The 72,089-nt window shown below is 39.9% G+C and overlaps 3 protein-coding genes and 2 long non-coding RNA genes across 6 annotated transcripts; all 5 read right to left on the reverse strand.

Moving 5' to 3' along the window:
• Positions 1–999: 999 nt before the first annotated feature.
• Positions 1,000–2,728, reverse strand: LOC124268128. The gene is made up of 2 exons (XR_006896210.1): positions 2,617–2,728; positions 1,000–1,245 (listed from the first exon to the last, which is right to left on the reverse strand). It is a non-coding gene; the product is annotated as an uncharacterized LOC124268128 (long non-coding RNA).
• A 34-nt stretch (positions 2,729–2,762) lies between these two features.
• On the reverse strand, positions 2,763–21,634 carry LOC124268129. 2 transcript variants are annotated; one of them, XR_006896212.1, is made up of 10 exons: positions 21,594–21,634; positions 18,786–19,020; positions 17,137–17,363; positions 11,060–11,300; positions 9,957–10,024; positions 8,347–8,446; positions 7,734–7,878; positions 4,709–4,830; positions 3,059–3,134; positions 2,763–2,820 (listed from the first exon to the last, which is right to left on the reverse strand). It is a non-coding gene; the product is annotated as an uncharacterized LOC124268129 (long non-coding RNA). The 2 variants fall into 2 exon arrangements; XR_006896211.1 differs by lacking the exon at positions 21,594–21,634 and adding an exon at positions 21,380–21,583.
• Positions 21,635–30,461: 8,827 nt separating this feature from the next.
• LOC124268127 (thioredoxin domain-containing protein 9-like) lies at positions 30,462–33,984 on the reverse strand. Its single transcript, XM_046703146.1, is given in 4 exon segments — positions 30,462–30,655; positions 31,124–31,200; positions 32,724–32,856; positions 33,960–33,984. Coding segments are annotated over 4 exon segments (345 nt in total). The 3' UTR covers positions 30,462–30,545.
• A 4,929-nt stretch (positions 33,985–38,913) lies between these two features.
• On the reverse strand, positions 38,914–43,303 carry LOC124268130 (phosducin-like protein 3). Its single transcript, XM_046703147.1, has 6 exons — positions 43,193–43,303; positions 42,482–42,606; positions 42,044–42,158; positions 41,276–41,409; positions 39,592–39,668; positions 38,914–39,109 (listed from the first exon to the last, which is right to left on the reverse strand). Exons 1-6 carry the CDS (start codon positions 43,253–43,255, stop codon positions 39,000–39,002), a joined length of 624 nt encoding a protein of 207 aa, XP_046559103.1. The 5' UTR covers positions 43,256–43,303; the 3' UTR covers positions 38,914–38,999.
• A 1,100-nt stretch (positions 43,304–44,403) lies between these two features.
• Positions 44,404–50,833, reverse strand: LOC124268132 (synaptonemal complex protein 3-like). The gene is given in 9 exon segments (XM_046703148.1): positions 44,404–44,715; positions 45,370–45,474; positions 47,701–47,799; positions 48,803–48,902; positions 49,389–49,429; positions 49,431–49,507; positions 49,879–49,913; positions 50,239–50,308; positions 50,662–50,833. Coding segments are annotated over 9 exon segments (693 nt in total). The 5' UTR covers positions 50,774–50,833; the 3' UTR covers positions 44,404–44,661.
• Positions 50,834–72,089: the final 21,256 nt, after the last annotated feature.

The following is a 72,089-nucleotide window of genomic DNA, read 5'->3' on the forward strand; positions in this document are numbered from 1 at the left end:
CCATCCAGAGTCAGGGGTGAACATGGAGACCATAAACAACGACTTCCAATAATGCCCCAAAGCATGTTCAATGGGATTAAGATCAGGTGACCTTGCAGGCCAGTGCATATGTGTGATGTTGTTAATCTAAAGGCATTATCATCCATGGACAGGCATTATCATCCATAAAAATGAAGTTTGGACCCGCTTCTTGTACCAGAGGAATGATTACAGGTAGGTTTACACCGATAAGGGTGCATGTGTGAAGAGTGGGGCACATTCATGCCACACATTTTGCATGTTGTTGATTCTGAGGGTGGTTGTGTTGGGGTGATGTTGTCAATGTTATAAGACAAACCAATTTGACAGTCACTAAGAAAGGTTATGTATTCTTTAAATATTTACCTTTCAGTAACATGTTGGCAAAAATCACTATCAAGATTGATAAAGATATTACACTAAAAAAATAAGTGTTGCTTAATTTGTTTTGTGAAGAGTACATCTCACTTTCCGTTGTGGTGATGCTAAGATCTTTGGTTTTTGGTTATAATCTCACATTTACCCTTTCATGATCTTTTATGCCATATCTGTATCTGATAAATTATTATAAAACAAATTTGCTATCGATAAGAACCACATTCACATTCCACTGTATACAATGACATAAAAAGTACACCAATACACTTATACACACACACACACACACACACACACACACACACACTTTATTCATGTATAGATACATGTAAAACGAGGTAAGTGGATACAGCTTTTGAGAGGGTTTGTTTTTTGTTGCATACTTCATTTTCACCCATTTTTCAATGGTCATTTAATAAACTCTCAATTTTTACAAAAGGAGGGGTGCACATTGCTGGAATGTTGCTGAGTGCAGTATTAAAACATCAAACCAAACCAACTAAAAGTGATGGGGTTGTTGCAAACACTAATGACCAACAAACAATGGTCATAAAGTACTATTGTGATATAATAAATTGAAACACAAACAGAATAAGTCAGTAATCCCTGTTTTTTATGCCACTTTTAATACACTTCAGTAACACATAATAGGGACACCAAACACAGCATGAGAAGATGTTTCTCTGATACAATTATGTGTCTTCAAAATGTGTACAAAATGAGGTGACCACTGCAGCATTGGTTGGTCATCTGGTCAGCCCTCTTTAAGGTGGAACTTATGGTCTTCTGCAAGAACGTCTTGTGATGTCCACAAATATGGCCCATCATTGCTACTTGCAGTGGAGTCCACTGCAAACAAAAGAACAAATGTCATGATGTAGTGCCTGACTGTCATGAACATTCATTTACACCCGAGAAGAGATATTGTGGGTTTAGGCCACTGTCAGCGATCAAGAGTCTTCCAGCTAAACACGACTGTCTACAAATACATGAGTGAGTGGTATTGTGAAAATGCTATTCAGGGGTGGAAATAACCCATTGCCCGAGTCCAGTGTTTTTCCAGTCGGGCAAGCAAATTTGTATATCACACTGTACCAATGTCGAAAGTTGACTTTCCAATGTTAATTATGTTGTTTATTTTAAACAATCCAACAAGACAATTGGCGGTATAGAGGAAAAATTATCAGGGCAAGTGATTTTACATGCCACTGTACCAGTGTACACTAGCAATTTTAATGTTATTTCCACCCCTGCTAGTGAAGGCAGCTGGGGTGCAATGATGTTTGATTCATTTAGGTTGCCCTCATGAAAGGCATAGGTTATTGAGGATCTGTTCTCTTCAGGAATTCTCATGGGGTCACCAATACTCTAGCTTTTGTCATAACAGCAAGTAAATATTCAAAGTATGGACAACGATACTTGTGTTTGGCAGCTTGACTCCTGAAAGTTCCTAGGTCTTCTGTCCTGCCCCACAGTGAAGCTCACATGTGGTCTCTCCTCAGGCAAGTGTGTTTGTTGAAAATTGGCTCTGTTCAACCAGCAGAAAATGGGTACCCAGTGGGATAGGTAATATGACTATTAACCTTCTAAAGCCTCAAAGGCAGCGTGGGTTATCACGGTAATAATGTCCATAAAAGTTTATGAGCATGTCCCTGGAGCGTGAAGTGCAGTGATATTTAAGTTCCATATCATATTATTAAGGCATTGGTGAACATACCTGGCTGATTATGTTGTCATAGTACCCAAATGGATGTCACAGCATCATGTACATACATTCTAGGACGTGGCAAACAAGTGGCTGTTATCTATCATGAGCATTGACCCATATTACTAACTTGAGTCTGTTCCACAAAACAACCTTAGTGCTGTTTTAAAGTGTTGGAGCTACAAGAAGGGAACGCTTTGATGATGGATTTCTGCTCATGCTGTCATACCACAGGTTATCAAGTCTGGACAGGAATACTGACTTTGAATAATCCAATTTATCACAAAATCATACCATGAATTTTGAAATTACTCAATTCTGATTGGTTAAACAGGAAGTATCTAATCACAATAACCACAAAAAGTGTAATATTTGTATAAATGTACTAATTTCTTTGTCATTGTTGGCATTCATTTTAAAATAATTACATCAACTATTAGTTTTAATAAACGGAAGATACTGGAACTTAAGTGTATATGGAAGGTTTCTGATGTGAAAATAACATTCATATTCACCTGTTTGGCATATTTATTAACAAAGCTCAACAGCAGTTTCCCCAAACTTTAGATTACTATGGAACTGGTTTGCAGACCGAGACAAGCAATCCAACATGGCTGTTGAATCTTCTTCATCATCCAAATCAGGCTTGGTATCCATAGCAAATATGAAGAAGGGTAAGTGAAGGCTCACTAAGCATCACAGTCTGTCTGACAAACATCCTGCAAGCCAACATTTTCAAAAACTTTCATCTATTGTATTCTACAATGTGCTTTCTTCCGTAAACTGATCAACATCACTTATTGACATACAAACATTAGCAGCTTGGAAAACAGATTTGAAACAGAGGTATTTATAAATGTTTACAAACATCCTATCAATAGTCTTACATTTCTTTCCACATATTGTTGGGAATTTCAAATGTGGAATGTTATGCACTGCCTTTTACAAGAGCATTACCTGAGCAGATAAGCATGATGGCTTGGCAACAGAGAGTCTTTACACAGGCGACAAAGAATCTCACTCTGGGCTGCACCTGGGATACAGAGTAGGAAACAGATACTTCTGAAGTGAGTGAGTGAGTTTGGTTTTACACTGCTTTTAGCAATATTCCAGCAATATCACGTGGGGACACCAGAAATAGGCTTCACACATTGTACCCATGTAGGGAATCGAACCAGGGTCTTCGTGTGATGAGCTAACACCTTAGCCACTAGGCTACCCTCAGCGCCCAGATACTTTTAAGTGTGAACAAGTGTGTTTGCCACTGATATGGCAATGTCTCCTACCGCTAAAGAATGGAATATCTATATTTACTACTTTTCATTTTGGGTCACATACAAGATGCCTGAAATGACTGGTGTCTGCATAATTACCCAATGTAGGCTGTCAATATACTTAGAAAACATTGGGTGCAATGTTTTATGAGATATCGCCTTTAAAAGAGGTCAAAGTATCGTGGTGACCTTGAAGATAAGGTCAGGGTCACCCAAATAAACTGGTGTCTGTGCAATACTCCAAATGTAAACTGTCACCAAATTTTAAGACATTGGGTACAACAGTTCATGAGATATCTGCTAACAAGAGTTTGAAAAGTGGTCAAAGTGTCGTGGTGACCTTTGAAATTATAGTCAAGGTCACCCAAATCGACTGGTGTCTGCGTAATCCCCAATGTAGGCTGTCACCAAATTTAAAGACATTGGGTACAACAGTTCATGAGATATCATCACGCTTAACAAGAGTTTGAAAAGTGGTCAAAGTGTCGTGGTGACCCTTGAAATTAAGGTCAAGGTCACCCAAATCGACTGGTGTCTGCGAATCCCCCAATGAAGGCTGTCACCAAATTTGATGATATTGGGTACAATGTTTCATGAGATATCGCTTTAACAGGAGTTTTGAAAAGTGGTCAGTGTCGTGGTGACCTTGAAAATAAGGTCAAGGTCACCCAAATCGACTGGTGTCTGCGAAATCCCCAATGTAGGCTGTCACCAAATTTGAAGACAATGGGTACAACAGTTCATCAGATATCAGCGTTAACAAGAATCTGGACATACAGACGGACGGATGGACACCGCTGAATACATAGTCCCAAGTTGCGAAGGGACAAAAAGCAACAGTAATGCAGATCTTGTAGATAAAACATTTGGATTATTCCAAGTATACTTTTCATAGAAATATACATTATGGACCACTTCTAAAATGGGAGTCAATTCTCCACCTCTGGGCATCTGCATACCACTTGATTTGTCTTGACATATGCTTTAAGAACTCTTCAGTTACATCAGAGTGGACAGCTGGCACAAGTAACTTTACAGTGGGATTTTTGCATGGACTGCACGACCATGTGTCCCTGAAATGCTCCTTGGGGATTTACTGATGAATAGGTTCCCAGTAATAGGCCATCAAAAAGATGATCAAGAGTTTAGCATGGTTCGCTCAGTGATTAGGCCAACTCGGGTGTTATTATAGCCATGTTCATGGATGACTGGTCATGTTTCCACAACTTGTCTGTCCGTCTAGTCATGATTATTTATAGGGACGCCATTACAGAATAAGAATGGTGTTGAGCATAGGCTGTGCATCATCCAGTACATCTAGAAATCCACCCACCTAATTCCTGTACTACAGATGGAACCACTATAGCATCAATGGAGTTGATGAGGGAAAGTCTCGGCCAGTGAGATCAGTGTGTCCTGCAGTGTCCTCGCTGCTGACTGCTCCAGGCTCCTCACCTAAAATCATGCAGATGTTTGTACTTTTCCCAGAGATCTCAACCAGCAGTATTCGCTTTGTTTTGTTGGTTTGTTTGTTTGATGAACACTGCACTGCAATATTCCAGCTATATGGCGGCGGTCTGTAAATAATCTTGAGGAGTCTGGACCAGACAACAAAGTGAGGAACAGCATGAGCATCAATCTACTTAATTGAGATTCAATGACATGTGTCAACCAGATGTGCAAGACTGACTGATCTCAACAAGATGCAATATTTACCATATTAAGGGCCCCAAGCTTCAATGCGCCCAATCAACCAATATGTAAGTAATCTGTAAACAATCCTATTAAGACCAAAACTTTGCATTATATTTTGTGTACTATTACATGGATGAGGATATATTTGTCAAAATACTCTGTAAGTTAGATAGTGGATTCTGAGGGACTATTTGAATTATTTGTTCTTATATTGGCACATATCACAAAAAGTGATTGTTGACCAAATCCATGGAACACTCATCCCTGACATGTACAGATGTTTGGAAAACAGAAAATATCATTACCAAACTGCCTTGTCATTACTGTTGTGTGTACATTTTCACAGACATTACAGTCCATTTGGCTCAAAACGGACCGATGAATTGCAATCTAACTAGAAAACTAATAAACTTCTTACTCAATGGCAATGATCATAATGAAAAGCTTATCATACCCACTCTGTGATGAATTTGCAGAATTTTTGTCCTAAAATAAAAAGTTGTTTAACAATCTATCATTAATGATATTGACACAGTTCACTGTTTGTTACAGCCGGAGTGCAGAGGACAGGCAGGTGTTGTTAGATAGCTTGCGTTCACAGACAAAGTTATTTATTCATTAACCTGTGCTGTGCAGTCTCCATCCGTTCTGCCAGACACCTGGTTGTCCGCTTTCTACCTACACTCCTCGTGAATAAAAATATGAACCGTGTCAATATTTTAATGATAGGATTGTTAAACAACTTTTTACTTTTAGGACAAAAATTCTGCAAAAAACTTCACAGAGTGCATAATATGCTTTTGATTATGATCAGCAAGCCATTGAGTATTTTATGTTTATTTCGAGTTTTAAATTGCAATTTATCAGTCATCGCTACTTTTGAGCCAAGCGGAACTATAGAACTAAGTATGTTCACTACCACTTAGACTTCTGAAAACAAACTTGACCCTTTGCAGTTGGTTTATTGGTCAAGTTTTTAGGTGAGGTGAGGTGAAATTGGGCTTTACGTCGCGTTAGCGAGAATATTTACGCTCATATGACGACGTGCATGCAGCTAATGTGTATGTGTGTATGTGCGGCTGCTTGTACTAGCCCAGACTTAAGCTGGTTTTATAGTGCTAGCCCACTGAGATACCATGCGCGCAGTGAAGCATGAATACCCCACTCAGACACATTATACTGACTCGAAGCCGACGCAGTCCTTGTTGTACCCATTAATGCCGAGCCAGGCGGGGACCAACAAGTACCATATTTTAACGTCTTTTGGTATGACGGTGGGGGGATCGAACTCCATGACCTTCCGGCTCCCCGGGCGGATGCTCTAAATCCACTACACCAACCGAGGCGGTCATCAAGTTTTTAAGCACCCAGGATGCTTATTATGGCAAATTTGCTACAAGGACGCATTTACAGAAATTGATTTAACTGGCAATAATGTACATGTTGACATGAGAACATACTTGCACCAGACAAAGCATGGCATCACCCTGGTCCCATGAAACTAAATTAAAACAAGAATGCATAAACCTGTCAAAATAGTTATAATCTCAAGTCTCAGGACACTGTGTCATGATTTTATATACATTTATTATGTAACTCTTCATCATATCCTAGTTGTGTAGATCAATGGTCATGGTGTTAATCACTGTATTGTCTGGTCCAGACTATTTACAGACCAATCGTGATAGTTGGAATATTGCTGAGTGTGGTGTTAAAAAACAACCCAAACATAACTGGAACATGTACACAAAATGCTTGAAGGACCCACATTTTAATGACTTCAAGAAAAGCAAATTCCACATAACACAGGAACACAGTATGTTAAACGAGTTTGTTTAAAGATTGATGTTGAGCAGACAACGTAAGGGTTGGTCGTCTCACTTCGTAGAACACTTTTATTTGTTTATCACGATGTTCTGTAAATGAGTGTCATCACCCAATATATGAACACACGGGTTTGACATAACCTGCATCAATCTGTGCAATTCAGATACCATGACACGATTAACCAAGTCAGTGAGTTAACTTCCCTTTGAGTGGCATTTTAGAAGTTGGGAAGGAGTTAATATAGAACAAACTTTATGGATAATAACTTATTTAGGTCACAATGACTTTCGATACAGATTCTTGTACCTGTCAAGCAAGAATCTGTATCAAACGCCGCGACCTCTAATAAAAAGAAGTTGTTATCCATCAAGTTTGTTCTGTATTGTACAAGTCAGTGAGCCTGACAACCTGGGTGCCGCTAGTACAAAACAACCTTAGCTTAAGATTACCTTTAAGTCTATGTTAAGGTATGGGAGCACGGTCACCAAAAAATCGTTTTGTACAAACGCATCCTGGGCCTCCTTTCAAGAAGCAAACTTTACTAAGGTTAACCTTAACTCCCATTCTTTAACATTGCACTAAGGTTACCTTTAGTGACTTACGATCACCTAAGTGCTTTGGGAAAGGAGGCCCTGATCCTGTTAGTCAACACTTATGAGTGAGTTGCTGAAGATCATCCCAAACCCAGATGTTCACAGCAGTAAAAGCATGGGTCGCTGAACACCAATTCTAACCAGTATCTTCACGGAGAAGGATAATACTTTCTAAGCCACCAACTGGCAGTAGCATCATATAACATGTTTTTTTATAGCTACCATTTTATCACATAAATTCACCTTATCGGTGACTAGTCCAGCCAGCAGAGCCACACAAGATCTGTATGTCACGCCTCGGCCATCTTGACCAGCACCCTCCCCACGACGGCCAGGACTTGGTCTGGTAGGTTGGTCAACTCACTTGCTTTCGACACAGTGCTGTGAGCTACACAAACAAGATTGCTTGAGTTTACTTTCTCACTGCTTTGAACAATGAACAAAACAGAAAGCAGAAATAGAGAGAAACATACAGAGATTCTCACCTTAGCGTCTTTTTAACACCTAAACATATCAACACAATTCTAGGAAAGTTAATAACTCTGAGGCTGGGCATTAAACTTTCATCGACAAGTTTATGAACCCTCATATTGAAAGACACACAGGTGGGATTCTGGTTGTCAGAGATATTTGTCCATCCTACTTCAACAACATTAACCAGCATCTTGGGTGTTAAGCATACAACTAACCAGCTAACCAGTTAACCATTATGATGCAATTTCATTGTTGTAATATCTCCTGTGAGATACTGCATGATCTCATCCAAGCAACATCTCCTGAGGAAGCCAGTTCTAGATGATAAACCGACTTTTCCTGACAAGTAACCAGCATTGTGTAAAAATGTCAGACATAATACCTTGTTGGGTGGTGTAAGCAGAATGGTTCAAGCTCCCTTCAATGCTTACACTGTCATCTGCAGACCCCAGAAGAATCTCCCGCAGTCTAATACCGTTATCCTGAAAATATAATCAGTTGTATTTACTAAACTTGTAAGAGGCTTGGAATTCTTGGCCAGCCATATATTCTTAGAATTGCTCATACAAATTAATTCGGACACTTGAGATATGGAGAGGATAAATGATAAATTAACGTTAATTTTGTTAACATACTGAGATACAATTGAACATGAACAACCCGATCAAACACACGATTAACGCAGTCCTAATCTGTTTCATCCCTTCTAAATTTTGAAAAGTGACTTACAGACTATATACTGATATCTCTCTTACATATCAGATAATATTGGGTATATACCACAGTGTATGATATAGGCGTCTGCCCGTCGGTCCATTAATGACTAGTTACATGGCGGGCTTACAACTTTATTCTATAGCCAGCCACGTGGGCCAATACATTTTTCAAGGGTATATATTTGACCATGGCATTGACTACGGAAATATTTCAAAATAATATACAATTGTGGTAGCTAGATGAGGTCTGTATAGTTCATGATCAATCAAACCATAACTTCCACAGATCAGCTTATCCATGTATCTACACTAAATGTGATTGGTCTAGAGAATGCTTTCAGCCAATGAACAATGTGGTTCTCATAATAGTTGAATATTTTCAGTGAGCAACATTGTCTGTCGTTAATAACGGACAAGATCACCCCTAAGAGTTTGAGAATGATCAAATATGGTGGCGCCCATAGTCAGGTCTGTTAGTGTTTAGATCATAATGCTATGTAAATTCCTCCGACTCCCAGAACCGATAGAACGCCCACTAGGAAGCTTCGACAACAAACAAACAATAAGGAGTATGATGCGACCAAGAGGAAACAGATAATTGTCCAATCGCGTGGAAAGTAGAGTTTGACTGGCTTACAGTTGACGATAACAAGGGCAAAATGTATTGTCAAAGGTTGCAGGTGGGCATATGGCCCATTAGCAACACAACAAATACCATTTAAATTTCTTAAGTACACAAAGGTAGTTTTGTATCTGTAAGCACAAATCTGAAACATGATTCACTGGTAAATCACCAAGGCTCAGAAGGACACACATATGGCATTGGCACCTATCTCAGTTTCCTAGTTTTAATACAGGGCTGGTTCATGTTAACAGGGCCAGCAACATTTTTCAGTAATGAGCTCTGTGGGATTCCTCCTTTTTTTTTTAGGAGTTTGATACACTGGTATATGTTTACACTGCAGGGCATAATTTAAGGTCTAACTTTAAAACATAAAATGCTAACAGACTAAGGATGAAGGTTAGGATCACCTGCCTTGTACAAAATGGGTGCATGCAAACATGACATAGATAGTTCAAAAAGAGACTACTGATGTTTCATCTGTGGCAGTCATAATTATTGACATTAGAATCAGAATTATTGGCTGACACTTTTAGAAAAACAGTTCACAATTAATATCTGGACATGGCACAATATCTGAGCCCAATTGATCAGCTCTGCTGAACAATCAAGTCATCTAAAAATACAGGCATGATGGAAGCAGATTGTTATTACCACAAGTTCTTGGTCAAAGTCACATGTCTCTTTATCACAAGGAATTGCAGGTTTCCTTTCTTCAAAAGCTGCAAATAAACAGCAGAGAGAAAATCTGTCAAATACCGCATAAACCTACATATAAATTTGAATCCTCAAGAGCACAATGAACTATGTCAGGTGACAGGTATGACATAGCTGTATTCCTCAGATGGAGTGATTATGTACTACTTCAGTGAATTTGTTTATGGAACAAGGACTATTGTAATGTCAATGTCATTTTCATAATGAAGTCAGGGGTGGAAATAACCCATTGCCCGGCCCGAGTCCAGTGTTTTTTCTGTCGGGCAAGCAAATTTGTATATCACACTGTACGGTGTCCAGTTGACTTTCAATATTAATTATGTTTATTTAAAAATCAACAAAAACGTCCGTATAGTGGAAAAAAATTATCAGGGCAATTGATTTTACATGTGCCACTGTAGCAGAGAGTACACTAGCAATTTTAAAGTTATTTCCACCCCTGAAAGTGAGTCAGTGAGTTTAGCTTTACGCTGCTTTTAGCAATATTCCAGCAATAACACCGCGAGGGGACACCAGAAATTGGGTTCACACATTGTACCCATGTGGAGAATCGAACCCGGTCTTTGGCATGAGGAGCTAACGCTTTAACCACTAAGCTACCCCACCGTCCCTCATAATAAAGGCACTTATGCTACTTTGAGAGGACCATGGGTAAGACTGCAAAAAAAATATATTACAGTTCAAGAAGATTAATCCAAAGAACTAAATCACATAATATTATGACATGTTCTGATCACAGTTAACTATGATGTTTGATCGGCATTCTAGAAGTTGGTGAGTCAGTAATACAACATACAACTTTATGGATAACATGTTTATGTTTATTGCATAGAGCGATGTTTTCGTGTGAAATCTTAGGTTCTAACAGGTTTTTATGCTTTATTATGTTTATAATGAACACGCTCATAACAATCTGACAGATAAATTCAACTGTTTTCTTTTTGTCCCGACACTTGCAGTTTAACAAACCACGGTTATGTTAAAGTATAATTTGTGGCCACTTTAAGTTCATTATAACCATACTTTACTACATTGCCAACCTTCACTTTTATTTTCTTGGCTGTTGGTGGTTCACATCCATCTTCATCCTCATCCAGGATAATTATGAAGTCTGGATCCTCCTCTCCTCCACCAAGAGCATTTTTCTCCTCCTCTCCGCCTTCCAAGCCAGGATTCTGAATCCATTCACTGACTCAAGCGGCACCACAAGCACCTGCTGTTTTGGTCACCACCTTGTCAGGAGATTCTTTAGAAGCAGTGACATATCGCCAGCAGGTGGCACTAAAAACACAAAGACGAAAATATTGTTCAACAAAATTACTGTTATCATGTGTCACTGAAGTTTATGGAGGTGTTAGGATCCACATCACATGCTGAATACTGTGATATACATAACATGGATGCCAGGAAACACTGTAACTGACTGCCAGCTCCAGCCCTCACTATGGACTGTGTTAAGTGTGATCCAGTGTTTGCCCCACGATAACAATTTAAAACTTTATGTTTACACAACTTGTTCAAGTAGTTATGACGGACAGTAAGACCTTATTTTCTTCTTCGCGAACTTGTCAAATAATGATAAAGTTACAAACGAATCACTGGTCACCAGGAAATGCCCAGTAAACTAGAACCTGTCATGGTGGAAATGTCCAATATACTAGCACCTGTCATGGTGGAAATGCCCAGTATACTAGCACCTGTCATGGTGGAAATGTTCAGTATACTAGAACCTGTCATGGTGGAAATGTCATGTATACTAGCACCTGTCATGGTGGAAATGTTCAGTATACTAGCACCTGTCATGGTGGAAATGTCCAGTATACTAGCACCTGTCATGGTTCGAAATGTCCAGTATACTAGCACCTGTCATGGAAATGTCCAGTATACTAGAACCTATCATGGTGGAAATGCCCGGCATACTAGCACCTGTCATGGTGGAAATGTCCATTATACTAGCACCTGTCATGGTGGAAATGTTCAGTATACCAGCACCTGTCACGGTGGAAATGCCCAGTATACTAGCACCTGTCATGGTGGAAATGTCCAGTATACTAGCACCTGTCATGGAAATGTCCAGTATACTAGAACCTATCATGGTGGAAATGTCCCGAATACTAGCACCTGTCATGGTGGAAATGTCCAGTATACTACTAGTTACCAGCACCTCTCATGGTGGAATGTCCAGTATACTAGCACCCGTCATGGAAATGTCCAGTATACTAGCACCTGTCATGGAAATGTCCAGTATACTAGCACCTGTCATGGAAATGTCCAGTATACTAGCACCCGTCATGGTGGAAATGTCCAGTATACTAGCACCTGTCATGGTGGAAATGTCAAGTATACTAACACCTGTCATGGAAATGTCCAGTATACTTAGAACCTTTCATGGTGGAAATGTCCGCATACTAGCACCTGTCATGGTGGATATGTCCGCATACTAGCACCTGTCACGGTGGAAATGTTCAGTATACTAGCACCTGTCATCGCGGAAATGTCCAGTATACCAGCACCTGTCATCGCGGAAATGTTCAGTATACCAGCACCCGTCATGGTGGAAATGTCCAGCATACTCAGCACCTGTCATGGTGGAAATGTTCAGTATACTCAGCACCTGTCATGGTGGAAATGTTCAGTATACCAGCACCTGTCATGGTGGAAATGTCCAGTATACCAGCACCCGTCATGGTGGAAATGTTCAGTATACTAGCACCCGTCATGGTGGAAATGTTCAGTATACCAGCACCCGTCATGGTGGAAATGTTCAGCATACTCAGCACCCGTCATGGTGGATATGTCCGCATACCAGCACCTGTCACGGTGGAAATGTTCAGTATACTCAGCACCTGTCATGGTGGAAATGTTCAGTATACTAGCACCTGTCATGGTGGAAATGTTCAGTATACCTAGCACCTGTCATGGTGGAAATGTTCAGTATACCAGCACCCGTCATGGTGGAAATGTTCAGTATACCAGCACCTGTCATGGTGGAAATGTCCAGTATACTCAGCACCCGTCATGGTAGAAATGTTCAGTATACCAGCACCTCCGTCATGGTGGATATGTCCGCATACCAGCACCTGTCACGTGGAAATGTTCAGTATACTCAGCACCTGTCATGGTGGAAATGTTCAGCATACCTAGCACCTGTCATGGTGGAAATGTCCAGCATACCAGCACCTGTCTGTCATGGTGGAAATGTTCAGTATACTCAGCACCTCGTCATGGTGGAAATGTTCAGTATACTAGCACCTGTCATGGTGGAAATGTTCAGTATACCAGCACCCGTCATGGTGGAAATGTTCAGTATACCAGCACCTGTCATGGTGGATATGTCCGCATACTAGCACCTGTCACGGTGGAAATGTTCAGTATACCAGCACCCGTCATGGTGGAAATGTTCAGTATACCAGCACCTGTCATGGTGGAAATGTTCAGTATACCAGCACCTGTCATGGTGGAAATGTCCAGTATACTAGCACCTGTCATGGTGGAAATGTCCAGTATACTCAGCACCTGTCACGGTGGAAATGTTCAGTATACCAGCAATCTGTCATGGTGGAAATGTCCAGTATACTCAGCATACGTCACGGTAAAAAATGTCCGCATACCAGCACCTGTCACGGTGGAAATGTTCAGTATACTCAGCACCTGTCACGGTGGAAATGTTCAGCATACTCAGCACCTGTCATGGTGGAAATGTCCAGTATACTCAGCACCTCCGTCACGGTGGAAATGTTCAGCATACCAGCACCTGTCATGGTGGAAATGTCCAGTATACTCAGCACCTGTCATGGTAAAAATGTCCGGCATACTAGCACCTGTCACGTGGATATGTCCAGCATACCAGAAACCTGTCATGGTGGAAATGTTCAGTATACTAGAACGCGGTCATGGTGGAAATGTCCAGCATACCAGCACCTGTCACGGTGGAAATGTTCAGTATACCAGAACGCGGTCATGGTGGAAATGTCCAGTATACTAGCACATGTCATGGTGGAAATGTTCATAATACTCAGCACCTGTCATGGTGGAAATGTCCAGTATACTCAGCACCTGTCATGGTGGAAATGTCCAGTATACCAGAACCCGTCATGGTGGAAATGTCCAGCATACTAGAACCTGTCACGGTGGAAATGTCCAGTATACCAGAACCCGTCACGCGGAAATGTCCAGTATACCAGCACCTGTCACGGTGGAAATGTTCATATACTAGCACCTGTCATGGTGGAAATGTCCAGCATACCAGAACCCGTCACGGCGGAAATGTCCAATATACTCAGCACCTGTCACGGTGGAAATGTCCAGTATACTAGAACCCTGTCAACGGTGGAAATGTTCAGCATACCAGCACCCGTCATGGTGGAAATGTCCAGTATACCAGCACCCGTCATGGTGGAAATGTCCAGTATACTAGCACCTGTCATGGTGGAAATGTCCAGTATACTAGAACCTGTCACGTGGAAATGTCCAGTATACCAGAACCTGTCACGGTGGAAATGTCCAGCATACCAGCACCCGTCACGTGGAAATGTTCAGTATACCAGCACCTGTCATGGTGGAAATGTCCAGTATACTAGAACCCGTCAATGTGGTGGAAATGTCCAATATACCAGCACCCGTCACGGTGGAAATGTCCAGCATACCAGAACCTGTCACGGTGGAAATGTTCAGTATACTCAGCACCTGTCATGGTGGAAATGTCCAGTATACCAGCACCTGTCATGGTGGAAATGTCCAGCATACTCAGCAACCTGTCATGGTGGAAATGTCCAGCATACCAGAACCTGTCATGGTGGAAATGTCCAGTATACTACAGAACCTGTCACGGTGGAAATGTCCAGCATACTAGAAATGTCACGTGGAAATGTTCAGTATACTAGCACCTGTCATGGTGGAAATGTCCAGTATACTCAGAACCTGTCATGGTGGAAATGTCCAGCATACTAGAACCTGTCACGGTGGAAATGTCCAGTATACTAGAACCCGTCATGGTGGAAATGTCCAGTATACTAGAACCTGTCACGGTGGAAATGTCCAGTATACTAGCACCCGTCATGGTGGAAATGTCCAGTATACTAGAACCTGTCACGGGTGGAAATGTCCAGTATACCAGAACCTGTCACGGCGGAAATGTCCAGCATACCAGAACCTGTCATGGTGGAAATGTCCAGCATACCAGAACCTGTCACGTGGAAATGTCCAGTATACTAGAACCTGTCATGGTGGAAATGTCCAGCATACCAGAACCCGTCACGTGGAAATGTCCAGTATACTAGAACCTGTCATGGTGGAAATGTCCAGTATACTAGAACCTGTCCGCGGTGGAAATGTCCAGCATACCTAGAACCTGTCATGGTGGAAATGTCCAGTATACCAGAACCTGTCACGGTGGAAATGTCCAGCATACCAGAACCTGTCATGGTGGAAATGTCCAGTATACCAGCACCCGTCATGGTGGGAATTGTCCAGTATACTAGCACCCGTCATGGTTTGAAATGTTCAGTATACTACTATTACTAACACCTGTCATGGTGGAAATGTTCAGTATACCAGCACCTGTCATGGTGGAAATGTTCAGTATACTAGCACCTGTCATGGTGGAAATGTTCAGTATACTAGCACCTGTCATGGTGGAAATGTCCAGTATACTAGCACCTGTCATGGTGGAATTGTCCAGTATACTAGCACCTGTCATGGTGGAAATGTTCAGTATACTCAGCACCTGTCATGGTGGAAATGTTCAGTATACTAGCACCTGTCATGGTGGAAATGTCCAGTATACTAGCACCTGTCATGGTGGAATATGTCCAGTATACTAGAACCTGTCATTGTGGAAATGTCCAGTATACTAGAACCTGTCATGGTGGAAATGTCCAGTATACTAGAACCTGTCATGGTGGAAATGTCCAGTATACTAGAACCTGTCACGTGGATATGTCCAGTATACTCAGCACCCGTCACGTGGAAATGTCCAGTATACTAGCACCTGTCATGGTGGAAATGTTCAGTATACTAGCACCTGTCATGGTGGAAATGTCCAGTATACTAGCACCTGTCATGGTGGAATTGTCCAGTATACTAGCACCTGTCACGGTGGAAATGTCCAGTATACTAGAACCTGTCATGGTGGAAATGTCCAGTATACTCAGAACCTGTCAATGGTGGAAATGTCCAGCATACTAGAACCCGTCATGGTGGAAATGTCCAGTATACCAGCACCTGTCATGGTGGAAATGTCCAGTATACTAGCACCTGTCATGGTGGAAATGTTCAGTATACTAGCACCTGTCATGGTGGAATTGTCCAGTATACTAGAACCTGTCACGGTGGAAATGTCCAGTATACTAGAACCCGTCATGGTGGAAATGTCCAGTATACTAGCACCTGTCATGGTGGAATTGTCCTGTATAATAGCACCTGTCACGGTGAACACATAACAGTGCCAACTGCATGATGTAATTGAATGATTATGCTATCTCGTGAAGCAACACTTGGAACTTTTCAACTCCTTTGTTGACCTGACCTTTCTTATTTACATATGACTTATTTGGAATTTCTGTGCAAATAGTTTCATTGCAGATCACGCTATGTGTTTGAGAATGAGAACAACCACCCATCTATCAATTTCATGACCCTTTTAATTATAGTTGCCAATAACTGAGAATGTATTTCATGTGGACTTAAGATCCCTGAGACTTTATTTTTCAAACTGTTTGTGTCTTCCTCTACATATATTTTCGTGATTAACCTAATTCAAAGATGGCAACAATGAAAATAGTCCAAAATAAAATAACATTTAACTAATACAACATGTAACTCCATATGCAAGCAGAAGTTTGAAATCTGGATGTCAGGATACCAGGAACAATCTGGAGGTGTCCCAACAATCTGGATAAGTATTGTATCAGGGAAAGAGTGATTGAAAGAGTAAGGTTTTACCTTGCTTTTACCAATATTCAGCAATATCATGGTGGGGGACACCAGAAATGGGCTTCACATATTATACCCATGTGGGGAATCGAACCCAGGTCTTCGGCGTGACGAGAGGACACTTCAACCACTAGGTTACCCTACCACCAATATCAGGGAGAGAGATCTGATTTACAAATTTCACCTTCTTGTCCAAGAAGTGCCATGGTGGGATTCACTGTGGGTGTAACACCAACATGCTCAGCCAGCAGCCGCCACAACAGGGTGGTCCAGGAGATGGTGGTGTGTGGAGCTTTCACCTCCAGGACAAACTGTCTGAGAACCTCCATTTTGATGTCCCCTCGATGCTGGAAGATGACAGCTACAATGTTCCTTTGAAGATCAGGGGGCAGGCTACTGTACACAGAACTTCTGAAAATGTTTCAGAACAATCAAATCACTTCTTGTAGTCAGTAAAATGCTATGTTTTTTCATCATCATTGTGGGCAAGATGGCAGACTGATAGATAAGCATCATGAGCAGGGACATTTGGTTTGTCCTGGAGATATTTTTCTGATATTGAGAAGTTTTTCATGTGATCATTCACATAGGTTAATAATCATTTCCTTTTGGTGTCTGATATAGTTTTACTCTGTCAAATATGTTAAACACCACTGATCAGACTTTTTTAAACATAATTCTGCTGAATATTTAAAACCTGCTAATGTGCTTCCCCTGTGTGTGACATGTCACAGAAACTCACTCAAGGATTGGCATTTTCATGAATACCCTGTGAAATATAGCGCCCATTTTACGCAGAGTTTGTGTCTGTGTTATATCTGAATTGGTTTTGTTTGCTACACTCTGCAACATTCCAGCTATGTGATGGTGTTCTGTAAGTACTTGATTCTGGACCAGACAATCCAGTGATTAACATCATGAGCATTGATTTACACAGTTGAGATATGTGCATTTAATCAATGCTCAAGCACTAGGTAATTACTCAGTGTGATATTGCAGAGTTAAGATATATTTTCAAATGTACTTGTACTCAAGCCACACAAACTAAATTGGGTGATTACTTTTTGTGTGTATATTTTACACGAATACACATCTCACCTAGATCCCTGTGGTATGAAGAATGATGTTAATTTTATGGATATACAACTTCTTTATTCTGTGAAAGGCGATGTTTCGACATAAATTCTAATGTCGTTATCATCACTTGCCTGACGACATTAGAATCTACGTCAAAACGTCACCTTTCACAGAAGAAAGAAGTTATATATCCATAAAATTATTATCATTCTTCAGCCCTGGGGGTCAGATATTTGTTTTTCTAATTCACTTGCACCTGTTCCACAAAGCAAATCTTAGAGCAATGACAATAAGCCTGTGTTAAAATATGGGATTTATGATTACCTCAGCCCTAATATTGCTTTGTGAAATGGGGACCTTATTTTGGTTTAGAAACACAACATAAAATGGGAAAGAGATCATGATTGGCAATGATTTTTTGGCTACTTTCTGCATTCAGCTGGTCTTCTTGACATTTCACACCATGAAACTTCATAACTTTGAAGGACATCATAACATTTGACAGGACATTAAATAGGGTGAATTCTTGATGTCCAACAATGATCTTGGTAGAAAAGGGAGAGAACTCTGAATAGGACAGATACTCCAATCATGAGTTTCACATATGTATCACAGCTGATTAGCACCTCATTTCTAACATGCCTACCTCATAAAAGACATTTGTACTGTTTGCCATTATGAAATTATCATCTTGGACAGGGACAGGGGCATCCAAGCTATTGTTATACTGATCAATACAACAAAACAGTAACTTACAGCACAAACTTCTCACGGCTTCCTGAGACAACCTGATCCGACAGGAATTCTAGCAGAACTTGCCATTGCGCTGGAACATGATCTGCGTAGAGTGTTGACATGTTCTCCCTAAGCCATATCTCAGCTTTTTGTAGTGACCTGTCTCCTTCCAGAGCTGTAAACAAACCTTCCCACTGGCAGGGGGTGGGTGGCCCCAGACAGACTCCACTTCTCTGGGACGTCATTGGTTTAGTAGCTGTGTAGATGGTAAGATAACAGAATTAATCAATACCAGTTACTATCACAGAGCATTATCTAGTTATCTGTTTGATGAATACAACATATTGAGGGGATAAAATTGTCCTGGAAAGTTTGGTTTTGTTGGGGCTAATGAGTGGTTTTGGGGTTTGGGGGTTTTGTTTGCTTTGGTTTTTTTGTTAGTTTTTTTTGTTGGGGGGAAGGGGGAGTGTCTTCACAAAATAATGGAATTGTTTGGAAATATCAAATGTATATGGGGTTAAAATAAAACTTTAACCACTTCCCCTGAAGTGTAGACTCCACAGGGGCCCTTATGGGTAACATAGATCAGCCATTCTCAGTTAAAATGTACAATTGCCAGTGGAAACTCGCGGGAAACAAATGTTTCATGTTCGGTAAATTGCATTACTTTTCATGACGTACAAGCATTTGAGAATCTGTTACTAAATATTCGGCACTCAGGCACAGACAATTACCCTGCAACAGCTCTTTATACTACTGTACCCTGAAGTGACAATGAAATTTACGTGATGACACCCAAGTCATAATGACCAGCTGCCTTTCAATTAGCAATACACTGACATTTTAAAAAACAGCAGAATACGATAGACAGTTTCACATGTCATCTATGTGGAAAAGCAATATGAACATCCAGGCGTGTACTTTATTATGTCAGATATTTTATACTGGGTATGAAAGGAAATGCCATTGTTAAAACTGATACGCTTTCTCAATGATAGTGCTAAAACAAAATTGCTGCGTTTCATATTTGATTATCACCTGTCACTGTGATACTGTATTGTCAGGCAATAATTTCACATGCTGGTCCCAACGATCTTAACAGTCATCTGTGTAACAACTCATTCTTTTTTTGAGTGACGTAAATTACAATGTTTCATTAATTTTGATACAAATAAACAATACCAAATGACAAAAGGTGCAACTCTTAAATGCTTCTATTTAGAAGGGGTTTTTTTTCCAAATAGACAACTAATTAATGAAACCAACAACTTATGGTTAACCTGACCATGAACATTAGACACATAGACCCTGATCAAAATACGACTGTCACGAAAATTACCAGTCAACAATTGCAACTTTAAATATAAATGGGCATAGGTGATACTATCATAAGCAAGGACCAAAGCAGAACTTTCAAAGAACATTTGACGATATATGAATGTATAAAACATAGAAACTTGCACATGATTAAAAGCGGGTAGCTTAAAATCACTGGTTCCTGTGTTGTACTGGACACACCATTCTCATCAGACATTTCAGTCACTTCAGGCTCCCATGGATTAACTTCTGCAGTCAGCTTCATTCTGGTTCATAGTAGCTAGAATGGCTTTTACTTTTCTGCATATTTTCTGACATTTCTTTTTGTTTCTTTCTCTACATTTTTTTTTTTTTTTCTTTTTCAGCTCTAGACAGTGTACTGGTCTGCTTATAATACTTTTAACCGTTCCAATTCTTTCCTATTCCATTTTGTTTCCCAATTCTGATTTTTCCTTCTCTGTATTCTCTTTGTCTCTCTGCTTGAGATTTAGCTATAATAACTGCAATAGATGACCACAATTCAAGCAATAACGTATAGATTCCATCATTTAACATAATGTCACTTTCCAAACAATCCCCAATAAAGTATTGTAATTTACGTTAACAGTTAATATAGGACTTCATAAATGCTTTATTATTAATCGCATGCAATAACATCACTACATGTTTTGTTTTTAAGTATTATTATCATACCTACTGTGCAGTTTCACAAGTATCATATAAAGAACTACATCAACAATTATAATCAAAAACTGAAAATAGTTCGGAAAGAGTTCCTTCCGTTCCCCCAACCCTAAACCTAACTCTAAACCTAACCCTAACTTAAATTTTGGACTTTTAGTCATTTTGTGAGTTCTCTAGTAATTGTTGTGTCAAGCTTTGTTAATAATGTTAGCATATTTATACTATTATTTGGGATGGGGAACGGGAGTAACTCTTGCCAATAGTTTACATCTTTAAATTTAAATTTCCACGATCCAATCACAGGTTTACTGCTTTATCAACTTGATAGGAAACCATATGTTTCAACATTCAGCTTACTTTATACAGAAAAGATTAATGTAGAGGCAATGACAGCATTTGTTTAACTGAGAATGACTGAGATGTCTATCAGTCAACGAGTGTTGGACCTAGGACGTATTATTTTCAGCAATACAAGCCCCTGTGTAGGCTGTAAGTAGCCGAGAGCCGCGATGCGGTCCAATACAGTCAAGACATGACCCTGCATCGCGATGCAGTATGGATCTCGGCTCGCTCTACAGACTCCTACATGAGGTACGAAACAGGTTACTTTTTACCTGTTGTCAGTGTTGACATTGCCTGTCACTGACACTCAAGTGAGAGATTCAGTTTTCACACTGTCCAGCATCGGCTCCGATACAGCGTTAATCAACATTATTATCGGCTGTCGCGAAATGACATCACGTCAAAACAGCTGACCACGCCAGCCCAGAGAGCCACGAAATCTGATACTAGTATTGCAAATATCCCGCTGAAAACAGTTTTCCTTACAGATAGCGCTTCCTTTTCATTGATGGGCGATGTGGAAGAGTTGCGTTTAAATCCGGAAACAACAGCGTTGTTATTACCGGGATAAACCTGAAATATTCTATCCCTTCCTTCCCACAGATCTGTCTATCCGAGATACACGGCGTTATCCCCTTCACATGAGTCTGTAGTCGGCATGCTGTTTTCCCCTTTCCAGTTTGTTGTGTGCAAGTTGTATGATTCATCCAAGTTGACGTTGATAATCATGATTGTTACATGTTTTTATTTTAAAGACAGTTTTATTCAGTAAAAGGCCACTGGCCCATAATACAGTGAGTGGTCGAGTATGGTTTTACGCCGCTTTTAACAATATTCCAGCAACATCACAGCAGGGGACACCAGAAATGGGCTTTACACAATGTACCCATGTGGGGAACCGAACCTGGGCCTTCGGCATGACGAGCGAACGCTTTAACCACTAGGCTACCCCACCGCCCCCCATAATACAGACAAATGCATGGTCACACATCACCAGTGTCTTCTGCTATTGATTCTAATTTGTACATAATATAAAATTAGACTAACATATTTAACCACATCAACATTGGTAAATTGCATGATATTTTTGTGTAGGTATATTACGTACAACACATGTACAACATACATTTTCAACATAGCGTACCTTGTAGATCCAGACATTTCTGTTTTATGGCATACATTTCAAAATGGCAGAGTATGACAAAAAAGAATTATGTAAAAAGGCTGTGGCATGAAAACCAGAAGGAGATGAAATTTTCATATCTACAATCTGTGTAGAGAAGATGCTTACTGACTTAACAGGAGCCTTGTGAAACTAATTTAGGGCCATTCATTTGCGGCTTGTTTCTGGCATTTGCATGTACTGACTGACTGAGTTTGGTTTTACGCCGCTTTTAGCAATATTCCAGCAACATCACGGCGGGGGACACCAGAAATGGGCTTCACACATTGTACCCATGTGGGGATTCGAACCCGGGTCTTTGGCGTGACGAGCCAACGCTTTAACTACTAGGCTACCCCACCGCCCCCATTTGCATGTGTATGTGTAATGTTTAGTAACAATAAAAATCAAGTTTAGTACATCGTTTTGTTTTCCTTTATAACCAAATTTGATATGTATTACATTTGGTTCTTAATTGATTCCAGTTTTATATTTGATCCATTTTTATGAGATTTCATTTTTTCGAAACGTGCGTTTCTTTTGCTGTTCAGTATATTTACTTTCAGGATATGAAGAAAACAGAACTGGATCAAACTTTTATCCAGCAAGTCTCCTGTGAAATGCCCGTTAGCTTTCATCTCTTCAAACAGGTTCATCCAAAACTGTATGCTTTGTCTTCTCAGAATGCCCCACCAACACTCAATTCTTTGATTATGCTGGCTTGTTCCAAGAGAAAGCTCACGTGACGATCACCTGTAGTTTCGCGCAGGACTTTTTGTAAAACGGCAACTGTTCGATTTGCAGTACCCATGTCACTGCGCAAGCATACAGGAGCGCCATTAGCATCTATGATAGCCTTTATGTAATATCCGGCAATAACCTTTGGGTCACTATTTGTTTTAGCAACTTCAAGCCAGATGATTTTGCGTGAAATCCATCGATACGGGCATTAATGCACAAACCATAAGGTGTTAGTTTGTCATAGGAATCCAAATGCCACCTGAAGTTTTGGCCATTTGTTGAATATGTACGTCTCCGGAGTCTCCCTCCAAGACGTATCTCCACACCCTCAGGATCCATCAGTCTTAGCAAGGTTCGCACAGTTCCCTGTTTGAGAACTAGTCCTGACTGGATGCATTTTTTTATGCATCCAGCAATAGCCATGCATCTGTCCACACAACTGTAACTGGTTCCCTATGAAGTCATATACATCCAGCGATAGCCATGCATCTGTCCACACAACTGTAACTGGTTCCCTATGAAGTCATATACATCCAGCGATAGCCATGCATCTGTCCACACCACTGTAACTGGTTCCTATGAAGTCATATACATCCAGCGATAGCCATGCATCTGTCCACACAACTGTAACTGGTTCCCTATGAAGTCATATACATCCAGCGATAGCCATGCATCTGTCCACACAACTGTAACTGGTTCCCTATGAAGTCATATACATCCAGCGATAGCCATGCATCTGTCCACACAACTGTAACTGGTTCCCTATGAAGTCATATACATCCAGCGATAGCCATGCATCTGTCCACACAACTGTAACTGGTTCCTATGAAGTCATATACATCCAGCGATAGCCATGCATCTGTCCACACAACTGTAACTGGTTCCCTATGAAGTCATATACATCCAGCGATAGCCATGCATCTGTCCACACAACTGTAACTGGTTCCCTATGAAGTCATATACATCCAGCGATAGCCATGCATCTGTCCACACAACTGTAACTGGTTCCCTATGAAGTCATATACATCCAGCGATAGCCATGCATCTGTCCACACAACTGTAACTGGTTCCCTATGAAGTCATATACATCCAGCGATAGCCATGCATCTGTCCACACAACTGTAACTGGTTCCCTATGAAGTCATATACATCCAGCGATAGCCATGCATCTGTCCACACAACTGTAACTGGTTCCCTATGAAGTCATATACATCCAGCGATAGCCATGCATCTGTCCACACAACTGTAACTGGTTCCCTATGATGTCATATACATCCAGCGATAGCCATGCATCTGTCCACACAACTGTAACTGGTTCCCTATGAAGTCATATACATCCAGCAATAGCCATACATCTGTCCACACAACTGTAACTGGTTCCCTATGAAGTCATATACATCCAGCGATATGCATCTGTCCAAACAACTGTAACTGGTTCCCTATGAAGTCATATACATCCAGCGATAGCCATGCATCTGTCCACACAACTGTAACTGGTTCCCTATGAAGTCATATACATCCAGCGATAGCCATGCATCTGTCCACACAACTGTAACTGGTTCCCTATGAAGTCATATACATCCAGCGATAGCCATGCATCTGTCCACACAACTGTAACTGGTTCCCTATGAAGTCATATACATCCAGCGATAGCCATGCTTCTGTCCACACAACTGTAACTGGTTCCCTATGAGTCATATACATCCAGCGATAGCCTTGCTTCTGTCCACACAACTGTAACTGGTTCCCTATGAAGTCATATACATCCAGCGATAGCCATGCATCTGTCCACACAACTGTAACTGGTTCCCTATGATGTCATATACATCCAGCGATAGCCATGCATCTGTCCACACAACTGTAACTGGTTCCCTATGAAGTCATATACATCCAGCGATAGCCTTGCATCTGTCCACACAACTGTAACTGGTTCCCTATGAAGTCATATACATCCAGCGATAGCCATGCATCTGCCCAACACAACTGTAACTGGTTCCCTATGAAGTCATATACATCCAGCGATAGCCATGCATCTGTCCACACAACTGTAACTGGTTCCCTATGAAGTCATCTACATCCATAGATAGCCATGCATCTGTCCACACAACTGTAACTGGTTCCCTATGAAGTCATATACATCCAGCGATAGCCATGCATCTGTCCACACAACTGTAACTGGTTCCCTATGAAGTCATATACATCCAGCAATAGCCTTGCTTCTGTCCACACAACTGTAACTGGTTCCCTATGAAGTCATATACATATACGTCAGTATAGTTTTTCCGCCGAAATAATCCCAGTTGTTTCAGTAACCTTTTAAATGCCGTTCAGAGATGATTATCCTGTGCCTTCTGGCCAAGAGAGATGCAATCTGCTGGTAGGTAAAACCGAGATGAAAACACAGGCGTGTTATATCAGTCCTGACATCCTCCATGTCTCCCATACGTGTCCGCAGGTGTGTTCTTTGCAGTGCGCACTTTGGTGTCCTGCATCATGCCTTGAATGAATCATCCCTTGCGCACGATATCCTGTATATTCATTTCATGCACACGCTATTTAATATGTCGTGCGCACGATATGTTATATCGTGCGCACAATGTAGTATCTCGTGCGCACGATATATCATTTTTTTAAATCCTCTCTCTACATTTCGTGCGCACGATATAACATATTTCACGACACGCACGAGGGGTAACTCGTCCATAAATTCCATTGCTTTGTGCCTTCAGTGATTTTGTCAAAGTACAAGGTATATTAGTTAAATATGGTGACAATATTACAAAGGCTGGAAAAACTTGAGAGAACAGTGTAAAATATAAATTAAAAAAAAGAAATGCTCTACATTCACCTCTTTTCTTATTTCTTTGAGATTTACATTAATTCTGACTGAGGCGTCGATTATTTACAGTATTCTGCCACGCTGAGTGTGGCGTTAAACAAAAAATGAACGAACATTAATTCTGATTTGAAAAAAAAGACGGTGTGTCGCTCGCTCACTGGGGGAGTCAGTCTAAGATCACTGGTCTAAGGGAGGCAACTCCAATGGTTTCATGCACTTCTGTATGTTCTTCGTAGTTCACGGAAAATCTGCTGATTGGACTCATGTTGTTTCATGGGCCGCGCATGAACGATTTTAGTGTCATTCTGATCAAGCTGGCTTAGTCCGTTACCTCGATAATACATGGATACGACACAATGGATTTTGAAGTGCCGTTCTGTTTATGGTCAAAAGGGAAGCAACTGTACTTCTGGTTTACCATTTGCTGAATGGCTTACTTCCCTTTGTGATAAGGGACATAACTCTTGATTTTGTTGTACGGGTTATGTCCCTTTGATCGAAGGTACACGCCATGTGTGGAATTTTAGACGGGACACTGTGCTGAGCTTCGACAGGGGAGATAACTCTTGTGCAAACACGATTACTTCCCTTTGACCATATACTGCGACTTCCACATGTCTATCATTGGCTATCCACAAATTTTAGAAGAATAAGTATTGCACAACGCAGGAAGAATATTTATACGTTTGCGATGTGTTATAATTCACGTAAATGAACCTGATACATGGCAATGATGAGCACTGCAAATCCTGTTTTTGACAAATCCATTTTACAAGGAAACAAAACGCACATTAGAGAGAAGGTGCTCGTTAAATTTGTACTCACGTGCAAGCTTGATAGTGTACAATGATTACTGTTAATCATTTGTTACATTTTGTTAAACAGGCTTACCTCCCCTTTGAACAAGGGAAACAACTCTTGGTTTGCTGTACGCGGTTAACTCCCTTTGATTAAGGTAGCACGCCCTGTTTGAAGTTTTTAATGAGACGCTGTGCGGAGTTACGTCAAGGGAGTTAACTCTTGCACAAACAGGATTACCTCACTTAGACCATAAATAAAACCACTGATAACCTGCCTTTTGCTGGGCCAACCCTGCTGATAGGGGGAAATATATTCGAACGTGAACATGGTTAACGTAACTGAATCAGCTTAGCAAAGATTCCAATCCTATTTATGCATTGGAAGTTCAGGGTTTGAGAGACATAGATCTAGTTGAGGATTGAACCTGATATGAGGTTCATACATAGTGGGATGCCTTCCTCTATTTGGTTCATGGGGGCGAAACCAGTAGAAGCCAATATGTGTTTGTAGCTCAAAAACATGTATTCTGGTCATGCAGAAAGGAAAATATTACCTTAATGTCATGTTGCTGCTGAAATATGGTTTCTGTGTAGACTTCATTGTGACTGAAGGGGTCGTCAGCACTGGCACTATATAGATATCTACCCCAGGTATGTTTCTGTATCTATAGTCTCTCTAAGTCAAAATACATAACCGTACCCAGTCCATGTTTCTAAAGTCAAATCCGAAACCGGTTCATGTAATAGTTCCCGTTCGCCTGATTGCGAGTGGTATTATTGTGTACGCTCGTTTCATATATAATCGAATAATATGATCGAATCGAATAGTATGATAGTTTTGATCAAGAAAACGGTTCGGAATCGACACGCCCTTGAGTTAGTTTCTGTATTCTGAATTTGGCTGGGATACATATCTGTTGTACCCTTGCAGACAACAACCCCTTCAGCTTCATTGTACCGGACAAATTGATCAAAGTGTAACCGTGAGATGTTGTATATGCTTGACAGAAAAAAAAAAGAGCTTCCCCAGTTCTTGTGCAGGCGACTTGATGAAAGCCATTCAAAACAGTACGTTTGTAACTAGGGATTCCAAATCACGATGGCAAAACAATTCTCAAACTGTACATACATCCAGCAATGCCATAAAGGCAGCAAACTGGATTTTTTAAGAATTTTTGAAGCACCAGCACATTTGGGCACAGGATGACGTACGGGTCCCTCGCCAAAGAGGTGAGCTCTTTTATGCTCGTTTCGATACTTACGTTTTTTTCCTCAATGTTCAAAATGTTTTTCAGTGCTTTGAGCAGGCTGATAAATTATAATCATACATATGGTGTTCTCAAACCGTTTCTCGCTATGAAGACACGTAAGGAATGCGGCAGAGGTCGTTTATATGGATTAAATTAAACGGACACAGAGAAAACATGCGCGCCATACATAGTCAGGCTTCATTAGATTTCCATAACACTGTCCTGTTCTCAAGACTATTGCCTTCTCACATCAAGTTGAAAGAGAGAAATATGAATCAAGTCGGGCGAATGAAGTTATTGATTATCAGTGTTATTTGTATATTGCGGATGGGGTCTTGTGCTGATGTAACTGCAATTGTCTTCGGGATAACACTATGTTATCATATTTGAACTGTGTATTCAACATCAGGGTAACTCCAAGTACCATATTTTCACGCCTCACTGTCAGAAGATTCTACCACCGACTTTCTACTCTTGAAACAAACGATATACATGTATCCCCTAAAACATACAGGGAGTATGGACATGTTCACATGAGACCAAGGCACCAATGGTCTGCTTGAGTTATCCAGATTCATGCCAATAACGATCCTTGATAGTCAGCAGCATGTACGTGTTTTGTTGGTTTATCGAAGTGTTAAAGGCTCTGTAACTGAAGTACTGCTAAAATCATTATGATTCGCACTGAAGCTGAAGGTCTTTCCCGGGCACAGACAAGGGAGGCCGTAATCTACAATCTGGTGTCCAGTTGAGGCCAAGGCTTAGACATTGAATGTGTGCTTTTTCTGAAATTTAGGCATTCTCTGTGTGAAAGTGTAAAACGGCTGTCTTAATCTACACAAAAACAACGCATTGATTCGATTGATGACGTGGTTTTTGAGGGATTGAATTTCAAGCTGTTTTAAATGACAATGTTCTCCCATTTGTAGATAATGATAATGTGCCCTTGCCAAGCCCCCTTTCAATGTTCTCCCATTTGTGACGGAAAGGAATTACTGTCAGTGCTGATGATTGTAACTGATACAGGTTTGTTTGTTCTTTGATGCAGCAGCTCTGCTGTATTCTAATATGATGACAACCTTCGGAAACAGTAATTAAGTGTGGAGGACACAATTCAGCATTTGATCACATGCGCAAGCATCAACACCTTCCATAGGAAGACAAATAATCAACGAAGTCATCCAATTACCCAGTTAGATCCAATTCTGATAGTCACCACTGATGACCTTATCTGTGAGATTCCCAATAGGAAACTGTTCTGCATTTAAATGTGAATGTCCTGACAGGGAAAAGTGGTCGTGGAAATGTCATTCTACATTGTGTGTCAATTTACTGCACTTATATATCAGGTGCTTGACTGCTTGGACTAAACCTGACTAATGATGGTTACAGAGTGCCAGCCAACTGAGACATCATGCTGAAGTTAAACATGGATGCCCCAGACAAACTATACTTGCACCAAGTGAACCATCCCTCCTTTAATATCCCCCCTTCATGCCAAGCACTAGGCAGTCCCATTTTGATGTCTTGGTATGAGTGAGTGAGTTTAGTTACCCCACACTCAGCAATATTCCAGCTATAAGGCGGCAGTCATTAACTGACATGCAATTAATTGAGTCTGGACCACACAATCCAGTGATTAACAATATGAGCGTCGATCTACTACGCAATTCGGATACGATGACGTGTCAAAGACGTCAGAGAGGCTGACCACCCGATCAGAGTTTCAAATTAATGTTCGTCCTCATGCCCGAAGCCAACTCAAAACCTCTTGGACCCACAGCTTTTGTTTTCTGCAGGTCCTTATGGCCAGCAGCTTTTTCATCCCCAATAACTAATAGTATTATCTTTGCAGAAAATGTCATTCAGTAATTTCTAGATTTTATCTCGATCAGCAGCTGTTGTCTGTAAGTTAAAAGACTATCGTTTTCGAGGAATTTAGATTTCTGAGATATGATGGTTTAACCTCAAACACGTTATCCGAATGCATTACAAACTCTATACACTGACAGGGAATCGCTTCCAGTTCATTTATAATGGTAGACGATACATGGTTTTGTAAATGAAGACAAGTCAGTCACTAGAGTTAAATTAAACTCTTTAACTCTGTTAGTTGTCACATTTTTTGTTTGCTGGGAATTACTTATATTGTTGCTAAAATATTGGGCTCACATATTCTCATCAGGACCCACAACTTTTTTATGGGTCTGGGTCCTTAGGGCCTGTAGCTTTTCAGGGTTAAGGGCAAACACTGCACCCGATCCTGTTAGTCTTATAGCACGGATGGGTTACTGAAGATCAATTATAACCTGGATATCTTGGTATGACATGGCCAGTGTCGAACCACTGATCTTAAACTCTTTTGGCAAACACTGTATCTGCTAGACCATGCAGGGCAGATGCTATTTCAGTATTTAAAGCACCGAAATCTTATACATTTGAAACAAATGACATAATGACCAGTTATCGAATACTCGGTAGTCCTAACATCAAATATTACCAACACAGGAATAGAGCCCTAATTTTGATCATCTCCTACATCATTAAAGAACAACAAGACTGAAAGTGTAAGATAACTTTAATGGTACTAAATGTAATAAATAATAAAAAATATGTGTATAAAATGCATCAAATAAGTCCATAAGCTCAGTAGTCATCATCGCTGCTGTCATCATCACCAGGATTTTTACCCACTGATCAGGCTCCAAATATGGTTTTCTTTGAAATATCCTGGTCCTCAGGTACATCTATCACACCTGTAAAAGGAAAATCTAAAATAACTCCATGGCACTCAGCGCTAACTGTGTGAATTAACAATTAAAGCACAACATTCATACCACCAATCACTTTTCACAGCATTCATGTACAATCTTCAATATACATTGTAATATATTCTCCTTTTCATACCACCAACGTTTTTAGTTTGGGTGTAAATAGAATTACCACGGATTTCCATGCATCTGATCATATTCTTTTTTGTTCAACCAATAAAATGAGGAAATTTGGTTTAGTTATTTTCAAACTTCGGGATCACCTTCTTTCTCAAAAGGAAAGATGCCATGAAAACTCTGATAGTCATATTTTTGTCTTTTCAAGAATTACAGCAATGTACAAATTTGAACCAATAACGTGAAGAGTATTGGAAGAAATGTCTAAAACTTTCAAAAACTCCTTCATTAACTAAAGAAGTGGTGTGTGATGTGTGTGTGGTGGAAACTGGTTACCTGACTTTCCTAGCCGACTCTCCAAGACTTCAGTCACGAATGTATGACTGCTGCCAAGCTCTTCAAAACCAATAACCCTGTAAACAACAGAAAAATATGTGTTGAAAGGCACCCGTGTTATTATATCCATATGTCATACAGACATGGCCCACTCAAATGTCAGCATGTATAGAACTCAAACATAAACAAAATAATACAACTGCGGTACTTACCTTTTGGGAAAGAGAAATAACATTCGGAACTAAAGCATGGTGATATTAAGGTTTCTAAAGATACATGTGTCCATTACTGTGACAGTTCACATGAAATGATCATGTTTAAAGTGCACACTGTTTCTATCAAATTTCCTCAGATGCCTTCATTATCCATATTTGTTCATATGTACATTCCCTGGAAATTGATAGGAAGCTGATAGGTAATAGCATTTGTCAAGCACCTGTTCACACTCTAAATCAATGAGTTTCAGGCCGACTTACATTACCAGCAAGCACTAAGCACTAAATTGAATTATAATTTGATCTGATTTAGTATTGTAACCTGCAAACTTGTCTGTGGTGTTTAGCAGTTTCATGGCTTACCACCACAATTAAGCACACATATGCACACAAGTAAAGTCATGTTTTTTAGCACAAAAGTAGCAACTCAAAGTACATGACTAAACCACACACATGCACGCACACGAACGTACTAGCACGCATGCATGCACACACAAACACACACACACACACACACACACACACACACACTCCACCAGTCCAGTAGATAAGTCATTAACATCACACTCTATAAATATGATGTATTTTGATATAAAAAATGTCCATTTGGAAATCTTTATATGAAATCTACTTGCACCAATTACTAACAACCAAAAATGAGCAGAAAGTGTCCATACAATGAAAAAAAACCTGTATGCTGATTGTGAGTTTAAAGCACCCCTTGCTGTATTTGGCAAGAACTGTGCAATAGATATATAATAAATCACCAATCAAACTGCAACAACAGGGTAAGCATAGGGTTTGAAAAGAACTTTTAGAGATGATCATAGGAAGGTCTTAAATTGTCATTTTCTTACACTTCAACAGTTTTACAACTATTTGCATGTGAAATACAAACATGCTTGATTATGTCCAAGAAAGTTCAACAATGCCACATGATCATAACAAGTAATTAAAACTTTGCAGCTGATTTTGCATACCTCGTTGGCATGATGTCTGCTTCAATGAAGAGTGTTCTTACAAATGAATGTGATTTAAACAGGGATGACCTTTGCCTTGAGTTTGACTACAAGTGCCTTGAGAAATCCATGGAAAGGCCTTGACTTAGTTCAGGACAAATCTGCCCCAACCCTGGACACACATTTTCCACACCAAATGAAACCAGTTTTTAAACTAGCTACTAAGAGTCATGCTATTGTGAGTCTATAAACAGATAATGGCAATTGACACAGACAACCTACATTCATCACGATGATCTACATGTAGCTCAACAAGGTTCTATAAGATTCCTGTAATGAAAATTAATGATGCTGCAATATGGTAGATCTCCACAATTTGCCGTATTTTAGTACAAGCAGGGTGTGTTCCACTTTCTTGCCACTCACCTGTCTACTATGATGCCCTTCTTGAAGCAGTAAACAGCTGGAAGAACTTGGATCTTCAACCTTTCCAGCAGGTACCTGGCAACATCTACATTCAGCTTAGCAAACTTGGTCTCAAAGTACTCCTGGCCAGAACCTGAAAAATAACGCTGATGTTAAAACTTCACACACAAGTGATAGATCAAGAATAGAAACTGCACCTAAAATGACTTCATGTCTAGTAATGCCAGACCCAATTGTTTTCTTGTTTAACATGCTACCTTGGTGATTATAAAGAAGTCTATTTCTGGATATCGGTCAAACATAAAGCACAGATATACTTGAAATAAGAAACTTTATGTTACTTTTAGCAATATTGTAGCAATACACCAGGCATGGGCTTCACAACATGACACCATGTTGGGAATTGAACTGGGGCCTTCAGTGTGACTAGCAAATGCTTAAACCTCTCACCTGCCCCACCGTCACAATGAACTAAGAATATTTCAAACTACATTTAGTTCGATGGATAACCGTGGTGCTTATACTAGTGGTCTGTAACATTATATACTAACAAGCAATGGTATTAATTGAACATTTCTTTTCTCACTGTTGGCTCATACATTAAAAAAAGAGAACAAAGGATTTATTTACTAATTACCAGCTCAACACAAGTTAGAATTTAGATTTAAGGTTAACATCGAGGAGTAAATGTTGTCCAAAACAGTAACATTGATTTCCAGTAATAACTGAAACATGCAAATCAAGTTGTCCTGTGAACTTGTTAAAAATCTAGAATACTTGCTTTAATTGTTAATCTTACCTCTAAATGTTGGTCAATTATTGCACATCTGCAGAAGTCTGCATGATAGAAGTGGACAACACAACGGTCTACTGCGGTACCCAGTTCAAGGAAAGCCTTCTCATCAGTCAGCTCCCATTCAAAACAACATTGAGCAAGGGAAATAAGCCATATTTGAAATTACTACACATAGCACCTTTAGCTTCACTTTACTGCCCTATTCTATATTTCATTTACACCATGTACACATGTATGTAAACAAGAATTTTGTTCAGCTTCTACATTAATTTATTAATTTCCACCTTTGTTGTGTTAATTATCACCACTGATAATTATAGTTAATTATAATCATAGTTTACAACATGCACGAAAAGAATGGTAACTTGTCCATAAATTCCCATGCTTTGTGATTTCGTCAAAGTACAAGGTATATTATTTAAATATGGTGGCAATATTACAAAGGCTGGCAAAGTATTCCGCCATATTGAAAATCGCTGTTAAACAAAAAACGAACGAGCACTTAATAATTCTGATTTGTAAAAAAGACAGTGTCGCTCACTGGTGGAGTCTGTTGGGTTACTGGTCTAAGGGAGACAACTCCAATGGTTTCATGCACTTCTACATGTGTTGCGTAGTGAACGGAAAATATGCTAATTGAACACGGGTGTTATTTCATGGGCCGAGAACGAACGATTTTAGTGTCATGCTGATCCAGCTGCCATAGTCCCTTACGGTGGCTTACCTCGATAATACATCGGACACAATGGATTTTGAAGAGCCGTACTGGTTTATGGTCAAAGGGAAGTAACTGTACATCTGATTTACCATTTGCTAAACGGTTACTTCCCTTTGTGATAAGGGACATAACTCTTGATTTTGTTGTACGGGTTATGTCCCTTTGATTGAAGGTACACGCCACGTGTGAAGTTTTAAGAGAAACGTTGTGCGGAGCTTTAACAAGGGAGATAACTCTTGTGCAAACACGATTACTTCCCTTTGACCACACACATGTACATGTATTGTATTTTGAAGTTCAGGGTTTGAGAGACACAGGTCTCTAATTGAGGATCGAACCTCGTATGGGCTTCATACATATTAGGATGCCTTCCTCTATTTGGTGACCCGTGAAGGTCCGAGTTAGAATATTGATCTTCAGTAACCCATGCTTGTCGTAAGAGGCGTCTAACGGGATCGGATGGTCAGGCCCGCTGACTTGGTTGACACATGCCATCGGTTCCCAATTGCGCAGATCGATGCTCATGCTGTTGATCACTGGATTGTCTGGTCCAGACTCGATTATTTACAGACCGCCGCCATGTAACTGGAACATTGCTGAGTGCGGCGTAAAACTAAATTCACTCACCCGGTCCTCTATTTGGTTCATGGGGTCGAATTCAGTAGAAGACCTGACAATATGTGTTTGTAGCTAATTTAAGACACATATGTTCCAGTCGTGCAGAAAGGAAAATATGACATTAATGTCATTTAACTGCCAAATATGGTTTCTGACTAGACTTTGTTGTGGCTGAAGGGGTCGTCAGCACGGGTACTATATAGATATTTATACCCCAGGTATGTTTCTGTAGAGTCTCTCTCCGAGTCCATGTTTCTAAAGTCAAATCCGAAACCGGTTCATGTTTTAAAGTACTGTCGGAAATGCTAGAAAAATGCTTTTTGACTTATATTTCAAATTCAGAGGTATTACAGTTACTTAAATAACAAATATCACTTTAAGAAACATCTACCTAATGTAGACCGAGGGAATAAATTTTGAAACATGCCCTAAAATGCGTTTTTACTGATGAAAATGCCAAAAACTTAGAAAAATAAGCGGTAGTGGGACGTTATTTGATACAAACATGAACTGTCTGTGTTACGTCATCAGCATGCACGGTATCGACAAGTGAAATTGACACCTGAGCACAAGCTCGGGCGAGGGGTCATCTCAATAGATGTTTTCTTCAAAATGTTGAATATGTGTACGTATAGTATACGTATTGGTTATGTAAGGGATCATTTGTGTATGTGTGTTTGTTGTGAAAAAAAACATTCGAATTACTGTACATTGGAAAGAATCCTATCACTTGTGTTATCTTATCGATTGATTGTAGAAATGTGCAACGTTTTAATAAATGTTTTGCATGTCAACAGTATATGTCATTGCAAAAATATGGATGTAATTCGGTCAGTTTAATCTAGTTGTGAACAGTGGCCAAAGATTTCACGAAGTCACTGGTGTAGCTTCTTTAGAATATATATATTCTTCATCTCCTAAAGTTTGTAGACCGCCCGTCTAAGTACTCCCTTGTCACAGTTGTCAAGGATGGTTTTACGTCCCGGTTTTGCTTTTGAGACGGCCCCTGTCTTGTCTGATTTGTTTACAATATTGTAAACTTGTTGGTAAGACATACCAACAGCTCTACAAGTTCTGTAATGAACCATTTCTATACTAATGAAAGGTTTTCCTCTGTCTTTTTTCAAGCACAAACACTTATAAACCTTTGCAACAATCGTCTGCAAATAGTTGGCCATAGTGGACTCTGTGATAAAGATGTGCATGCATGACGGGAAACTTATTTATCAAGACTTAACATTTATATTAATATTTCTTCAATAAAGAAACAATAATTTAGTAAAGTAACACAGACATTCAACATTTATTTGTTTAAGAAAAACGTTAATTTATATTTTTACACCACCTGTATTATTAGCATAAATGTAAAGACTATTTCAGATTTCTCTTGTTGAACTCCGAAAAAATCTGAAGTTGTTGTTTTGGTACCAAATTCTCTCCTGTAAACTGCCCTTTAAATGCATGGGAATGTTAAATCAATTGAAATAAAAATTAGGTACACTATAGGTGAGTTGATATATTGACAACAGAGTACATTTATCACCTTTCTAAAGATATCAAGGCTAAAAAGCATTTTTCTAGCATTTCCGACAGTACTTTAGTTCCCTTTCCCAAGGTTATAGAACCATGTTATAGTTCCCTTTACGCTTGTTTCAGATACATGTATAATGGAATACGATCGAATGCATTTAGTACAATAGTTTCGATCAAGAAAACGGTTCGGAATTGACTCGCCCTAGGGTTCGTTTATGTATTCTGATTTTGGCTGGGATACATATCTGTAGTACCCGTGCAGACAACGACCATTTCAGCTTCATTTTACCGGACAAATTGATCAAAGTGAAACCCTGAGATCTTGCATGTGGTTGACAGAAAAAGCAAGCTTCCCCAGTTCTTGTGTAGGCGACTTGACAAAAGTAGAAGCCATTCAAAACAGTACGTTTGGAACTAGGGAATCCAAATCACAGATGGATAAACAATTCTCAAAAAAAATCACCAACAGTACACACATCCAGGAATGCCATAAAGGCGGCAAATCCGAGCAGTAAGAAAAACCAGCACATTTGGTCCCTCGCCAAGGAGGTGAGCTCTTTTATGCTCGTTTCGATACTTACGTTTTTTCCTCAATGTTCAAAATGTGTTTCAGTACTTTGAGCAGGATGCGAAATTATTAATTATAATCATACATGGTGTTCTCAAATCTTTTCTCGTTCTGAGTTCTGGCAGGGTATATATGGAATTTGTTTAACGGACGCAGAGAGAAGATGCGCGCCATACATAGTCAGGCTTCATAAGATTTCCGTAACGCTCTATTATGGGCAGTTCCAAAATTGTCACTATTCGCAAGACTATTGCCTTGTCACATCAAGTTGAAAGAGAGAAATATGAATCTATTCAAGCGAATGAAGTTATCGATTGTCAGTGTTATTTGTATATTGCCGATGAGGTCTTGTGCTGATGTAACACTATGTTATCTTATGAGAACTGTGTATTCAACATCAGGGTAACACCAAGTACCAACTTTTCAGAAAATTGTACCACCGACTTTCTACTCTTGAAACAAACGATATACATGTATCCCCTAAAACATATAGGCAGTATGGACATGTTCACATGAGACCAAGGCACCAATGGTCTGCTTGAGTTATCCTGATTCACACCAATAACGATCCTTGATAGTCAGCAACATGTACATGTTTTGTTGGTTTATCGAAGTGTTAAAGGCTCTGTAACTGAAGTCCAGGTAAAATCATTACGATTGGCGCTGAAGGTCTTTCTCGGGCACAGACAAGGGAGGTGGTAATCTACAATCTGGTATCCAGTTTAGGCCAAAGCTTAGACATTGAATGTGTGCTTTGTCTGAAATTTAGGCATTCTCTGTGTGAAAGTGTAAAACCGCTGTCTTAATCAACACAAAAATAACCCAATTGATTTGATTGATGACGTGGTTTTGGAGGGACTGAATTTCATTTTGAAAAAATGACAATGTTCTCCCATTTGTAGATAATGATAATGTGCCCTTTGCAAGCCCCCTTTCAATGTTCTCCCATTTGTGACAGAAAGGAATTACTGTCAGTGCTGATGATTGTAACTGATACAGGTTTGTTTGTTCTTTGATGCAGCAGCTCTGCTGTATTCTAATATGATGACAACCTTCGGAAACAGTAATTAAGTGTGGAGGACACAATTCAGCATTTGATCATATGCGTAAACATCCACACCCTCCATAGGAAGACAAATAATCAACGAAGTCATCCAGTTACCCAGTTAGATCCAATTCTGATAATCACCACTTTTATCTCAATCAGCAACTGTTGTCTGTAAGTTAAACGACTATCATTTTCGAGGAAGCAGTTCAGATATGATCTTTTAACCTAGAACACGTTATCCGAATGCATTGCAAACTCTATACACTGACAGGCAATTGCTTCCAGTTCATTTATAATGGTAGACGATACATGGTTTTGTAAATGAAGACAAGTCAGTCACTAGAGTTAAATTAAACTCTTTAACTCTGTTAGTTGTCACATTTTTTGTTTGCTGGGAATTACTTATATTGTAGCTAAAATATTGGGCTCACATATTCTCATCAGGACCCACACCTTTTTTATGGGTCTGGGTCCTTAGGGCCTGTAGCTTTTCAGGGTTAAGGGCAAACACTGCACCCGATCCTGTTAGTCTTATGGCACGGATGGGTTACTGAAGATCAATTATAACCTGGATATCTTGGTATGACATGGCCAGTGTCGAACCACTGATCTTAAACTCTTTTGGCAAACACTGTATCTGCTAGACCATGCAGGGCAGATGTTATTTAGAAGATAAAGCTATTCTGTTTTCAATTGTGCGGTCCTTTATCATTGATTTAAGACCGCAAAATGTCATTTACAAAACGAACGCGTTAGTCAGTATTTAAAGCACCGAAATCTTATACATTTGAAACAAATGACATAATGACCAGTTATCGAATACTCGGTAGTCCTAACATCAAATATTACCAACACAGGAATAGAGCCCTAATTTTGATCATCTCCTACATCATTACAGAAACACAAAACTGAAAGTGTAAGATAACTTTAATGGTAGTAAATGTAATAAATAATAAAAAATATGTGTATAAAATGCATCAAATAAGTCCATAAGCTCAGTAGTCATCATCGCTGCTGTCATCATCACCAGGATTTTTACCCACTGATCGGGCTCCAAATATGGTTTTCTTTGAAATATCCTGGTCCTCAGGTACATCTATCACACCTGTAAAAGGAAAATCTAAAATAACTGTGTGAATTAACAATTAAAGCACAACATTCATACCACCAATCATTTTTTCACAGGATTCATGTACATTGTACTGACTGCAATATACATTGTAATATATTTGAAGTCTCCTTTTCATACAACCAATTTTCTTAGTTTGGGATGTATACAGTATTACAAAGGATTTCCATGTGTCTATTCATATTCTTCTTTGTATAACCAATAAAATGAGGAAATTTGGTTGGGTTGTTTTCAAACTTAAAGAAGCGGTGAACTGCAAAGTTTGTTTCATTTTCCTAATTTTGGGAAGACTTTGTTAAAGAACAAAATTTTAGTCTTGTTTACAGATATACCAACATTTGGGGTTTCTTCCCAAATTTTACTTGGTAATTAAAAAATAAAAATATATTGCAAATAAACTATTACAAATCAATTTAGGAGAAAACACTTCTGGAGTATGTGTGGTAGAAACTGGTTACCTGACTTTCCCAGACGACTCTCCAAGACTTCAGTCATGAACGTATCACTGCTGCCAAGCTCTTCAAACCCAATAACCCTGTAAACAACAGAAAAATATGTGTTGAAAGGCACCTGTGTATATCCATATGTCATACAGACATGGCCCACTCAACATGTATAGATCTCAAACATAAACAAAATAATACAACTACGGAACTTATCTTTCGGAAAAGAGAAATAACATTCTGAGTGAGTTAAGTTTTATGCTGCTTTTAGAAATTTTCCAGCAATATCACGGCAGGTGATGCCAGCAATGGGATTCCCACATTGTACCCATATGGGGAATCGAACTGAGGTCCTTGGTGTGATGAGCGAACACTTTAACCACTAGGCTACCCCACTAAGGTTTGTCAAGACACATGTGTCCATTACTGTGAAAGTTCACATGAAATGATCATATTTAAAGTGCACACTGTTTCTATCAAATTTCCTCAGATGCCTTCATTATTCATATTTGTTCATATGTACATACCCTGGAAATCAATAGGAAGCTGATAGGAAATAGCATTTGTCAAGCACCTGTTCACACTCTAAATCAATGAGTTTCAGGCCGACTTACATTACCAGCAAGAACTAAACTGAATTATATTTTGATCTGATTTAGTACTGTAACCAGCAAACTTGTCTGTGGTGTTTAGCAGTTTCATGGCTTACCACCACAATTATTTTATCAACATAATCTATGATCGATGATCATACAATCACACCATTTTCATGAACATATATGCACACTAGTCAAGTCATATTTTTCAGCACAAAAGTAGCAATTCAATGTATATGACTAAACCACACACACGCACACCCACTCCAAACCCCTGGTACTTGGTGGAACATCAAAACCCTTCTCCATCAAACCATTAGATATATGAAAATATGACGTATTTTGATATCAAAAAATGCCCATTTGGAAATCTCGACATGAAATTCTGTCAACTATCAAAGAAATTAAATATCATCATCATTAATGCATCTGAATCACCAATCAAACTGCAACAACAGGGTAAGCATGGGGTTTGAAAAAGGCTTTTACAGATGATTATACTTATAGGAAGGTCTGAAATTTTCATTTTCCTGTGAAAAGACCTTGAAAATATACATGACTGTTCCATGTTTAACTACACATCAACAGTTTTACAACTATTTGCATGTGAAATACAAACATGCTTGATTATGTCCAAGAAAGTTCAACGATGCCACATGATCATAACGAGTAATTAAAACTTTGCAGCTGATTTTGCATACCTCGTTGACATGATGTCTGCTTCAATTAAGAGTGTTCTTACAATGGATATAATTTAAAGAGTGATGACATTTGCCTTGAATTTGACTAGAAGTGCCTTGAGAAATCCATGGAAAGGCCTTGACTTAGTTCAGGACAAATCTGCCCCAACCCTGGACACACATTTTCCACACCAAATGAAACCAGTTTTTAAACTAGCTACTGAAAGTCATGCTGTTGAGTCTATAAACAGATAATGGCAATTGACACAGACAACCTACATTCATCACGATGATCTACATGTAGCTACATGGTTCTATAAGATTACTGTAATGAAAATTAATGATGCTGCAATATGGTAGATCTCTACAATTTGCAGTATTTTAGTACAAGCAGGATGTGTGTTCCACTTTCTTGCCACTCACCTGTCTACTATGATGCCCTTCTTGAAGCAGTAAACAGCTGGAAGTACTCGGATCTTCAACCTTTCCACCAGGAACTTGGCGACATCCACATTCAGCTTAGCAAACTTGGTCTCAAAGTACTTCTTGGCCAGAACCTGTAAAACAACGCTGATGTTAAAATTTCACACACAAGTGATAGATCAAGAATAGGAACTAGCACCTAAATTACTTTGTGTCTAGTAATGCCAGACCAAATATTTTTCTGGTGTAACAGGCTACCTTGGTGATGATAAAGATTGAAGGCTATTTCGGGATATCGTCAAACATAAAACAAAGATGTAGTTGAAATAAGAAGCAAAATGGCTTTATGTTACTTTTAGCTATATTGTAGACACAAGACATGGGCTTCACAACATGAGACCATGTATGGAATTGAACTGGGGCCTTCAGTGTGACTTGCAAATTCTTTAACCCCTTACCTGCCACAATGAAATAAGAACATTTCAAACTACATTTAGTTCTATGGATAACTGTCATGCTTATACTAGTGGTCTGTAACAAGCAATGGTATCAATTGAACATTTCTTTTCTTACTGTTCGCTCATCCATTACAAAAGAGAACAAAGGATGTATTTTACTAATTACCAGCTCAACACAGATAAAGATTGTCTAGAACAGTAACACTGATTTTCAGTAATAACTGAAATATGCACATCAAGTTGCCATATAAGCTTGATACATGTTTCAATGTTAAAAATCTAGAATACTTGCTTTAATTGTTAATCTTACCTCTAAATGTTGGTCAATTATTGCACATCTGCGGAAGTCTGCATGATAGAAGTGGACAACACAACGGTCTACTGTGGTAGTCAGTTCAAGGAAAGCCTTCTCATCAGTCAGCTCCCTTTCAAAACAACATTGAGCAAGAAAAATAAGCCATATTTGAAATTACTACACTTAGCACCTTTTTAGCTTCACTGTTACTGACATATTCTATATTTCATTTACATTTTATATTTCAAAACATAATTAATCTCTTAATTTTGAACACTGCTTCTGGTGTGCAATTTTGAAAAAGTCAAGCCGTAATCATGATAATGAAATTATGAACCATGACTATGTGGACAGCAACATCTCTGAAACACAACCTTTGAAATAGAACATAGAGATGTTGGGAAATTATTGGTTTATAAGAAAATGTCAACACAAATTTAACCACTAACTTACGTAAATGAGCCATGTTGCTTGTCTCTCATCATGGCATAGTCTTGGGATTGTTTCTTGAAAGCTGCCAGTCGTGCCTCTCTAATATCGGCTGGTATTTCTTCATTTTCAAGCTCATCCCAGAGTTCCTGTTAACAAGGTGAACATAATGGTGTTATCATAATGACCTGACATGTGTAATATTAAAAGTAAATGATTGAATGAACTGGATGGTCAGTACCGGTGACATGGTAAATGACTGCTGAATTAAACAAACATCAATAATTATTTGTGGGTTATTGAGAATGTTTGGCATCCAAAGAAAAGAATTCCATCTACATCACCGCTGAATAGGAATGTTTGGGACTCACAGAAAAGAATTCCATCCAAATCACTGCTGAAGGTGAACTTGTCGTCACATCCGAGACCATGTTATAAACCATGTAAACACCATGCAAGGAAGACAGTCTGTAAGCTGTCAATTGACAAAGGGCTTGTACACATTCAACATTTTACTTCATTTGCGCACTTTCATACATGCACAGACCAACACCAACCCACATTTCTACTGACAGTATTTTGGTGATCATCTTTAAGTTCAAGTGAAAATGTCAAAGTTGAGCACAGAACTTCTCTATATATTAGATACTGTATCTTCACGTAACCTCAAGTCTAATATCTAGATAGCTCATAAGATATTTAGTTACTCGTTCAACAGTCACCCAGTCAACTTACCTCTTCGACTAATGTTTTATCGTCGATTATATTCTGTGCCTGTTGTGCTGTGGTGGCCGCCATTTCTAAACAAACGCGTGTTCAACATGAACTTCCGTCCGGGGAAGTAACTCTATTTTGTATGGTAATCTACGTACCTGTCGGTTGGCAGGGAAACCGTCCAAATCGCGGACATGAAAGGACATGAATTTCGGAGGAGAACCGATTGGTCCTAATCTTTTAGCATTCGCATAAACGGTTACAGATGTACGACATTTCTTACTCATTAAAATACTTCACACGATCACATCAATAATGAAACATACTGAGCATCAAGCGCTGAAGTTGTATGTGGTTCATGTTGTATTGATATGTGATTTGATTATCAGAATAACTTCCATGTAATGAATATGATATAGGATAATATATAGGATAATGTGTTTTCATGAATGTACAAACGAACCATTTAATTTTAAATCAGTATGTCATGGTATTTCGCCAATTGATAAAACAATGTGCTAAATTCATGAAAATATCCCAAATTAATTTGACTCAATAAAATCACTGTGATCCAGTTTATTGTGTTACCATACTGTAGTGTATTAAATGGCAGTACTAAGTAATTTGAACCAGACGAAACATTATGATCCCCACCACCTTGGCAAGAGTGCAGTTTACCAGGTGCAGTTTACTGTGTCTGAGACTCTGCCTATCGCTTCAAGATCTGTCTTCTTTGATCCTTAGTGTATCACGGTCAGGATAGGTTAACCCAACTCATTAGCACTTGCGCCCCCTTTCAGATCTTGAAAGCACCTCTTTGTAATTGTAGTGACCATAATATTCCCGTCAACATAAGGCACATCCCGAGCTGCAAAGCAAGGTACTGAGACTTATTTTGCTCAAATTTACATGAACATCCTCAGCCCAAAGTTAGGTGCCAATGAAGCAGCCAAAAAAATTCCGAGTTAATCCCTTCAGCAAGCAGTGATCACTTGCTTGATAGCTGTGTGAGTACTTAGACCGAAACGTCTCACTCATCACAAAGAATTTGACTGTCCATAGAACTTGGTGATCACTTGCTTGATAACGGTGTTAGTACCTACACCGAAACGTCTCACTCACTGCAATAAAGAAGTTGACTATCCATAGAACTTGGGTTTTGTTCAAACAAATATTACTTGATAACAGACCTGTCTGCTCAAGTTTGGAAATGAATGCAAATGACACGAATATAAAATTCAACAGTTTTAATCACGGAAAGATGCATCACACAACAGGCTAATGATCAATGAATTAAAGGTACATAATTCACAATGTAGGAAGACAAAATACCCTGAGCACGTAATCATACTTGCAATATGACCATGAACTATTAAAAATGGGAAAACAATTCCCCACACCATAAAACATCAAACTGCTATCATCAATGTTACAGGATTTATTTTATTATCTGCAAATTGTAGTTGACTGCTAGTACCCTGACTTTATCATTAGAATAGCATGGTCTGCAAGGATTTCCGCACGTTGGCCATTTCTTGCTGTTGCTGAAAACAGATATGGAATATCAATGGCATTTTGTTAGCAGACCTGTTTTAGAAACATACACTCTAGGACTGACATCAGGCAGAGCTTCATAATGGTACAGATTTTTATCATGGGGCACAGCAGAAGTCGTCTTCACAAGGCAATTGTGTCCATTAGGTTATAACAAAGTCATGTTTTTGTTCTGATATGGGTTGGAGGACACTTTTGCTTCACTTTTGAAATAAAAAGCTGGTAGACACACATTGTCCAGATCTTATCCGGGGTAATAATGATCAGATTTTGCGCTTTGAGCAGGATATTTAGCTTGGAAAAGGCGCGTTATAAATATTCTCATTATTATTATTATCTTAATATTTGTTTGCTATTTGTTATGTTGGTAATTGATCTGGAGCCCTAATGGACAGTATAGCTTTGAAGAGGAATGTCCAATAAATTCCCAAAATGAAGTGATTGGGCTTTCCAGATGGTTTTGCTATTACAAATAGTTGAAATCAGCATATTTATATCATCTGAACAAGAATGGTAAAATGTTTACATACCAAAAATACACATGAAAATGTAAAAATACCACAGTCCTGAATATATTGGACCAATATGTTGGACCAAACAGACGTTTTTGTGTTAACTGAACAGTTTTCAGTATTTGAACTTACAGTGTCCATGAGAAGTTTCTTCTGAAGAAGTGCCATTTCTTTCTTCATTTCACTCTGTACATTGTTTTGTTGATTGATGTGACACTGCTCCAGCTCTTCTAACCCCTGTTGAATATGTTCTCAAGTTAGAAACATCATTTCACTCACTAGATGTAGACCACATTAAAGTGTTCTCTACTATGCACCAAATGAAACCAGGATACATTTTTTATACAGATCACACTTGCATGCTTAACACACTAGTATATAAACACTATGAAAGTGATACCGGTATGTATGAGAACAAATTATCAGGTACCACAGTACTAAGTGAAACTGAACATGATCTTTTTTCATCTTTGTTTAAGGCTACACAAAACAATATTCCAGCTATTTAACAGCAGCTATCAGTTGTATAAAGTCTCAACAAGGCAATCTATTGACTGATATTATGAGTAACAATGGGGTATGATGACACGCTATCAAAGAAGGCAGCAAATCTAGCTGCAGGGTTCGTAAAGACATCTCTTACAGTTATCACAGGTTCTTGAGGACCAATTCTAACTTGGACTTCCGAAGCAGGGACGACTGTATAGTGAACAGACATCATAAGGTTCACTTGCACAACAACAGATGACTGGAAATATTACAACACAAGATATACAGTGCACCATGGTTATAAATCCACCCTGGATATTATGCCATGTTTTGGCCAGAACAGATTTCCTGCCCTTTTAATACCCTGGTTATAATGCCACCATTTGTCCAGGAGAAAATATGACATTATATATGGGTTGGCATTATAACTAGGTTGGACAGTTAGAGGCCTTTCTGAGCATGATGTAATCATAAGGTGATTGAGCTGATGTCTCCTGTAATGTGCCTTGAATGACTGGATAATCCCAGCATCTAGGGGCTGCAGGGGCTGTAATACATGATGTTATAAAGTAGGGCTGTTCAATATTACCGGTAAACTAGTAATATATACCAGTACAGTATCTCATGATGTGATCATTGCGATATGGTTCAGATTCTGCAATATATTGGGTCATCCAGAGTTAGCTCCCTTTGTATTATCTGCCTTTGATTTCCAAAGCCAAAAAAATGTGCTCTAAAAGTGCCAAATATTCTTTTATTCCTGTTGGTTTCATGTAACATTGTACAAATGGGAGTATCTTTATAAGTGGCTCCAAAAGTGCCAAATATTCTACCAAATGCTTCACGCTTTTACGGTTTGAATGGTTTCATATGTGACATTTTGGAGGAATTAAGTGGCCTCAAATGGACCAATTCTTTATTTGAACTTATCAGTAGAGGCTCTGGCTCTGAGTGACCATTTCAAAATTCCCATTATTTTGTTATTTTTGTTTGTTTCATAATAAGACATGTGTTATCAATTTATCATAAAGGTCTAAGTCTTACTAACTGTATAATGACATACTCGTCAAGGATCTTAGTTATTTGAGGTTACATTGGATGTTTAAGTTCCAGTAGTTCCCCTTAATCTTGTTTTTGTTTCATTTTGCAATAGTTCATGTTAACACATGTTTATATTGGAGTTGAATCTGAATCAATCACTGACATACAGTGACAATAATTACAAACGGCATTGAAGTGCATTCTGTTGAAGCACTGACCATGAAACTTATGTTACTATACTTTATCATTATGGTCTCAAACCTTTGTTGCAATACCTCAATTAAACATTCCACATTAATGTTCTATATAATTTTATTTATCTGTAAACCATTGGCATACAGCCATGCACAATGAGGACTGGGAGCCTGAAGAAATGGTGTAACAGCAACTAAGAAGATAGTGTCAGCACACAGAGAGCAATTATGAATTTATGTTGTACGCACTTGGGCAGAAACCTTCCATTCAATGTATCACAATATATATTGCAATATCTCTTAAATTATTGCAATATATCGCATAGGTGGGTATTGCAGAGAATTTTGCGATGCGAAAGCATGTATTGCAATATATTGCATGAAGTATTTTTAAACAAAAAACTACTTATAATCGAGGTAATGCTTGATTTATAGAGCAAATACACAGCAATATCACTATGCTTGATTAAGCTTTAATAACAACTTTTATTCATGATTAAAAATAAAAATGTGAATAATATTTGGCACAATTGAAAAAAGGAAATATCCGAAGATTTCCGAGTGTTTCGGAGTTTTCCGAATGCAAGTCAAAATACCGTTTTTCGATCAGCGTATCGCAATACGTATCGTTTTCATGCCTGAACCGGTAAATACTGGTAAACCGGTTACATTGCGCAGCCCTAATATCGCAATATGAGAATCAGGGCAATATCCAGCCCTATTATAAAATTGATCTTACTCTTGAGAACTGTTCATGTAACTGCTTCAAAGTCTTCAGTCTCTGATTCTGCACTATACGTGCTTGCTGGAACAGTTTCTGCTGCTGCTTGAAGAGTGTCTTCAAAAAACAAAATATTGACTGATTTAAACAGATTCTGATATCTTATAATACTGATATCAATAAAGTTATGAAAGACATTTTCAAACAAAAATAGTGTTATCTAGGTTATCCTCCCAAACATCCTTATTTCTAAGGATACTGAGGTCTCAGCTCTTTGCAAAGAAAAGCTGCTGGTTTACTAAACCTGTTTACTTTTCATTTACATAAAGCAAATACAATTACCCTAATGGTGTAGTATCCCCATCCAAATTCACACAAGATACTGGCCATTACTTTTCAGAAAAGGACAGATACTAGAAATACTAACTGAACTGAAGAAATGCTTGGGGGTCTAGTTATACAAAATGTATAATAGAACATGTTTATGGTTTACAACTTTTAAACTCATCAAGGAACTCTAAAGCTACATCATCTGTTCGAGGATTGCCCAGGAACAATGTATGATCATGGCTCTTTTAAGGGTTCAGCCCTGATTATATTATATGGAATTAAATTAGAACTGTGAGTTTGAATGTGTATGCTGAAGATAAGTATACTATTCTATTACTGAGATTTTGGTAAATCCCAGCTCAAGTCAGTGTGCTTATATATTTTAACTTTTTTACTCTGGCCAATACATGTTGTAGATGAGGGAGATGAAATTCTTTAGTATGTGCAACTTCTTTCTTATTTACACATGACGTTTCTGGGCTAATACTTGCCCCTTCATCAGGTGAATCACCTGATGAAGGGGCAAGTATTAGCCCAGAAACGTCGTGATTCACCTGATGAAGGGGTAGGTATTAGCCCAGAAACGTCGTGTGTAAATAATAAAGAAGTTGCACATCCATATCAAGTGTGTTGTATTACCCTACCAACTTCTAAATGCCTATCAAACATCTCTTTAGTAATTATTTCCCCAGAATCGTACATTTCCTATATATCTGTGTGAAAGGTTACAGTCAAATCACTAAACAAGGCCAGTTTCAGCCAGTATTGTGTAAACAGTGATTGACTCAACTGCTAATTTTTCTTCTTGTTCCTTGGTTTTGTCAATGTCCGACTCCCACTGGGTGAAAACTGTCCCAATTTGTCTTGCATATTCACCTTGCAACTTATGTCTGAAAACAATTCACAAGAAATAATTATGTCAGAAGTATTGTAAGCAAGACATTCTTCATTAAAGAGAAAACTGTAAAAAAAGATTAATCTATAAGACATTGAAGGAAGAGTATGTAAAATATCTAGTTTCGTCTGGCACGTGAAGGACTGCATCCATGCATAGTTTTTGTATCAAAAACGAGAATATTTATGGTTTTCATTGATAAATTGTCTTATGTGTACCTATAAATGAATTGATACAACAGAATACTATAACTCAGTGCAAAACATTTTTGTTATGAATGCTTTGATTCCATTTTGACAGGGTGGTCAATCTGTTTAAAACAAATTAATGTTTATTTTAAACTATAGTTTGGGTTTGTTAGTTCAATATTTCTACATCATGACCTTTCACCTTTACAGGTAATGTGCTGTTTACAAATGAAGAATCGTATGGTTAGAAGTCTTATTGAAAAAATACAAATAATCCCAAAAGGAAATGATACCTTTCTGTTTGTTGGGCCTTCCAAATGTCATCAACCTTTTTTATTTGTGCTCCTCAAGGAGACCTGAGTCAGTTGCTCAAGTCTTCGTCTTTTGGCAACAAGCGTCTTTGAGATGTCAGCTGTAATTGGAAATGATACAACTACACAAACACATAACACAGGCAAAGAACAGATAATATATTATATTATTAGTTTTTTATCAAGAGGGTAAAAACTTGATACAATACCTGCATTTATGATATTTCATACACAACAAAACATGGTTCTCATCAAATGTGTGCTGACTGCCAAATTTATCAGTATACATCATAGGGCTATCAGCCTCAACACCTTTTATCTTGGTCTATTTTTATTGTAGTTTCGAAACAAAATGAGAATCACAAGCAGGGTACTTGACTGTAGAATTTCAAGTATGTAGATAAATATTTAACCTCTTTTTGCCAATTTATTTCTTGCTGAGGGAACTTGATGTCATACATCTCAAACATACCTCCAAAGCACTCCAACATTTTCTGCATCTCTGACCTGCGAACGTAATGAGTGAATGACCATATAATACATGACAACCACTATGGTAGGACAGTAGGAAATAAGAAACCATATACCGATATATGGTCTCTGAGGAAATCAAAGAGAACCCCTTCATAAACCACACACAAGGTGTGTGTTTCCCTCACCTTTACTACCCAATCTATTCACCTAATGCTTAAAATCAGGCAATGTCACATATTTCTTATTTCATTTCACAGGCTAGACATAAGCATATGTAACATCGTGAACATAATTCTATAAATTTCATTGTTATCAAATGATATTTGAGGAATAATTGTTTGAAGTAATCTGTCCTAACCCAAAGTCTTCAGGTTCGCCATCTGCAGTCCTTTTCTTGCCACCTCTTGATATAATAGGTGTTTCATCAGCTTTGAAAAAACAAATTAGATATGTGAACAATCAGTCATACAAGTATACATCTTGCTTTCATTTATCATGTCCAATATACAATCATTCTAATAAACAATCTGTTCTGTTGGTTATGCTGCCTAAGTCTGGTCGTTTGTTTCCAAGCAATTGACCATTCTTTCGGAGCAAATGTTATTTTGAGACTTCAGTACTGTTGATCTACATTCTCACACAAAAGGAAATGTAGATACTCAAGCGTCGTTTGTCGTAAGAAGGACTGAAAGTTTCGTTGTTGCCTCATCGAAATATACACCGAAGCACTTTTTGGACAAACTTTTGGAAACAGTTTTCCGTCTCGAGAAACAATGTTTACCACGAATAGGACTGCTGTCTAAACTTTGTGGGGACGCATTGACGCTCTCGTCAAACTGCTTCTTTTGATTGCTGCTACCCACATCCTGTTCAATTTTCTTTTGTCTCGGCATCTTAATTACTTTCCGTAAATGTAAACCTCCCGAGCCTCTTCCGCGAGCAGACGACACTCACCTTTTCACTGCATACCGGTAGAAGGGGCTCAGAAAGTAAACCCTGAATAATAATAAATAATTGAACGTTACATCCGCAATGTGTGAATGCTGATGCAAGAGTCTTGTATTACATAAACAGCAAGCAGATAGGAAATAATTTCTTAATGAAAAAATATCACACGACATAAAATCTACCTTGCGTATGAATAACAGAGTGCGCGGTACAGTAAAAAATGACCATCCAAAAACGAATGCGGCTACACAGATGAACAGAATTTAAATTTTAATTATTAATGATCACATGGTTGTATGAAATTAATTTTATGAATACCCGAGTAAATAATGAATTTTAATTTTAGATTATGCTTGTGATTATTCACTGAGAGCAGCTGAAACATATGAAACAACTTCATCATTGAGATTGTTGATGGAGAAATGATACGTACGGTTCTTCGAAAAACAAAATGTTCAAAGCATATTGTCAGATTATTGTCAGATCGGGCACAGGTTATTAGGAAGAAAAGATCATAGTGCCAAAGTAACTAGTACTATTCTTTCTTAGTGTTTCCACAACAACAGACTGAACCAAATTAAAAGTGTTTTATAAAGACACCAGATCTATTTGACACGTACGTGTTGGATATGTTAATCAACAAGATAATTATAATATTCTTTCAAATGTGTCTGTCTTCTCAGTCGAACCTTTCAAAGGACACGTTCACTCACTTAAAGAGTAACCCGACGGCACCAACATATAGAGGGTGATGATGGAACACAGAAATGCCATCTTTGACCGTGTCTTTATACAATGCCTGACAGATGGCGCTTTGTTGTTATGGTAACTGGTAAAACTCTGCAAATGGGTTATCTATTGAGCTGGCTCCATGAGTACTTGAATTCTCTTTATCTGTGTCGTGCACAACTGATTTCACCAGGTATTATCCAGGGTTACCAACCAGCTAAAATCTATTCATTCATTCATTCATTCATTCATTCATTCATTCCGAATTTGGAATGTTTGTATAAAAATAGAAAATTTCTGCAGATGAATTAAATATTTCTCCACCCTTTATTATCATTAACTGGGCGGTGGGGGGTAGCCTAGTGGTTAAAGTGTTTGTTCGCCACGCCGAAGACTCGGTTTGAATTCCCCACATGGAAACAATGTGTGTGATAGTCCGCATTAAATTCGTATAGCTAGAGTGAGTTTAGTTTTATGCCACTTTTAGCAATATTCAAGCAATATCACGGCGGGGGATACCAAAAATGGGGTTTCACACAATGTACCCATGTGGGGAATCGAACCCGAATCTTCGGCGTGACGAGCGAACGCTTTAACCACTAGGTTACCGAGCCGCCCCTCCTATAGCTAGACTACACCAAACAAACAATGAATAATGTATATGCATCAATCCCCGTTTCCGTCCTCAAAGCAGACAGTTTAAACCTAACAAATGCAAACGAAATAAACTTCAGTGTGGGCGCCAGAGGAACACAGAAAACAGAACAAAACATTTGAAATCAAATTAAAGCTGTGCTCACTTGTTGTTCCAATCAAAGTTGGAATTATTGCTCCAGCATCAGACCACGCACTGATCCAGCAGCCAATCCAATCCTAGGTTTTACGCTGTTGGGGCCATGAGAAATTATCGATTATATTAAAATGTTTTCAAACTTCATTTCGGTTTATTGCAGCTTCTAATCGTATGACGTGATACTGAACTGGACGGGGGCGTGGGATTTGTTCCAAATGCGAACTATTTACGACTATATATGTCTATAGAAGGTCTTGCGAGGCTTTGAACACTGCCAAGCACGCAATAATTGTACGTTGTTGAGGCCCGTGAAGATCCGGGATAGAACTGAAATTCAGTAACCCATGCTTGTCGTAAGAGGTGACTAACAGGATCGGGTGGCCAGGCTCGCTGACTTGGTTGACACATGTCTTCGGTTCCAAACTGCCTAGATCGATGCTCATGCTGTTGATCAATGGATTGTCTAGTCCTGACTCGATTATTTACACACAGCCGCCCTGTAGCTGGAATAATCGGCGTAAAACTAAACTCACTCACTCACTGCACGTTGTTGATAATGTTGCTTAAAAATGAACATGATTTCCTTACAACAGTGCCCTTAACTCTGTTACATATAAAGGTGTGATTTAAAGGCGTTATACATTAATGTCAGTATCTTATATGATGATCAGTGGTCAAAGAGACGGCAGTTACACCGCTGAAACAAAATATAGCCAGTTTACACTTGATTATTTACACATTATAATTCATTTCATTTTCAGGTCAATGTTTCACCTTTGAATTTCAACGATAAGGCCAATACAATTTGACTTCAGTGCTTGTCGTATTATGGGTCGATTTTGTTCTTATTTTCATAAATATACACTAGCACAAATTCCTACTTATTTCTAAGACAAAATTCCTGACAAATGTTTTATGCATCTTATGACTTTAAGCATGTTGACTTCAACTTCAAGTTGACAAAAATGGACACAATGAAAACATGATTGAGTGAAAAGAAATAATCCGTTAATTGTTCGTGGAGAGATAACACAAGCTAACCAATGGCTGATTTTTTAATTTACATAGATATCCGTTGGGACACTTGTCCTAACGCATGCTGATGCACATGAGCTGGAGCCAGAATCCAGTCTACACGTCAAACATGTAATGTGATTCCAGTACCAATTTGTAAGAAAATGAGACAGAAAATAGGAAGCGACACTTCATTGCATGTGTTATTGTTACTGAGGCTACTTATTCCCTATGGATGAATGATGACGTCATTTGTCTAGTTATTCCCCTTAAACAACAAACAAGAACTAGAAAACAAATAACATTTAGGCCTTTTTAGGCAACAGTTGAACCAGTTTACTTAAAACCGCGCCTGCTGTAACAGTTTCAGTAGAATATATCTATATTGCAGCTATGAGTGACTTGGCATTAAATACACCTCTTTTAGCATTCTTCAAACAATACCCTGAAAGATGAGACATGGTATTAGATATTTGAAAAAGCGAGTGGGTTTAGTTTTACGCCGCCTTTATCAATAGTCCATCGATATCACGGTGGGGGATAACAGAAATGGGCTTCACATGCACACTGTATCCATGTCAGGAATCGAACCCGGGCCTTCGGCGTGACGAACGAACACTTTAACCATTAGCCTACCGCAAAGTCTCAATAAGTGAAACACTTTGATTTGTCTTTTTTAAAAAAACATGGCTATTTTCACTGTTTTCTCAATCGATCATCACACTAAATGGGAGATCAACTCTCTCGTGTACAACCTGTGGGATGTGTTGAACTTCTGCCTTATAAATATACTACCCCAAACTTGGATATATAAACATCGTCAGTACAAATATAACAAAAAGAAATGGCACTGCTATTTTCAGTTTAGCAGATGTCATTAATTTCTGGTTACTGACCGCTGAAAGGTTATCCGCATAGTTACGAATGCTGAGTTAAAGCCTTCCTCTTTATATGATATGAAAATATTAAAAAAACTCCATTCACTAGGAGTGAGTGAGTGAGTATGGTTTTACGCCGCTTTTAGCAATATTCCAGCAATATCACGGCGGGGGACACCAGAAATGGGCTTCACACATTGTACCCATGTGGGGATTCGAACCTGGGTCTTCGGCGTGACGAGCGGACGCTTTAACCACTAGGCTACCCCACCGCCCCCAATTCACTAGGATCACATGATGATAAAGGTGTTTGATATTAAAGGAAACACTTTGAGAACGAGGGAAAATCATACATGATCAGGGAAACAGCGACCAAAGTAATCAAAAATTGAAAAGATTGTGTTCACGGTGAAACACTTTAATCTCCAACATAAACTATTGCCTTTTGAATAGTAATAATAAGGCCACTTTTATAGCGCTGAACACGGACATGTTCTAATACATTATAATGGACATTATTACACACTGCAACACAACCCATTGCAACACATTGTTTCAGACCCTAATAACAGTTTCGGATGAACTAATGCTATCCCATGGATAGTCTGATAGGAATCTTAATCTTGTAATAACAATCTGTCCCGGTAGAATTGAATGGAGCCCAAATATTCCGAGCTTACAATGTTATCCAGTTATCAATATGCCAGAACGGCGGGGTAGCCGAGTGGTTAAAGCGTTCGCTCGTCACGTTGAAGGCCCGAGTTCGATTCTCCACATAGGTACAATGTGTGAAGCCCATTTCTGATGTCCCCCGTCGTGATATTGCTGGAAATCGCAATGAAAAGAAAAGCGGCGAAAAACCAAAATCAGTCACTCACGCTTCAGTGAAATGTCAGGCACGTAGCAAGCCAAGTTTTTCGTTTTAGCCCGATAGGTTGCAAAGCTTAATAATTAGATAGTATTAAGGGCTTGCCCAACCTTTATAACAAAAATCATGTGTAAGTCCGGGCTTTTTTTTTCATAATGGTAGCTACGCCCGTGCATGTAATACCGCATTCTGTCTTTAGGAACGTTACGCTATTCCCAGTTCAACTCCACCTCATGTCATGAACCTGGAGAGGAGTGGAGTGAAGGTGATGCCAGGGACAGGAGCGGTTAAATGATATTGATTCTCTACAAAGCCTTACGTCAATGTTGAGTATCTACGGAAGCGTAGTAGGGCCACGGTGAAATATTTTTTTGATCTGACTATCTCCTACGTAGTACTTCATATCTCCTACGTAGGACTTAGTATCTCCTACGTAGGACTTACTATCTCCTACGTAGGACTTAATATCTCCCACGTAGGACTTAGTATCTCCTACGTAGGACTTAATATCTCCTACGTAGGACTTGGTATCTCCTACGTAGGAGTTAGTATCTCCTTAGTGGGTATCTCCTACGTAGGACTTAGTATATCCTACGTCGGACATAGTATCTCCTGCGTAGGACGTAGTAGGGCCACGGTGAAATATTTTTTTGATCTGACTATCTCCTACGTGGTACTTAATATCTCCTACGTAGGACTTAGTATCTCCTACGTAGGACTTAGTATCTCCTACGTAGGGCTTAATATCTCCTACGTAGGACTTAGTATCTCCTACGTAGGAGTTAGTATCTCCTAAGTGGGTATCTCCTACGGACTTAATATCTCCTACGTAGGACTTAGTATCTCCTACGTAGGACTTAGTATCTCCTACGTAGGGCTTAATATCTCCTACGTAGGACTTAGTATCCCCTACGTAGGACATAGTATCTTCTACGTAGGACTTAATATCTTAGTACGTAGGAGATAGTAAGCCCTACGTAGGAGATACTAAGTTCTACGTAGGGCTTACTATCTCCTACGTAGGACTCAGTATCTCCTACGTAGGGACTTACTATCTCCTACGTAGGACTCAGTATCTCCTACGTAGGACATAGTATCTCCTACGTAGTACTTAATATTTCCTGTAGGAGATGATCGATATACGTTTATATGGATTAATCTGAAACGGTCGACTTCAAGCCCCAGACACGCACACAATCTCCTGTTTCACTGTTTCAGTCACTGTAAGAGTCTACAGTCATTCGTTTCATTCACTATTAGAGTCTACAGTTATGTGTTTCATTTACTGTTAGAGTCTACTATCATGTGTTTCAATTTACTATTAGAGTCTACTGTTTCCTTCACTATTAGAGTCATGTGTTCAACTTATTGTTGCACATAAGTACTGTGTTGGACCGACTGTTATACTCTACTGCCTTGCGTTCAGTTTGCTCTACTATTACGCGTTGCAGTTAGTTCACTATTATATGTTATATGTGTTATATTATATGTGTCTTAGACTATCGTTGGCAATCTGTGTGTACGTATCCCCTTATATTTACACAAATAACTATAATGACAATTCTTTGCCTTTTTGAATTTCGTATTGTTTTACGCCGCACTCAACACTTGTCCACCCCAGTCAAGTCAACCTGTAAACAGTTACGAATAAAACCGCAAACGCGCGTTGCATCCGATCCAACCTAGCCCCATCAAGACAAGCAACAACTTGCGGAGGTCGTGTTATAACCCGAGTTTCATATCACAACCTCACCCCAACCATCCCACCCACCTCTGTGTGTGTGTGTGTGTGTGTGTGTGTGTGTGTTTGTTTGTGTGTGTGTGTGAATAGCTGTATGTATGATAGATTAAACATAACCATACCCAAACCTCCATAACTGCAATTAGAACAGGGTCCACGTCACCCTAACGTAATACACACACAATAACACTGTATAGTAACGCTGCGTTAGTGTCATGAATATTCAATGACTCACATTTCGACTATCTAACGTCCTGCATAGCCAAACATTTCTCAACTTAATAACCATCCTTAAAAAGGATATATTAAGTACTACGTAGGAGATAGTATGCCCTACGTAGGAGATAGTAAGTCCTACGTAGGAGATAGTAAGTCCTACGTTGGAGATACTAAGTCCTACGTAGGAGATACTAAGTCCTACGTAGGAGATAGTAAGTCCTACGTAGTAGGAGATGCTAAGTCCTACGTAGGAGATACTAAGTCCTACGTAGGAGATACTAAGTCCTACGTAGGAGATAGTAAGTCCTACGTAGTACTAGATACTAAGTCCTACGTAGGAGATAGTAAGTCCTACGTAGTAGGAGATACTAAGTCCTACGTAGGAAATACTAAGTCCTACGTAGGAGATACTAAGTCCTACGTAGGAGATAGTAAGTCCTACGTAGGAGATAGTAAGTCCTACGTAGTACTAGATACTAAGTCCTACGTAGGAGATAGTAAGTCCTACGTAGTAGGAGATATTAAGTCCTACGTGGGAGATACTAAGTCCTACGTAGGAGATAGTAAGTCCTACGTAGTACTAGATACTAAGTCCTACGTAGGAGATAGTAAGCCCTACGTAGTACTAGATACTAAGTCCTACGTAGGAGATAGTAAGTCCTACGTAGTAGGAGATACTTAGTCCTACGTAGGAGATACTAAGTCCTACGTAGGAAATACTAAGTCCTACGTAGGAGATACTAAGTCCTACGTAGGAGATACTAAGTCCTACGTAGGAGATAGTAAGTCCTACGTAGTACTAGATACTAAGTCCTACGTAGGAGATAGTAAGTCCTACGTAGTAGGAGATATTAAGTCCTACGTGGGAGATAGTGACCCCCAAAAACATTTTCACCGTGGCCCTACTACGCTTCCGTAAGTATCAGCACAAAAAGTCTAGCTAAACTGGCAACTCTGTACCTTCCCAGAATAGTGCCAGTCCAAATTTTGAAACTTAATCAACTCATTGCAAATGGTGATATCAGAGTCATCAAGCCATTTCGTTGGTCATTGTTAGGCCACAAGCGTAGTGCCAACTGCTGCAGTGTTTGGAACACACGGCTGAGCGTCATGCATTTTTCTGAAAGCCATAGCATTGGCAACAAAGAGATATCGTGCAGTCATATATGAGTTGTTTGACTGTAATCGTTGATCATCATGACAGCTAAAGCATAGGTGGAACCAGAGGGGGTGCAGGTTTGCGCACTCCCCCCCCCCCCCTCCTTTTTTCCTGAATGTTAAATGTTATTAAAAGACCGTTGAAAATCTCGTGAAAACGGGTGAAAGTGAACTGTGCGCCCCTCTTTCTCAAAAAGCTATGTCCGTCCCTGTAAAGTGAGGTGCTTTTTTTACTGTACATTCATATATCTTACATAAACGGTTTCAAAGTCAACATGAACATCAAGCGTTCTACTTTACTACCCGAAACGAATGTGCTCATTGTGTGAGCAGTTTGAGTAAACAGTGTGTTGCAGGGTATCATGTGAACTACTCACTTTATTAAATGAAGTGTGCACCCTCCCTTTCTCAAGAGTGTGCACCCCATCCCCCAACCCCACTTCTCAAAAAGCTCTATCCGCCCTGAATGTCTTGACGTGTCGCTTTTCAATACACTACACATTCATTTTAATCAGTGTGAAGTTGTAAATCATTATTGTCAATACAAAATATGGTCAGTGTGTGTGACCCTTCATTAGTTGCGCTGAGTACACACACGCACGCGTGCGTGCGTGCGTGCGTGCGTACGTGTAAACCGCTTCGTTTCAAAATATTGGCTTGTTCGCGGACATTTCTATTTGATCTTATATGCCTAGTGCCATCTTTTTGGCGTATAATTAAGACAGATTTGTTATTTTCTGTCGCTGGCGTTCTACACTTAGCCGACAAAGTTCATGTAAGCATGAGCTTTATAAACATTATTACACATTATGAACATCATTGGTTGTATCGCGAGGAGACTTGATACCGTCAACTGAATACTTTATGTATAACGTCTGTCTCGTATGTCATTCTGCCTTATTGCAATACAAATCCATGTACAGACACTTTTCTCATTTCAACACAACAAATGCGTACGAATGACGTTCTTATGAAAACTACGAAAGAAAAAACCGTACTTGATGACGATTACACCAGTGTTGTCTCGACGTTCGCCCAAATGAAAACCAATTAGGCAGAATCTGCGACATCCACTTGGCGGACGGTATCGTGCAGTTAGTGTTTCCAACCACCCATATGGTTTCACAATGCCATGTCAGATTGATGACCAAGGCCATTCTGTTTTTGTTTAACGCTGCCCTCACCAATATTCCAGCTGAGACCGCGGTCTGGAAATGAACATCGATCCACGCCAGCGAGTGAGTGAGTGAGTGCGTGACATCGCATTGGCAATACCACGCCACTGAGAAAGATGACTAACGGTTGTTATTTTGGATTGTAGCTAATCGCCTGCCTGCCGATTAAGTCACCTTTGACGACAAACACAGGTTGTTGGCCTACATATTCTTACCGGAAATCACTAGTGCGACAGACGTCATCTATAGTGATAAGAGATTGGTGTTGCTTTTTAATGAGGTACCTTGTACAGTCGTTACAGTCCGCACAAATAAATGATGACAGTTTCTTCAACACCTTTTTTTTTATTTTGGTGACACAAATTATGCTTTTTTTTCTAGAGTTGGTCTGTTGATTTTATTGCAGTCCGCGTTAATTTGATTCTTTTATGTCGATTTGATTTTGTGTTAGATTGCAATTCACCGGTATCATTTTGTCTCAAACGTCTACATATACGCTTTGTATTTCAGTGCAGCTGATGGGCATTTCTGTACACAGGAAGTTGAGAAAATGACAGACGGTTTTTATTTTGGATTTTGTTTGTTTTTTCGTCGTTTGATTTGTTGTTTTTGTTAGCTGTTATTACATTTTACATTTCCTCATGCAGGGTATACAATGGACAAAGACATGCTATCCGTACAACCTCCATTCTCTTCCCACAGAGGTTACTGAAGTCATATCTTCCCACGAACCTCTGTGGGAAGAGAATGGGCTTACAATGGACAAAGACATGCTCTCCGCACAACCTCGTTCAGCAAATCTGTCGTATGTCCTCAAATGACGTTAAGATCTGTCATTATCAGCAAATCTCTGTTCAATATCCAGGTATACAAAGACACGTTTGTATGCATAACAATACACTGCTTTTGACTTACATCACCTTACAACAAAGATGTAACACCTCCTTTGCTTTTAAGACAACACGGGGCGTAGTGTCAACAAAGAATGGTAGTCTTTATTGCTTTACGTACATCTTGTGTGGCGACTTGATGCTGACTTTTGGGCAGTAGATAGCTGGATTGACTGGTCAGTTCGTCCCTGACTCGCCTTTTTTATTGCAGAACTAAACAGACTGTTACCCGTTCATCTGCCTTTAAAAGAAGCCAAGATAAGGGAAGACGAGAGACAGCTGGGGGAGAAGGCAGACAAAGGGAGGAGCGCGGACAGACCAGCAGAAAGGCAAGCCAGGGACAAGGAGAGACGAGCACCGACCAGCCAATCCAGTCCATCTGGCGGTGTGTGGTCCTGTGCGTAGAGCTCAGGTCACAATCAGTTGAAGTTAAGCAACGTTGGTCGCGGACAGTCCTCGGATGGGTGACCGTGTTTGGCAGCTTGACTCCTGAAAGTTTCTAGGACTTCAGTCCTGCCCCACAACGAAGCACCTGTGACGCATGTGGTCTCACCTTAGGCAAGTGAGTTTGTTCAACATTGCCTCTGTCCACCCAGCAGTAAAATTGGGTACCTGGTATGATACGATGGTAGTCTGATTTTGAACCTTGAGCGCCTGACAGGCGACCGGTTGTATTCTCCACATGGAGTGTTCTGTACTCGTTGACCAGGGGTAATATGTCAGCACTTTGAGCATGCAATGTGCATGGATAAACGCGCAATATAAATGGACTATTATTATTATTATTATCTACTGTCCAAGTGCCAGCCTCACTCCGCCGCCTTCTCCTGGTAGTCTTTCTTCTCTGTACTCGTGCTCTGTAAACTCTGTTTAAACTGTTCGCCATATCTCAGATAGTTGTACTGCGAGAATAGAAACACCCATTCTTTGTACGCCTCGTGTTGTTTCAATAGTGTTAGATGTGTTATACTGTGGTCTTTTAGACAGTGCCCACTAGACAAAACAGTAATTGATATTGTGATCACCGAAAATGACAACACTCTCTGGGCTGCCACTATTACGATCAGCACAGATTGTTGGACATACATTCTTGTGAGGGAATTTTAAGCATTGTTTGCTTTCTCTGCGAAATATGTATAACAGCCATCAGTGCACCCATGTGAGAATCGAACCCGACCAGAAGCTTCATTATAGCCTTACTTGAGGGTGCAGCTAGAGGTGGCACAGACCTCGAGGGTGACGCAATTCACTCTGCAGAGTTGTGTCCCTTGAGACCAAAGACCTCGTATGATTATATGATCGGATATGATCACTGCACCAGTCCTGGTATTGTCTTTCTACAGACTACATTCGTCACTTTCAGCTGTGCATACGTGGTCAGATAACCTTGGAAAAAACACTTTGAATTAAGGGCTGATCTAAAATCAATCGTATTTTAGGCCGGAAATGATGAAGAAGAGCGATAAACATCCAGGAATAGCATACGTTTGCAGATTTTGTCGCGCCGTCAAATACACTACTTGAAAGGATTTATGAGCGAAAGTAAATAGCATCGGAAAAATAGACGAGTTGTTCCCTATGGTGATTGATAGGAAACACGTGATGGGCGCCTCCAGTGAAATTGCGTAACAACGTTTGATGTATTCTCCATATAGCAGCTAGGAATGGCTCCATAATGTTCAATTCACTGCGGAGTTGGGTTCCTGAGCCTTGTTCCCAATATCACAAATCCCTTTACTTCATGTGCAATTTGGTTGGATAAATGAGTTTCCTGTAAACGCATGACTGCCTTTGTTTAAATTAAAAACGACTCGAGCAATTCACGACGTTTTAGCCAGTGTTGAAATAGGCAAATGTGAGCTGGGCTGACTATAAGCACCAGGAGGGTATTTCTGTTGTTTTCAGAACAATGAATATCAGAATATGTTTCGGTTTGTCTGTTTTGTTTCTTTGTTGATTAACGCCACACTCAGCAATTTTCCAGCTATGTGTCGGTGGTCTGTAAAATTTGAGTCTGGACCAGACAATTCAATGATTGGCATCATGAGTATCGACCTAGGTAATTGAGATGCGATGACATATCATCAAAATCAGCGAGCCTGACCACCCGATCCCGTCTGTTGCCTCTTACGACAAGCATGGATTGCTGAAGACCAGTTCTAACCAGGATGATCACGGGTCCGGGGTAGTATGTCGTGAATGAGTCGAAGAGCGAAATGCACATATGTGCGTAGGATTCATTCAGATGTTTCACGTTGAAGAGACTCGGTATAGCCTCATGGTTAAATCGTTCGCTCGTCACATTGTAGCCATCGGATCCATTCCCCTGGTTAATTCAGTGACTCAAGCCCATTTTTTAACTGCTCCTTTGTGATATGTATATGAAACATATTTTGAAATTTGGATTTTAAAATACCTCGTTGGACAATTTTTGACGCTAGCTTCCATGAACATCCATTGTTTTGGTGAAATGTCCATTGACGCCCTTGCAGTACTTTTCCCAATTCACCTGGCCTACCATTTGCTTGAATAGTCTATGAATATACGACTGTGTTTGGTTTAACGCCACTTCGATCGTGGTTTAGATGTTTCACGGCCTGTATGGTAAATGTAGGAGAAACGTCCTGCAGGTCTGAGACGTTAACCTCTTGATGAATCCCATGTGCAGTGACACTTTGAGAGTGTAGCGCGGCTTTGAGCACTTTTCATTTGCAATTATTTCACGGTGGGTCTGCTTTCTGGAGGGGCACGTATGAAGTGACTCAGGTGTCAGAACTTTACCAGTTTGGTGAAATATCCTAAGGGGGATGTGTGTTGACAAAGTAAAAAATATAAAAATATTCAGGACGAATCTGGCATTCGAACCTACGATGAAGGGAGGCAAAGACATGACAAATGGACACCACTCTTTCCGTGATTGCAGCGCTGTTGTACATCGAGATGGCTTTATGCAAGAGGATTATGACATAGAATTATACGTACCCCTGCTGGGTTTACAAAAGTTAATTTTATCAGGGAAACGACTTCCTGCTTTGTGATGTAATTTAGAAACCCTTGATCTGTGGGCGGAGTTATATTTGTCCCAGTCACGTTTCAAGGTGATCGTTTGACCTTGGCAGCGGAAACTAGTCACAGATACATTGAAATTAATGACTCATCGACACGACCGTGCAAACAGCCTGTCTGACACCTGTCAGGACAGGCGAAGGACTAATGGACTAAGTCTTGACCACGCTGTGCATTAACCTCTATAATTATCTTGACAAAACTCGTTAACTATTCTCATTCAGCAATTAGTAACTTTATATAAAGGCCATTGAGCAGATAGTTAGTTTAGAATTACAACAATACATTATGCCACAACATTCAACCAATATTGTTTATCCTACGGATTTGGTCCAGCATACATATATTTCAATGGTCAAATATAGGAGGGTAGTGATTTATGAATGGCGGGTTTCTTGGCAGAAGTCTCTGGATTTCTCTGTTGATTTTTGGAAACGCGTTGGGATATAAATGGAATAATTACACTTTAAAAGTACATTCTTCTGTCCATCCTCAATTATCCAAGGTCATTTCTTTAATTTTATTTCTTTAGATACTAATACCCTTGTCCCATACACCACCATAGATTTGTTTTCAGTGACACATAAATAGGAATGCTTTTTATGGATAGACAACTTCTTTATAGCAATCGACATTTCGGTGTAGATGCTAACACCGTTACCAAGCAAATGAGGTCACAAACTCTATTGCATTGGTGTGAAACATATTAGTTAAGATGAAGGTTGGGGTTAGAGTCGTGTTCAAGATTTTTGCAATTATGTGTGTACATGCGTGCAAGCATCGTGTGTTTAATGCTGCAACTATTTTTGGTAGTACGCGCCAAGAAGGTGCAAGGACACGCTATTAACCTCGCCTGACCACAGGGTCCACATTGTCGCCTCTTATGACAAGAATACGTTGCCAGGACCAATCCTTAATTCAAATCTTCAAATATATATTTTTGTTTGAATTTTTACTCGTAGAATCGATGCGTACCTTACCGTCCCATGGTTTCCCGATATAATTTAACGCAGTTACATGTGCAGGTAATCTGTCTCTACTTTGGAAACACACTATGTTCACCTATTAATAACGTCCAACATAAACGTTCCCCAATATGTGGGAAGGACGAGGTTTCATTACACGTCGTATGGGTCTGTGACGTATCTATCACTTTTCGGATGATGTACGGTCAGTTTATAACGTAGTGTGATCAAAAGTATATGAATATGGTTTCTATGTCGACATCTGCGTCAGAACAGTTTGGTTACTGGTGACAAAATTCTTAAATGTATTGTCGTGATCAATGAATTCTGAGTTTATCTGGAACTGTAAAATCGATATCCCACTTGAGCGAAATGACCCTTCATGCCGGAACTACTTTCAGTATGCCTCAAATCGTTCAAATCAGTCAGTTTATACACAGACCATTTGTTCTGGACAAATAACATGTTTTCTCAGCAAGTGAAACGCCCTTTTCGTGAAAATATCAAGTTTGTCAAGTCTCATAACATAAATGATATGAATATGTTATTTGACTAAAAGACATATTTTTCACGTATAATGAGTATGCATATCAATACAAATATATCATTGCATGTCCTTATGCCGTTCGGCCAAAATGTAACGTTCGTTCACACGCATTTTACAGAAGGCTATGAATACTAGTAGTTGACATAAGTTATTTGAGTGTTTAGGCAGAAATAAAATATTGGACATCATCCAACTCTGATTGCTAATTGGGTTTGCAATTGAAATGAATATAAATAAATTGTGCATATTTATAATAAATATTCATTCGTGTATCTTTTTTCGTGAGGTCATTTGCTTGTGATTGATTTTTGTGTTTCGGTAATTAATCTTTTTAGTCAGTCGGTGCCAAAATATCGATTTCAATATCCTGTGCACGGATGAACAAAAGCGAATATTTCATGGCTATCAGCCTTCGAAAATAGACTTATCAAAATACATTGCGAAAAGAATCTTTATGCTAATGATGGTAAAGGGAAATTGCTACAACAAAGTCGTTCTCTTGCGAGACAAATAATCGGCACGAGGCGTGCAGAAGCACGGTGGAAATCTGTGTGCCCATAGAAAAGGACGATCTGTGACGCGCGTCAATAACTGAGAAAGGTATATTCACTGATAACTTTAACCTTCCGTTATCTTATTAACTTAAATACAGAGAGTGGAACGAAATTACATTTGTATAGTAAGAAAAGTATGCCAGGTGACATCATATGCCTTCGTCACTGACATCTACAATATCCTCATGACATACAGTGGTGATCTTTCCCATAATTGTTTCTAAAAGCCGATAGTGCACGTGTGGCATTCTATGTTTCAAGTCGCCAATATTAAGGAAATGTTCAATTAATATGCAGTCTTTCGTGAGTTTTTTTTAATATTGTTCGAGGCCTGAAAATATGTATGGGATATAAAGCCTCTCTGGTTCTCAGGATCTCTCGATCTCAGAATGTTGGGGAAATGTTTTCAGATAAGAGAAGTTTCTCCATAAGCAAAGGCATCACTGTTTTATTATGTTGGTACATGATATAACTGTCACTGTTTCTGTTATACCTACCCGTGAAGATTCGTATCCAAGTTGTGTAGATCGATGCTCATGCTGTTGATCAGTGTGATGTCTGGACTAGACTCGAGTACAGACCGCCACCATATAGCTGGAATATTTCTGAGTGCGGCGTTAAACAACAAATCAACAAATTGTTGTTGTGCCGCCATCTGTTATGTTGTGTTGTGCCGCCTACTGTTGTGTTGTTTTGTGTTGTTGTACCATGTACTGTTGTTTAAGTAATTATTCAATGCACTGTGTTCAACGGTACTGGTGTATGTCCGGTGATATAGACCTTTCCATGGCTTATTTCATGGGCGCAACACAAAGGGGGATAACTGAGAGTGTGTATTTTGTGTTGTTGTTATTGTCTGTGCCACATTGTGTTGTGTTTCTGTTGTTGTGTTGTGTTTCTGTTATACCACGTGCTGTGATTTGTCCGTTGGTATAACACCTGATGGTGTTCTTCTGTTTATGTGCAGGTACTGCTGTTTCCGTTGTTATACAATATTCACCGTTTATTCCAATGTTATATCACATGCTGGTCTTTTCTATTGTTACACCATAACAATAGAACAATGGTATTCCTGCTTGACAACGGTACAAGAATCTGTATCGAAACGTCGCACTCACGAAATGAATGAAGTTGTTGTCCATAAAAATTGTCAATATTGTATTGTTACACCAGAGATATATTTGATGTTATTATACACTTTGTTGTTTACGTGTTTTCATAGGATACAATATTGTTTTTTTTCTGTTGTAATGCAACATACTTTTTTGTTATTTACAACGACAGTCGTGTAATAATTGGCCAGCCCGATATCGCAAATGTGGTCAATGAACATGAAGAAGAGAGCTGATGTACACACATCAGATCGATCTAATTGTGGTAAAAGACGTCATCAGACACTCGAGCTGGCTACAAATGGGGAAAAAAACAAGGTGTAGCGAGTAAACACGTCTATAAAGTTGTTTCCTGATAGATGTGACCAAACAAGTCACATGATATTAGGTGTTACCGCACAGACACTAGATCGTGCTACAGCCGGTGATTTGGGGTAACGAGGGATTTGACGTTTGCCCATTTAAAGGGTGCCTCCGCCTCACATGCTTACGCTCACTCTGTTGTGGTCTGGACTGGAGTTTGTTGTTCACTCAGCAACAGTCTTACTCTATGACGACGACCCGTAAATACTCGAATCTGGAGAAGGCAATCCAGTGAATGACTTCATGAGCGTCCATCTACACAACTGGGATACGAGGACATGCAAAACCTGACCACATTTAGCGAGCCTGACCACCAGGAGGGTATTTCTGTTGTTCTATGAACAATGAATATCAGAATACGTTTCGGTTGTATGTTTAGAGTTTGTTTGTTTGTTGTTTAATGCCGCAACCAGCAATAGTCCAGCTATATATGGCTGCGGCCTGTAAGTAAATGTGTGAGTGAGTGAGTTTAATTTTACGCCGCGCTCAGCAATATTCCAGCTATATGGCGACGGTCTGTAAATAATCGAGTCTGGACCAGACAACCCAGTGATCAACAGCATGAGCATCGATCTGCGCAACTGGGAACCGATGACATGTGTCAACTATGCCAGCAAGCCTGACCACCCGATCCCGTGAGTCGCCTCTTACGACAAGCATGGGTTACTGAAGGTTCATTCTAACCCGGACCTTCACGGGTTTGTAACTAAACGAGTAAACCAGACAATCCAATCCGATCTACATAATTGAGATACGATGACATATGAGTAGTGTAGGTCATCACCCTGGCGTCTTTTTTCAAGATGGCGGCGACCATGTGGGCCCTTTTGATCCAAGATGGCGTCACTTCCGGTAAGGGGGGATAACTCGGGTTCCGGTTCCGGTGCATCCCGATGACGTCACCTCCCGGCCCAGATGACCGCCCTGTTCAAGATGACGGCCCATCCGGTGGGATCGCGTGAGATCTCGCGGGATCTCGTGGAATCTCGCGGGATCTCGCGAGCGTAGACACCATGCAAGATGGCGGACGGGAAGGAGAGGAAGGGAGAGGCAGGGTGGGTGGTGGGAGGACGATGTAGGGGCTAGAGAAGTGTGTGTGTGTGTGTGTGTGGTTCAAGCATTGGATGTAGCATTCTTTCGAGCGGGGTGGGTGGCCCTGAAAAGGGCCGTTGGTATGGGTGGGTGAGACATCACCGAGGTATCTATTGTTGTGGTGATGGTGGTGCACTGGAGTCAGTACTGCTCGAATCGTCCATGGATTCAACAAACTCCAAGACACGTTGAAGTACAGAGTGTATGGTGTCTATACGGTCTTGAACGAGGATGACCTTGTCATGGAGTAGAGTCAGTAGACGATTGTCTTCATGTTTACTCACTTTCTTTGGTGGTTGAGCTGACTGGTTGACGGGAGCCGGACGTTTCTGGGTCTTGTTAGAGCAGTTCATACTCTTATGGTCCTCTTTACCACAGTGACGGCAGGGATGTGGACAGGCGTGACTGAGATGACCTTCGTTTTTTCCACAGTTGTAGGAGGTGTTGTTATCGTGCTTGTTGTTGTCCTTGGCCTTCTTGGGACATACGTAATGGCGATGGCCTTGAGCACTACACTCGGTACAGGTCACCTTGGGACAGTGCAGATAACTGTGGTCATCTGTTTCGCACAGGCGGCAGCGGAAGGAGGCGGAAGACGTCTGTATACTTCCAGTTTCAGTGAGCAACTGATGGGGAGAGCTGTGAAACCTCGAGTTTATATAGCTGGGGTTTGGCGCATCAGGTTCGCACCGGTTGCATCAGGTTCCCACCAATCCCATCCTGACTCATCAGGTCGATAAGGCTAGTGTAACGTCATAGGGGAATGTCATCATTCATATAAAAAAACAGATGAGCTCATGGTGAGCACTGCCACGCTTAGGACGACCTATTGTGACGTCATAGGGTGACGTTGGCTATATAAACCAGGCTCAGCATGGGTCTTGCCAGTTCTCACCATGCAGGCACCACGAATGAACGAAGATGAACTTGAAGAGGAGCCTGTGCCTTACCAGTTGGAGCGGACGACCCAAAGAACAACCAAGAAGTTCCGGACTGGTACCCAGCGCTACAACCTGAAGTTTAACAAAGCATGGCTGGATCGTCAACAGCCTGATGACCTCCCCGTCGTTCTCAGAGGCTAGTTTGATGCAGTGTTCGTAGAATTGAGAGACGATGTGGGTGGCCAGGATGGTGATCGTGTGGGATTGGCCCTTGAAACACCCAGCCCTGGATTCAGACATCCGAGTCCCATTTCAGCGGATGGGTGACCTGCAGGGGGAACACATCATGGCCCAAGTGGAAAAAGTACAACAAAGCAACCACGACTTACATATCGATGACACCATGGATATTTACTAACTGCATGTAGAGGATCCTGATAGGCGAGGGAAACGGGCGTCCAAGGCACATTGTCGGCTTAAACCCTTTCCTTGAAAAGAAACAATGCATCGTACAAAATCAAGAATGAGAACCAACTCTGCTTTGCCCGTGCCCTGATCGTGGCCAGTCACCACGAACACAAACCCGATCCTGACCAAGGAATGGACGAAAGAATGGAAATACATACGCGACAATCTTAGACCAGACCATCTTAGACCAGCCCAACTGAAGGCCACCAAGGGCTTATTTCGCCAACTCAACATTCCAGAAGGCCCTTGTACAGGACGTGCCACGTGGGAGATGTTCAGTCAACGTTTAGCACCTTACTACCAAAATCCACTCCCAAGATGTCATGAATCGACTCCTGTACAACAGTGAAGTGGCTCAACCCACCAAGATCCTTCACCTGTATCATCACCATCAGCATTACGATGTCATAACATCCATGACAGCCTTTACAGGTTTTCCTGGATTCTGTGGCGAGGTGGAAAATGGAGGACTCTCCTGTATCCAATGTGGAGGGTGCTTCCGAAACTCCGAAACAGTCTCCGACAAGCATCACAGCACCTGCTCCACCATCCACACTTGTCATCGATGCCTGGCCAAAGTCAACGTGTGAAAAATCCAGGGCATGACCAACCACCAGTGCGGCACGAATCACGACTGCAAAGAACCCATGGAACCCAACCACCAGTGTTACATGTCTGTCATCAAACCACCCACACAAGATGAAGAGGGTGAAAACAAGGATGAAGACAAAGAACGGCAACAGCGTCAGTTTGTCTTCTATGACTTTGAATGTACCAAAGTTCAAGGTACTCATGTTCCCAACTTGTGTGTGGTGCATCTGGGATGTGGAAAATGTATTTCCGAGTTTCGGATCAACTGTGCGAAAAGTTCCTCTGGCGTAAGGAAGGAGATGGGCCTAGCCACATCAAAGTGTTTCGGGGATCTACGACCTTGAAGAACATGGGGGACTGGTTGATGGCCCTGGCAGAAAAGAAACAAAAGAAGAAGAAACGTAAGGCACCACACCAGCAGTCAGGCCGTGCCTCAAAACAACCCAAACCATCACCAGAACCAAATGATGATGTAGAACAACAAGACGACGAACAAGATGAACAAGACGACATTTCCCCTACCATTGATGATGACAACGTCTTGGTCATTGCTCACAACTACCAAGTGTATAATGGACACTTGCTCCAACAGTACTTCCATCAACATCTAGTGAAAGCACCCCAGGTCACACTACGTGGGCAACACATGTGGGACGCCTTGTTTTCAAAGATTCACTCAATTTCCTCACGATGGCTCTGAAGCAGTTTCCAAAAAACGTTTGCGTTGACAGAACTCAAGAAAGGCTACTTCCTTCACTTCTTCAACACCGAAGCTCACCAAGGCTATGTGGGTCCTTATCCTCCCGTTTCTACGTACGATCCTGACAGCATGTTTCCTGCAGAACGTAAAGCTTTCTTGGTCTGGTACGATGCACAGGTGGCTGAAGGGGCGGTCTTCGATCTGGATGAAGAATTGTTGACCTACTGTCAGAGTGATGTGGACATTTTGCGTCGAGGCTGTGCTGCATTCCGCAACATATTCATCCAACAGAACAATGTGGACCCTTTGCTGAAATTGTGGGATAGCAGTTCCTTGATGTGCAGCAGCACTGGTTTAAAAAAAAGATGCACTTCACTGTAGGAGGAACAGAACCCCAGGGCATGTAGAGTTTCAATTAGAAACTTTGATGTGAAGTGATGGTGGAGCTGTACACCAAGTCCAATCTGGAGTGGAGCTAACAGGAGCCTTGGTCTTGCTGCCTGAATTATAGCCTGGCCAAAGGAAGCAATCTTCACCTCAGTGTCCTTCTCAAATACCATGGACATTAGGAGAGTCTTTAACGAGTTTGGAATGTAGTCGATATTGTGTTGAATGGATGACATCTCCTCTGATGATGGATAAGATATATTTGAGGTGTTGATGTCCTTGATGTCAGTCAGTATAAGCTTTGCTGCTGTCTTCATTAACTTAAGCTTTTCTGTAGTACAGTCCTTTTCGTGTGGTTGTCTCTAGTAGTCCTGAAGAACTGTTTCTGCTGTTCTGAAAGTGACCACGTTTGACTTGCCATTCATTTCCGTTATGATGATAGAATCCCCAAAGTGTTCTCGTAGTTTGTGTTTCATATAATCATGGCTATAAGCACCATCTCCAATCAACTGTGTTATGTGGTGAACAAGGTTGCCGACTGTGATCTGTTCACTGTCATTTTCTTTCACATACTCTATTACTTTCATTAAGGCCTCTGAGCGACTGGAATTTACAGGTGTTCCCGGAGTGAAAGTGAATTTCTGCTTCTTTTCTGCACGACAAGGCTTTGGTATTTGACGGCCAGTTCGAAAGTTTACATTGCATGGTTGATGGTACAATGCATCTGTGGCAGGTAAATCATTAACTGACTCAAGCTTTCCTTGAACATCCTGGGCCCATTCATCACCACGTTCCTGGCATATTTTCTGGATCGTGCTTTGAAATTCTAAAGTTCTGACAGGGTGGACTTCATAGGACCTCTTCTTTCCTCATAGACGTGCATACTGTCCACAGAACAAACAATGTTCAGAAAACCCAAAGCTTGATATTTTGGAACGTGTTGGTCTCTCTATTGAATCATTTACAGGCGGATGTTTGGAAAGACTCTGTTTTATCACATTTGGGTTGGTATAGGTCTTTCGGCATTCTTGATGAACCACTTGGCCACCTTGAACGTGCAAAGAGTCACT

The sequence above is a fragment of the Haliotis rubra genome, unplaced genomic scaffold (genome assembly GCF_003918875.1).
Source record: "Haliotis rubra isolate DU_JTF1 unplaced genomic scaffold, ASM391887v1 Scf1363, whole genome shotgun sequence".
Classification (NCBI taxonomy): domain Eukaryota; kingdom Metazoa; phylum Mollusca; class Gastropoda; order Lepetellida; family Haliotidae; genus Haliotis; species Haliotis rubra.

What these genes read in the sequence shown, in the direction of transcription:
- LOC124268130 (XM_046703147.1), bottom strand. Translation starts at nt 43,255, where the DNA reads ATGGCGGCCACCACAGCACAACAGGCACAGAATATAATCGACGATAAA. An exon ending in ATAAAACATTAGTCGAAGAG is followed by an intron (nt 42,607 to 43,192) that starts GTAAGTTGACTG and finishes CCTTGTTAACAG; the next exon opens with GAACTCTGGGATGAGCTTGA. An exon ending in TAATTGACCAACATTTAGAG is followed by an intron (nt 41,410 to 42,043) that starts GTAAGATTAACA and finishes GTTGTTTTACAG; the next exon opens with GTTCTGGCCAAGAAGTACTT.